General features: G+C 41.3%; 1 protein-coding gene across 2 annotated transcripts; it reads left to right on the forward strand.

Moving 5' to 3' along the window:
• Positions 1 to 19,619: 19,619 nt before the first annotated feature.
• LOC115679506 (glutamate receptor 2.8-like) lies at positions 19,620 to 36,258 on the forward strand. 2 transcript variants are annotated; one of them, XM_056310812.1, is made up of 6 exons: positions 19,620 to 19,987; positions 21,650 to 22,989; positions 23,282 to 23,594; positions 23,744 to 24,153; positions 28,440 to 28,559; positions 35,579 to 35,654. In XM_056310812.1, the coding sequence occupies exons 1-5, from the start codon at positions 19,627 to 19,629 to the stop codon at positions 28,512 to 28,514; spliced, it is 2,499 nt and encodes an 832-aa protein (XP_056166787.1). In that variant the 5' UTR covers positions 19,620 to 19,626; the 3' UTR covers positions 28,515 to 28,559; positions 35,579 to 35,654. The 2 variants fall into 2 exon arrangements, with proteins under 2 accessions (XP_056166787.1, XP_030458967.2); XM_030603107.2 differs by lacking the exon at positions 28,440 to 28,559 and having other exon boundaries at positions 19,623 to 19,987; positions 35,579 to 36,258.
• Positions 36,259 to 72,089: the final 35,831 nt, after the last annotated feature.

The following is a 72,089-nucleotide window of genomic DNA, read 5'->3' on the forward strand; positions in this document are numbered from 1 at the left end:
CGGAGTTGGCACTTAAGTGATCGTTTTTCAAAAATTTTAGCACTTAAGTGATTGTTTTTCAAAAATTTTAGCACTAAAGTAATCCAAAAAAAACTTATGGCACCAAAGTGAGCGCCGTACACAAGTTATGGCACTTGTAGTGTTCTTTTGCCAATTTTTTGATCACCAAAAACCTCAAACGGGTACATCTGTAACAAATTTTCCCTTCGTTGACTTCCGTCAATTTTTTTAACTGTATTAGTTTGGGGTTTTTCGTGATATCAACCCTATGGATTTTCACGTGGACTTGCCACGTCACCATACCATGTGACCATGTGTCATCCACGTCAAAAAATTTAACGGTAAAATTTGACAAAAGTTAACGGAGGGCAAATTTGTCACAGATGTACTAGTTTGTGATTTTTTATGATTAAAAAATTAGTTTCGGATAAATTTGTCACAAGTGTGCCAGTTTGAGATTTTTGGTGGTCAAAAAATTAGTTTAGTCATGGTAAAAAAAATAATTTGGAGTAAATTTGTCACATGTATACCAGTTTGAGATTTTTCATAGTATTAACCCTTTAATATAATCACGCAATGTCTTTAACCGAGGAAAGAAGACCAATTATAATCGCATAAAAAACATAGTAGATATTATAAATAAAAAATTTAAGGGACATATGCCAATGTAAATAAAAAAAGGCTAATATCATGAGTAGTCCTCAACTTTTGCTCGATGTTTAATATGGTTCCCATTTTTTTTTGTTTAATTTAGTACTTGGACGTTATGAATTCCTCTCAATAAAATCCTTCAGCTAAGTGCAATGCCAGGTCTGTGAGCTTTGTCGCCACGGCCTTCCATCCCACTTTAACTCCACCTCTCTCCGTCCATCACCAACATCATCATTGTCGATTCAACCATCGCATGACCATAACATCATCATTGTCGATTCAACCATCGCATGACCATAACATCATCTCTCTCTCTCTCTCTCTCTCATACTTTTAGATCTATGGTGTGACCTCAAATCTGAGGCCATTTCAACTTCAATTTGGAGGTCACAACCATTGATATGAGGTCCCAACATCCAACATGAGGTCATGACATCCTCAGGTTGCGTTTGGTGAGCCGGATAAAATAATGGATAGGATAACTGTTATCCTATCTGGTATTTGGAGTGATGCAAAATTCGGATATAACCAGATATAGCCCGGATAAAAAAATCTCACCTAGGGGGTGGGATAGACCCGGATAGGATATGTGAAATTTAGAAAATTGATAAAAAAAAATTACGTTCTTCCTCTCTTTTGCCCAGCACCACCATCATCAGATTCCAATGGCCACCGCTGCTCCCACCAGCGATGACTTGCTGAGCCTTTGGCCACAGGGAAAAGCGGTGCCAGAGCTCGTCGGCCCCAATTCTCCATCCGCACCAACCAAGTGTCCTTGCAAACTCCCAGCGAACAAGTAGTTACCGACGATAACTGCAACAACTCCAACAATCTCAGCAAGTCCAGCACTTCCTGAAGAGACCACTACTTTTTTACTCCTTGTAGGTTTTCCCGTTGAATTCCCCAGCAACAACATTCTTACCAAACTGAATTGTCCCTCCACCATTGTTGCACAGTTCTTTCTCGAAAGCCTTGACCATCACTCCGAACGAGTTAGACCAGAGGAGCTTGCGAACCGGATCTGCGTTGTCTCAGTGAGCCCCATGACACCATGAGGAACTTCGCCCGCTGGTCTCTAATCCACGACTCCACTCTCGTTTGTAATGCCTCCATTGTTGGATGCTACAATTGAGATTCGGTGTGATCCTTGAATCAGTTCTTTTGGATTTGACGAGAGAGGAAGGTATTGAAGGTGAACAACGTGTGTGTAGGACAGGGAACAGGGAGAGATCGTGTTTAATTGAAGAAGGAGGTGATGGATTCGTTGCATAAGAGAAAGGCGTCGACGGTGAAGATGGTGGGACTGGCGAAGAACTCGAACTAGGGGGCATCATGAAGCGGCGAAGTCAGTGGGAGAGTGCGGCAAAATCCGTTGGATTGGTTGAGGGTGGCAAAAGGGATGTCCAGCTTCCTCAAAGTCATGAGCAAGAAGGGGTGTCCGACATGGATGGCAGGATTGTGGAAGGATGAATAGTTTTTACAACTTTCATGATTTATTTTTAATTTTAATCATGTAAATCAAATACTCATTTGGATAACATATATTTGAATCCATGCTATATCCGGATGTCAACAAACATTGGATGGAATATTTAAAATCCTATCCTATCCGACATTATTCTATCCAACAAAAATGTCCGAACGACCAGACGCAGCCTGAGATTTTAGGTCTAGACTCAGATATGAGAAGAGATAAAAAGATAAAGGTGATGGTGGTCAAAAAGTCAGTAATGGCATAATCATGTATAGTGGTGGTTGTGTTTGGCTGTGATGGCGACACGAATGGGCCATGTTTGCGAGTGGTGTTCAAGATCGACGACCATGAGTGGCAACAACTTAGTTTTCTTGTGTGCATCATGCATGGTAGATCCTAATTTGTACTTATCAATGTTGACACCTAAATTTTGGTGATCCATTTAGGTTTTTATTACATAGAAAATTAGGAATCGACCCCGATCTCTAGACAAAATATTGTTAAATTACATCTGCATATTAGGAGCATTGTCATTTAGCAGTAATAAGCCCACGTAAAGTGCCCACATAAAGTGCGTTATAATTAGATTGACTTAAGCAGGGAGGCTCTGAGCTTAATTAAATTTTCTAGACTAAGCCCGCAAGAGCATAAAGTTCAGCCAAGCTGATCCAATACCTTATATGGCCGAAAATCACATGTGATGTGCACATGAGGAGTTCTAAACTAAGAAAGATTGCACTATCTGATCAAATTTGGGGGCAATAGAGGATATTATCCCTGGAAGTTTTAATTGAATGACAATAAGAAAGGAGAATATGTCCTTTGGGTCAAAATTAGGAAGGTAAGGGATTGTTGTTCTTGTAAGAAAACCCTAAGCCTTGATCTATATAAATATATTAAAAAGTTCACAATGCAAGGAAAGGACAAAGATCGTCTTAGCAGTGGCACAGCTTGCTAATTGGAAGAGATGCATTAGCTGGCTCGGTTCAATGGTCAGTAAGGAATGGAAAATTGATTAGAATTCGTGAAGATAGGTGGACAAGATTGGGCACAATTGCAGGTCCAACAAACCAAGATGATCCTCAATTAGTGTCTGAGTTAATTAATAGAGACCAGGCCAAATGGAATGAACAAAGCCTTTATAGCTTGTTTGAAGACAGTATCGTGGAGGAAATCTTGGCCATCCCCATTTCATCTATTGAAGAGAAAGATAGACTAGCATGGATAGCAACCAAATCAGGGAATTACTCAGTTAAAAGTGGGTACAATCATCTCAGAAAAGAAGTAGATAGCCCAGCCAATCAACAAGCCTCATCCTCGCACCAAATACCACGAGCCCTATGGTCTAAAGTGTGGAACATGAATACCCTACCTAAAATCAAACTATTCCTATGGCAACTTTGCCAAAATGCCTTGCCTACAAAGGAAAACTTGTTCAAGCAAAGAATCTTACCTCATCCATTGTGCCCAGTGTGTAAGACGTGTCCCGAAACACCAGAGCACCTCTTTCTCCTTTGTCCCTGGACAACCAAAGTCTGGTCAGACCACAATTTACAAATCAGAATTGAAGATCAAGGCCTCACAAGCATAGATCGGTGGCTATTAAGCTACAAGAGCGCATTACCAGCCTCGCTGTCTCTCGAGCTCGTTTCCGAAGTACTATGGTTCTTGTGGAAGGCGAGAAACAATGCAATTTTTAGAGGCAAATCACTAGACCCACAAATGACAGTTAATGAAGCGATAGCCTTGCACGAAAATATCAACAGTTGCAGCACGAATCGAAAGAAAAAATCAGAACGAGAAGGGATCTCATCTGCGATCTGGACGCCGCCGGAGAAAGGAGCTCTTAAGCTTAATGTGGATGCGGCCTCTGTTGCTGGTTCTACATCGTGTGTGGTGGCTGGTGTGTGCCGAGACGCCTCAGGGAAGCTCACGGGAGGATTTGCTTTTCTGATTCGGGCTCAATTGCCTCTTCAAGCGGAAGCCTTGGCACTGCTTGAAGGTATGTGCTTTATGAAAGAATGGAGAAGAGAGAACATGGGGAGAGAAGTCTTCGGGGAAGTGGAGTCAGCCAACTCTACTTTAGTTCAGTCAGTCAGTGTGAAGACCAACCTCCTTGGGATGTTGAAGTACTTGTTAAAGATTGTCGGGCCTCGCTTTCTTGTATACCATTTTTATGCTTATCCCATTGCTCTAGAACCCAAAATAAAGCAACGGATTGGGTCGCTAAAGCTCAACTTCGTGGGACTCTTCCTTAGTGCTGGGTTTCAAGCCCCCCTCAATCCCTTTTGGATATTTTGTATGCCGAAGCCCATTTGGGTTGTGCCTTCGCTTTATCTACTTAAATGAAATGGAAGGATGCATTTTCGATAAAAAAAAAACAAAGAAAGAAAGAGAAGGGGGAACAATACATTAAGAAGAGGCATATACACACGGGAAACAAAGAAGAGAAATCATCCAGAGTAGTGCTTCCGTCGTGGCCACCATGGTGCTCGATGACCACCGCGTCTCTCCTTGCTGCTGCTCGCCGCCGTAACACTATCATCACATATTCACGCCCGCAACTTGTTCCGACTCGGCGTTTCTCTGCTTGATGTGCTGCCAGCAACACCAATGCCTCCTGCCTGCTTGATCCGGCAACCACAGCAAGCCAGCCTCCCGCGGTAGTAACCAGCGATGCCATCATCGGTCCAGACAATTTCTGCAAGCTTTCCAACAATTATTACAGCATCCCTGGCGACCGGTGGCCGAACTCTAGGCAATTCCAGTGAGCCTCCGCTCAGCCTCCGCTCATCCCAGCCCCAATTGTAGATCCTAGTTACGTGGAGAAGCACCAGTCCAGCAACTCTAGCAGTTTCTAATCAAGACCTTGCACCCGATCTGACATCCTAAAAATTGGTCTATTTGGGATTTATAAAATACTGAGTTTTATGAATGTACTCGTAGTTAATTCTCGCCTGGAACTGATCATTCCTTGGATACTAACCATTAGGGAAAGGCTAACTGGGGATTTAAATTCGTGCGACTAAGAGAAAATTCGATCGTGAATTCATTTTCGACCATAAAATCGCCGAAGTGACATTTTGAGCCACTGTTGATCGATCCAAGGATAGTCAGGGGTCAGTTCGCCACTGTCATAGTAGTGGATCGCGGGTGATTCCGCTGGACCACGAAATGAATTGGTGAATGATCCTAAGCTTATACCAAACGATCGTGCCCCTCGGATCTAGCGATCGATCCTCGCGATTTAAATGACAACCGAAGTCGACACGAACCGAATGAACTTGCACGTGACTCGAATTAATATCAATCACGGGTCGAATATATGAATTTCCCCAACGAGCCGCCCGTTAGTTTGAGAAACGCTCGAGTTGCGTTTAATAAAATTTAAATTATTTATTTGAGCCCAAATTGGACATTGAAAAATTAGGAAGTCACAACGGGGTGTTAGGATGACGTTGTGGTTGGAACGTCCAATTTTGGAAAGTCCCGAATCCTTCAGAAAAATTCAATTTCGATGAGAAATGAGGAAAGTGATCATTTTACCCCTAAGAATTTGTAAAGGGCAAGTTATATGAGCGAGGGGCATTTTGGTCATTTTGTCCTAAATTTTTGATTGGACATTTTTACCCTTGGAATTTTATGAAATTCCCAAATTGCCCTTGGAAAATTTGGGCAAGATTCGATCTCGGCCGTCGGTTTCAAGATAAGATCGAATTTGAGCCGTTGATTAAAAAGATTAGACAAGGGCAAGATGGTCATTTGCTATTTTGGTAAAAAATTCACTATTTAGGTCCAAGACCCATTCTCTCTCCTTATTTTCTTTCTCTCTCTCTTCATTCGGTAGCCCCCCCTCACCGAACCGGCCATCTCCTCTGCTTGCCGAACGCCGCGCCGCCGCCGTCCGGCCACCGCCCGCCGTGCCACACCGCCACCACCGTCCCACGCCGTCCGTCTCTCTCTCTCTCTCTCTCTCTCTCTCCCCCGTGTGGCGGTGAGCCACGGCCGAGAAGACCAAGGCCGTCGCCGCCGTTGCCGTCCGCCGTGCCGCCGCGCCGCCGTTCGCCGTCGACCCTGTCGATCGCTGCCGCTTTTCGCTTTAGCTGCGTTAGTCTAGAGTGTCGGTAAGTCGCGCCCTAAACCTTATTTAGGACGTCGGGTATCAACGGATAATTTTCGGGTGAAATCGGGTTTAATTAGGTGCGAAATTGTACGATTTAGGAGCGGAAATATTTGGCGGGCCTTAGGATTTAAATCGGAAGAGTTCGGTGGATTTTTAGGGGCCAATCGTTGGCTGGAATTTGCTGATTTGAGGGCTGTGATGCTTGATTCGGTACGCAAATTGGATATTTAGAACCGGCGATTAATTGTGTAAAAATGTCGTGAAGAGCCGGAACTGATTTGGCGTGGTTTGGGTATAGAAAAATGCTGATTTGCGTGTTGGTTGTGTGTTTGTATTGTGATTGAATTGTAGTGGTGAAATTGGGTGCGTGATTGTGCAAATGATTGATTGAAATATGCCTATTGTGTGCACGCTTGGGCCAGATTGAATTAATTGTTAAATTGGCCATGTCGAATGCTTAGTGAGCATGAAAAATACATGTGAGTTGATACGTGCACGGGCCACGTGTGATTGGCCGATTGAGTGGCAAGTAACTGTTGAGCATGTGTGTCACCCCTCGAACCCCATCGAACCCGCGACATCCCTCTCCTCGGTCGGAAGAGTGCGACGTCCCAGGAATAACGTCGCCGACCCAACGATCCATCAGAGTTAAATCGCAGCGGAAGCAATCAAAAATCCCATACATTAAAATTGGAGAACACCGGGAAGGAACAAATCGTCAAACCACCAAGCATATATTACACTTCCAAATATTTACATCATCCGCCAATACAAACCACAAAATAATTTATAAGCACACCGAACTATAAACTCCAAACCAACAAAATATCAAGATCAGCTCTCTAGGTCAGCACTATCCAAAAATGGGGCGCATCCTCCTCCCGGAACTATCCCCTACGCCCTCTCGAAGGCGTCCACTCTGACTCACTGTCCTCGGTATCACTACCTGAATCCTCTGCAGCTGTCTGCTCACCCGACGACTCCGAGTCGACCTCAATCTCGATATTCAGGCGGGGGCTCTGAAATGGTTTGGTTGAAACAACCATGAGATCACATCTCAATAAGTCACAACCTAAGCCCCACCTAGGCTATCACGTAATTCCAGACACATCCAAACGCGCAACCAAACAACCACACAACCAGCAATTGAACATTCACACATACCTGGACTCTCTGCATACGCACCATGCACGTTAGCCCACAATCCCAACATACAATTCTTGTACACATGCCATCACACACTTTCCACATATCAATACACACGCCAATCATACCACAGCAATACATCACAGCCGTGTGCGTGTCTCGATTATAAAGCAAAACCTACTTGGGCACGTCCCATACCATGCCTAGCAGATTTTACCCCATAATCGCGCACTATATCACGCGATACAAACACACTCGCACACTAACTCACACCATGCATCACTTTCACAATCCTCACATTTCAAGCCGAATCCCGCTCATTCTCATCCTTTCCACCACTACCGCGCCCGCGTAAAACGCATCAGGCCAACGGTCTTCTGACCTCGTCAGGCATCGTCACCCCGTCGGGCCGGGCATCGTCACCTCATCAGGGACAGTATCGTCCCGCGTAAACGAACACGCCTCAGGACGGAATCCTACACACACTTTCCTTCTACAACGCCCGCGTAAAACGCATCAGGCCAACGGTCTTCTGACCACGTCAGGCATCGTCACCCCGTCGAGCCGGGCATCGTCATCTCGTCAGGGACGGCATCGTCCCGCGTAAACGAACACGCCTCAGGACGGACCTTACCCCGTGTAAACGAACACGCCTCAGGGTATCACTTTTCCCATCAATCCTACATTCCCGTACCTTCGTTCCACACTCTCCACACGTACCACACGACCACACATACACACGGTCACACACAAATTCACATCTCGAACACATTTTTCACAATTACCCATCCTCATCACGCGAACACCACACAAACACCCAGGCTTAGCACGCGAACTCAATGTGCAATCATGCCACCACACCTCACAGCCACACAATCACACATACGAGCTCATTCAAGCATCAAACTACCCATCAAAATGCCACGATAACATTGAATAATTCTCGAGAGAGAGAAAAACCGAGAATATGTAAAAATCGGGTCCAAACTGGGCAGTTGCGTAGTGACAGAAATCCATTTGAAATAAATAGTAAACCAACTCCAAAAATTCTAAATTTTGGATATGTCATAAAAAACATCTTGATCAACATTTCTCATGAAGAACACGAAATCCGGTTCAATCTGCAACCATGCCTTTTTGTCCCTCGAAGTCAGACCAAAATCAGTTCGCTCAAACAGACCGTTTTGTCCTCAAAATACATTTATTTCAACATCCAAATCACCTTGAAAATCTTTGAAATTTTTATATGTTATAGAAATGAATGTCCCCAACAACTTTTGTGAAGTAAGTATTTTGAAAATAGGCCTGAAAAAATTTATAAAAATTCGAACAGACCCGAAGGTCGGATGAACAGTAAATCGGGCAGTTTTATTTCGGTCCAAAGATGGACTTCCGAATGGCATCAAATGATTTCAAAAAATTCCCAAATTAAAATATGTTATATTTCAAGATGTTGGGAACAACTTTCATGAAGAAAACTTCCTCAAATTCGGCCCACAAAATTCTCTAAAAAAATAGCAAACTGAGTGGGTACAGTAACCGCGAATCCGCGATTCACCCCGAACCTCACGGATTCAAACCCGAACCGATTTCTACCGAATTCCAACCGCCTAAACTCATTTCCCGACGTCTAATCCAACCCGCAACAACCGCTAATAGTCATGATCAGCCACCAATAACCACGATCAACCACCAAAAACCATTATCGACACCTTAATCAACCTCTAAATCCTCTAAACCATATCCGAACGAGTCCGAAAATACCCGACATCCTAAATAGGGATTAGATCGCGACTTACCCGAACTCTAGACTAACTCGGCTAGAGCGGGAAGGTGGAACGGCTGGCCGGTGGCTCACGGCAGCACACGGCAGCGACAACGGTCTCCCGGCGGTGATCGGCGTCCACGCGGCCGAGAGAGGGGGAAGGGGAAATCGGTATGGGGGAGAGGATGGGGAAGGAAGCTGGTTCAGTGAGGGGGAGGGGCTGCCGTGGAGGGAGAGTGAGAGGAATGAGGAGAGAGAGAAGGTTTCTTGACTTAAATAATCAAATTTGACCAAACTTTCCAAATTCCAATTTTGCCCCTCCTTACTTGGCCAATATTCTCCTAAGCCAAAATATCCAAGGGCATTTTGGTCCTATATTTTGGGACTGATATTTATCAACAATTAATCCCCAAATTTAATTTCCAAAATCCCCAAAATTCGGAATACCCAAAAATAGGCCTAGGGGCAAAATCGTAATTTTTCAGTCCCGGGCCGAATTTCCATTTTTCGACCATACCAACCCCAAATATCATTGGCCACACTAAAATGACGTCATCCTCGTAAAAATAGTCGTGCACGACCCCGAAAATCGACATCCAAGTCCGGATTCAATTTCATGATCAAAATCGCCCAATCTCAATTTTAGGGTCTCTCACTAACGGGCGGCTGTTTAGGGATTACGCGTATCGACCTAGGGTTATTCGAGTCATGGCGACCTCGATCGTCACCGAAGGTCGACTCATGATCGAGTTCTTAGGTCCACGTACATTTCCCTAGGTAGACATTCCCTAAAGGTTAGTATCCCGAGAATGATCAGTTCCGGGCGAGACTTACTAAAATGAAATGAGAAATAACATCTATTTCATTGATTCCGGAAATAGGTTGAAATTCAGGATGTTACAATGTGTATGAGCAAGAAAGTGAATGTGGTGTGACATGTGCAATCGTGGGAACTGTGCCGTCCTGAGGTGTGTACTGTAACGCGGGCGAAAGACATGGCCTGAGGCGTGTACTGTAACGCGGGCCCCGTAGTGTTGTGATAAATTGATCGCAGTGAACCTGAGGCGTATACTGTAACGCGGGTCACTGGCGAGAGATGTGGAAAAGAATGTGATAAGACAAGCGGGAATGCGTGAAATGTGATTTAATCATGCATGTGATTGCATATGGTGTGATTATGACTAACGTGCAGGTTGCACGCAGGATAGGCCCAGGTAAACATAATTGATATGCCTGCTAAGTAATGATTGTGTGTGATTGTGTTTTGTGATTGTCTGGAGGTACGTGATAGCCTAGGTGGGGTTTAGGGGTGTACTTACTAAGATGTAGTCTCACGGTTATTTCAACCAAACATTTCAGAACCCCGGCAGGAACAATGAATCCCCCGCCACCACATGAGCATTTTGGAGTACCGGTGCACACCGAACAGGAAGTTTTAGAGTTTCCTATGGCTGATAATATGCCCTGGATTAAGCACACTACTACAGTTTTTGTAGACGTAGGATTACCTTTGTGGGAGCCCCATATTTACACCGCCTGGTTCTTCCGAGATGGGGTAGATGAGTTTGGGCCCGTCCGAGGATTTGACGTCCCTTTTGATTTAGTTGGGGACTGGGACCCGACTGCCGTACCCCCTCCTGACGGCGAATTGACTAGTGTGGAAACTAGTATGGCGCAATCTGGACTGCATCCAGCGCCTGCAGCACAGGAATCTTCAGGGGCTGAGAACGAGCCGGAGCAGGAAGGGTCTTTAGCGGGAAACGATCCGATGGATGTGGATCTTGAGCCGATCCCAGAGGAGGGACCAGAAGAGGAGAAACCCGAGGCGAAACCCGAGAATGAGCCTGCTGAATTTGCAGAGCCTGAGGAAGAACCGGAGTATATACTCCCGTACGAACAGTGGAATGACCCTGAGTTTATACCAGAGTACGGGTCTGATGAGGAGACCAAATCGGAGGAACAGGTAGAGGCCCCAGCGGAGTTGGGCGACATAAATCACCCGATTGAGATTGAGGCCGAGCCGGAATCCTCGGAGGAACAGTCTGTTCAAGGGAATTCAGATTCAGAGGACGAGGAATCAGATTCAGAGTGGACGCCGAGCAAAAGGGGCGTAGGGGCTAGATGTAGGGGTTGATAGTAGGTTTTTGAGGGGTATCAATTTTGGGCGATAGAATATCCAGGTCATCGATCTTTTTGAATATCGGTGGTTTTATAGTACGGTGTGCAGATGTATATGGCGGATGTAAATTGTGAATATTGTGTAAGTTTGATAGCCAGAAATGAGTATGTATATTCTCCCTGATTTCCCCAGTTTTAATTGTCCGGGTAATTTGTGGTTTCCACTGATCGTTCAAAATCTCTGATCATGTTAAGTGAGGTCAGCGATACCCTGGGATGTCGCTTTAATCGACCAGTAGAGGGGGTCGTGCGCTCAATGGGATTTGGGGCGTGACACCCGAGCTCCATCGTCGCCGTGCTCGTAATTTTTGCCGGTTCTTGTCAAATTTCTTTGTTGCTGGTCATTGTGGAAATCGAATTTTCAAATTAGGTAATTTCCTAAACCAAACTCAATTCGAATATTTGATTTCCTAATTTGAGATTTTAGGTGTTTCCCAAATAGAAAATTTCCTCTTTCGAATCGCACATATTTATGATGATTGGGGTTTCAATCTTTGAGACCCCATTTGAATTTGTTTCCTGGTTTGGTCGTGGTGAATATTTGATTATGTGAAGCTTCTATGCTATATATCATTAATTTAGGAACACTCCTATTACAAAAATACAAAAAAAATTTGCCTTACATTTAGGATAGATTGCATTCATCTTAATTTCCTAATTCATAATTGCATATTCTAATAAACATGTAATAATTAGGATATTACCTAATTTAGAATAGGATTTAACATAAATTATTTTCCAATTTAAATTAGGTCATCATATACTTTTTTTTTTGGGTTGGAAGGTCAGAATATACTTTAGGTAGTTTCCTAATTTAACTTTTAAAGAAAATACCAAAAATAATTAGATTGCATTGTTAGGTCATCTTTTAATAAAAGTCATTAGGTCATGTTGGTGTCATAGAGTTTAGTCTTTTATTTCTCTAAAATGCAAACACAACAAAATCTCACTCATAGTTAAATAAGAGGGTCATTCATAATTGATCCTATTTCATGTCATTAGAATTACACATAGGTTTTGCATTGCATTTAAATGATAACATAGTTTACATGTGGCTTAGATTTCATTCTAGTCCATTAATGAAGTTAGATCTCATAACATTTAAATTATCTCTTGTTTCATACCAAAAAAAAAAAAAATCAAGCCATGTTTATTTTAAACAAGAAAACCCCAAAAAAGAATTAGTTAGAATTGCATAATCACATTTGAAAATCATGTTTAGGTCGTGCATCATCGTTTTCTTTTTTTAGTTAACATCTTGCAGAATACTTTGTCCTTTGGATGATAATAGACCTCGCTTTTTCTTTGCTTAATGCATTGAAGTTTTTGCCCCTTCTCTAGCAATTTACTTATTACTTTGATATTTGATCGTTAAATGCTTGTTTGCGTACTTGCATGACCACTTCTCACATATTAGAGGTTTAGGATTAAAATTGACAAAGGCTGCTTGAAAAAGTATTTTTGAAATAAAGAGAAAAGGTTTTGAAAGAGCGTTAGATTTATCTAGCGTAATCAAGTCCCCATATTCCTGAATTTCTGGTTCGCAAAAGTAAAATGTACTCCTGCATTTTACTTGGATATCTAGTCGACTCCTAAATGAGTAATTTGCATGTTTAAATGATTAAATTAAAACCCTAAAGTTAAGAATGGTATGGGTTTGGAAGTGTCCGCGTTAAGTGTTTGCCTAATGATCCATTGGCTTTCCCTTGGTGGTTCACCTCTGAGAAGGTCACGACAATCAAAATGATCGGTTAGGCAACTTTCTTTACATTTCTCATCTTGAATATGCGATCAACTTATTAATTATGGTCAACCAGCTTCCAGCATATTCACTGGGCACTTTTTTGGTATCCAAAGCTATGAAAAAACAGTTTTTGAAACACTTGACTTATTTCAAATAATCATTTAATCAACACATATCATACCTCATAACAAATTGACACATAATTGTAGTTAGTACTATAGAATTGTTTATGTTGATTACCGTGATTCAAACTAATTTAACATGGACCTTATTACTTTTAGATATGATTTAGCATGCTAAATGTAATTAGCCATTTTTTCTTTCCCCTTAAATGGAACCAAATTATATTGGCGATTGTAACACGTATTAAGTAATTGATATTTTGTCTATATTATTTTGAATTTGAAAACTCTTAATATATTTCACAATTAAAATTTGACTAGTTTGCAAAACTCAATTTTTATGATGGTTTTAGGATAATCTTAATAAAATTCTTTTTTATTGTATCAATGGATTAAAATTACAATAATCTTTGTAATGTTGTTTGGTTAACAAAGTATTATTTGTCAAATTATTCAATATGATATTTTTTATGTCATTTGTTTCTTTTAATGGGATCAAAGAATAACATATTATTATGAGGATGTTTATTAGGACCATTGTAACTTGCAAGAACTCTTTACACATCCGTCGTTGCATGGGTGACATGTGTATTTGGAAATACTTGAATAACTAAATTCATCTGCATGTCATCAATCCAACGGTGAATTTATAAAAATAATTTTAACACTAGCGGTGCACGTAAAAAGAACCCATATTATTATAGTTATTATTACATCAATTCATGTGTAAAGTGTCTATCAAGATTGGTTGATGCATGCCAAATGCACTCCAAATAAGAAGCCGAGTGTTCACAATTAGGAAAATAATTTTCAAGCTTTCACTTTACTTGTGTTTATGATGTGAGATGAGATGAAATTTTCTTGTTGATGAGCATATACAAGCTCCTGTACTAGGTCTCCTAGATAAGTAGAAAGTTGTGCCTTATATCGTTTATTAAACCAAATTCACACACACACACACACACACACACACACACACACACACACATATATATATCCTATAATAGTATTACTAATATTAATAACACTAGTAATACCAATGTTATTCATTTTGATAAAACTACTACATGTAGCAAAATATTCCAGATAATTATGCATGTGGTATACATTGCATACTTTATACTCTAATCCCATATTAGTAACCAGTCCTCTCTCTGTTTTTTTGGTCCAAATGTAAGTTTCATTAATCAGATGAAGCATAGAATTTTAGGGGCATCCCCCACCATTATAAATAGAACTAATAATGTGAGAAAATGGAGATAGGAAGCCTTCACATAGTAGCCTATACAACGTTTGCTAGGGAAGGTAAAAATTTTTGGTAGAGTGAAGCTCTACCTCTTGCGATTCTACGCACCTTAGCCAAAATAATGTGGATATCAATTGACTTGTTTTGAAAACGTCTGTAGTTGCACTCTATCCAAATGCAATATGTTGCAAAGAAAGATACCTTGAGGAGCATCGCCGCCAAGTCTTTGCCCTTAGTAGCTCTAATCATCCATTTGAAGTTCATCAGTCCAACCTCCTAAAGAGCGCCGAATCCCATGTTATGCGAGGATAATGCCATGTATTTTCAATCCAATTGCACCGGAAGAATAAATGGGTTCTATCTTCTATACCACTCATACATAAATTACAATTGATATCAACTAAAGGCAACTATCGTGATACGATTTTTGCTGTCAATTTATCCTTGCAAACAAGTCAACTAATAAAATTATGTTTGTATCGCTGGTCCAAATTATGGTACACCACTCCACAATCGGTCCCACATGTCTGAGTTTGGCATATATCTCTTTGCATCAGTACCTTGAGCTAGAGATGGCCCAATTTAGAGCAGGTCTCAGCTGAAGAAGACCTCGCCAACTGCCGGCCATACTGCCTTTGATATCAAGCTGCATAATCGATGGTAGCTACGAGGCATATAAAAAGATTTTCAGTTATTAATAAAAGTGTTAACATAATTGAAATGCAAAAAGTTCATATTTTTATAGTATTATTAGATTTGTCATTTATACGGAAAATTTTCATTTTTACAAGTATTTAAGTATTTGAAAGCCGTACCTCAGAGCAAATCCATGATATTGCATTTCTTCTCTTTATTTTCAGTTTTTCAATGACTTGAACATGCATATGTTTAGGAAACTTTAAAACTTTCAATATATGATAGGTGTACGTAGTTTATTTTAGGTTTCTTTATGTATAGAATCACGTATGTTTATGTTGCTAGAGATATACTATTTTAGGTTTCTTTATGTATAGAATCACGTATGTTTATGTTGCTAGAGATATAATTCTAGGAGATCGTAGTTGTTACTTATTTTTATGATGTTATACAATTGGATTGTCTATAACATTGATCGATTAATAGTTCGAAGGCTATTGGTATAACATGCATGGAACTTACGCTTGGTCATTGTGAAAAACGAAGAGGTCCATGTGATATCGGATTCCAGTGGTCCTCGCAAGCCAAGTTCATTTTCGAGCTAGGAGTCAAAGCTCTAGTTCCCATAATCTCTTGTGCAGCGACTAGTCCATCCGTTTCTCCTGCTCGGAATAATTTCTTCAATGGGACCCGCTTATGATGACAGTTCGCAAGTGAAAGCGATCACGGCCCTGGTTGACGCTTATGGTTCGAAAGAAATAGGCCTTATCCCCGAAGATACCAACCATGGCAATGGTCTGCTTTCGTAACTCACGGTGCCTTACAGGAGCGTCATACGCCCTTCCACCCAAGGGGTTGATATCTTGATGGAGCTCACCAAGTTGGTTAAAATGAAAACTAGGCTCTTTCTTTTTCACGTGGCGGCTTCTCTAGGACTGGGGTTCTTTCTGACAGTGTGGAAAGCCGAAATGATGAATGAGTATGCTTAGATCATGATCGACGGGTTATCATCATTGCTCGACCCAGTTGGCTCTGAGGCCGTGGTTCCGATGGAGGGCGTGCTCAGTGTAAGGCCTTATGTACCCGGCAATCGGAAATGGAACGATCACCACACTCCTGACAAGTCACGCTTGCGCGTTAGTGATAGACATCTGAACCTCTTTGGCTAATGGGCGGTCGACACAATTTGGGCGCTAGCCGAGGCGGCTGAGATGGCTTGGGTGCCCACAAAATCAGGTTACTTATATCCTAGGATGAATGGAACTGCTCTCGGCATAGCTTCATGAGGAACTCGTAACATCAGTATCCAAGGTCTTAGTGGGGACTTTCATTTGGTCAAGGGACAATCGCAACCCTCTGCATTTGAAATCTTCAATGTTTTGGCTGTTGGACCCCAAAAGAAGGGTTATCAGGAGAGTTGAAACTGACTCTAGATTATCCCAATGTGAAATGCACAGCCCTTAGGGATGTCTAAGCCCCAATTTGGCCGGGACGTTTATGGAGACCACCAAAGGGTTGGGTAATACCTGTCACTAGTGATATCACCTATTCACCCCCTTTGGATGATACTGTTAGCGAACATCATTCTCAACATGGGGTGCGTCCAAAACTTTGGAAACAAGACTAGAATGTGTGCAACAAGTCTTAGAACAAGGAAGTGAGATTCTAGAGACTGATAACTATAAAAAGGACGTTTTAGGAGAGAATATTATTTTATCCAAATTGTGAGATTCAGCTTATCTAATCCAAGTTTTCATTTCGTTTTTTATTTTATTTTACCAAACTCTCGGTCTTGTGAGTTTGATTTGAGCTTGTGTTCTTGGGTTTTAGCACCGAGTTATCCTTAAGTCTAATTATATTCCTCTATAGACCGTAACCCGATGATTAATAGCACAAGGACTATGGTGTTTCTATATTTGCAAACAACGTTGGGGCACACGGCAGAAGCCCGATATCTTTTCCCAAGGAGATCCTCGAGAGGGACTTCAAAAATGAGCTCGTCAATGTATCTAGTTTGACCCCATTCAAAAGTTTCAGTCAATGAATTATTGGTCAAGTAACATTAATTTTGCATTATACTATATCCTCAATGTGGGACTTCTCTTGCGTAACACCCTCACACGTGCACCTTAACAAATCTCCCCTCACCTGTGAGCCACCTGTGTTAGGCCCGCACCCCTTGAATCCAAGTGTCATTTGACTTGAACATTATCTCTCAAATCTCCACCTTGACCTGGCCAAGTTTTTGGGAGATGGTTGGTGAGAGGATTAACATCTGCTCTTAAGATTCTACCTTACTCTCCTTAACCCAACTAAGTTTAGCAGGAAGTCGGGGGACATCATTTAACACCTCACTTAAGGAGTAACATTCGAATTCCTTCTTTGACATGTTCATCACACTTTGTTTCATAAATGTAGGCCCAATCCATCCAAACCATAAGTTTTGATACAATTTGTTGAGATTCATAGCAAATGCCCAATAACTTCACCCACATTTATTCAAAAGTTTCAGCCAATGAGTTAAGACCAATTAGGGTATATTATTTGATTCACATTAAATCATATTCTTTGGCCTAACACCCTCACATATGTACCTTAACACTACAAGCTCCTTTCAATTAGGAAGTCCATCTTGGAAAGGGCTGATAGCTTGTTTGGCAAATTCTAGAGAAACAACTTCAAAAGGAAATGCTTTGAGTTCTAATCCATTGATTACACAGAACAAGAAAAAGATAATACATCATAAATTGTATGCTTTCCTTAAATGGGTATTTCACGAGTGCATAAATACATTCGTTAACAAAATCTTTCGAAAAATGCCTTTGAATCGAGTCGTAAACACCTTATACTTAGGTATTGCTCATCCGCAGTAGACACAGGATATCTCACCAATGGGGAAAAGTGCCAAAAAAGTCCTAAACCTTTTGAATTAGTTCCAATTTAGTCCTAAATCTTTTTTTGGTACCAATTCAGTCCTAAACCTTTTGCATTGGTGCCAATTTAGTCCTAAACCTTTTTTTGGTGCCAATTAAGTCTTAAACCTTTTAAATTGGTGCCAATTCAATCCTAAACCTTTTGTTTTTGTGCCAATTGAGTCTTTTCGGTCAATTTTGACCGGAATTTGCCGATGTGGACGCCCGTCGGCCGGTGGCCGACGACCGGCCAGAGGAAGGAGGGGGGACCAAAAAAAAAGTGGAAAAAAAGAAAAAAAGGAAAAATAAAAATAAAAATTCAAAAAATATTAAAATATTATTAAAATTATCCACGTCAGCGCCACGTCGACGCCGGTGACTGGCCGCCGGCCGACAGGCATCCACGTTGGCAACCCGATCAAAATTGATCGGAAGGACTAAATTGGCACAAAAATAAAAGGTTTAGGACTAAATTGACATCAATTTAAAAGGTTTAGGACTAAATTGACACCAATGCAAAAGGTTTAGGACTGAATTAGCACCAAAAAAAGGTTTATGACTAAATTGGCACTAATGCAAAAGGTTTAGGACTTTTTTGGTAATTTTCCCCTCACCAACGAGAGTGACGGACCAATCACCTTCTCCTTTTTGTTTCTCCTACGGTTGTTTTCTTTGATGCCACATGACAATAGACGTGAAACGTGCAGATCCTAGTAAAAAGTAATAACGTGTGTTACGATCATGTGGGTCTTTTTGGGTTATTGCGAATAGGTGGGACCAAAGCACTAAATATATGCAAGGACAAAGACAATGACTCTTCACACCTACGACTTTTCCTATGAATCTACAAAGTTTTAATATAACGTAGGACCAGTACTTCCCTATAGAATCAATCAATGTGTATAAAAATCAGAGATAATTGGCTCAACATCCCAACTCTTAGCTTTTTTGAGAGTTTAGAATTGGTCCTTTGCACTCGTGATTCAAATAGATTAGCAGACTGGGTTGTAAAGGCCTTCAGGTGTAAGACCCTCTCCCGAAACTGGGTTTGTAACCCCCCTTCCCCTCTTTGAGAAATTCTGTGTTTTGATGCCCCTTACTCTTGTAGGTGGGCCCGGGTTTAATGAAATGATATCTCTATTTCGACTAAAAAAAAAAAAAATCAATGTGTATACATCAGACAATCGAATCCTATGGAAACCAAAGAAAATCAATGTATAAGTAGTTGGGAGTCAACAAGGGAAGCAATAGGCAAACACAACCAAGAGACAGAGAGTATGGAGGGTCTTGCTCATCCGCAGTACACATAGGATATCTCACCAACGAGAGTGACGGACCTATCACCTCCTCTTTTTTGTTTCTCCTATGATTGTTTTCTTTGATGCCACATGACAATAGATGCGAAACGTGCGGATCCTAGTAAAAAGTAAAAACATGTGTTACGGTCATGTGGGTCTTTTTGGGTTATTGCGAATAGGTGGGACCAAAGCATTAAATATATGTAAGGAGAAGACAATGACTCTCCACACCTACGACTTTTCCTATGAATCCACAAAGTTTTAATATAACGTAGGACCAATACTTCCCTATAGAATCAGTCAATGTGTATATATCGGACAATCGAATCCTATGGAAACCAAAGAAAATCAATGTAAAAGTAGTCGGGAGTCAACAAGGGAAGCAATAGGCAAACACAACCAAGACACACAGGATATGGAGGGGCAGATAAGCTACTTGAGTCTTGCACTATTGTGTTGCCTTCACCTGGCCTCTGCTATCGAAACCTCTAGTGTAATCAAAGAGAACCCAGCAAAGGAAATGATTCGAGTCGGGCTAGTTTACAGCAGGAACTCAACCATCGGGAAGGTGGTGATGAGTTGTACATCCATGGCGCTCTCTGATTTCTATGGTGTGCACCCTCATTATCGTACCCGATTGTCGCTTCAATTCAGATATCCAGAGGACGACGTCGTCGATGCGGCATCGGCAGGTAAATATATGTCACTTGTGTCAGACATATTGGGCTCATGCTCATGAATTAGATTATTCACAATCTCAAACAATATTACCAATGAATCTCGATTCTTCAGGACTTCAAATACTTGTCATCAAGCAATTAGTATTTGCTTTTTCCTTGTCTGATCCACAATATTAATACACATACGATGAAGCGTTTCTTAGAGTGAGTTATTAACCTAGAATAGACCAAAAATTTGGCTAGGAAGGATCAATCTACATAGTTCAATGAATTCTCATTAGGTTCTGATGGGGCTTCTAATATTTATAGTATTAGTAGCATGGTTGTTATGGTGCAATGTAAGGAGAGAATCTGCTCCGACCAAGCAAGGACTCAATGAGTACAGAACCAGTGCAGCAACTCAAGGAGTGGTGACTAAGACTACAACCTAGCACCTCTCACAGCAACTCGACCTCGTCCTTTTCAGATTGAGGCTTTTTTTTTTAGATATAGTGTTTTTCTCGTTGATTTTTCCACCGCTATTTCTTTTCTGATTGCTTCTTCTTCTCCTAATCATGGAGCCAAGAGAGAGATGAACAGAGGGAAAATCTTTCTTCAGAGAAGGAATGAAACACTGCAAGTGTGAATGAGTCCAAACAAAATGCTAAACTTTTCTATATAGAAAAAGAATCGGGTCTTATTTTTTTTTGAAAGTATTTTTTGAGAGATGGTAAAAGTTCGGAAATTGGGCGTATACGATACCAACATATGCGTTTAAAAAATTATGTGAAACTTCGGGCCTAGCCCAGGCTGAACTGAATTGGCCTGATCCGGTTCGGTTCTGGCTAAAATGCTCGAACTTCAATTCTGGGCAATTTCCGGCGGTCGAGCTTATATTTTGCCAGAAACCCGGCCTGCCGGGCCTGTAATCACCTTCGGTGCTTTACCGCTAGAATCGAGGTTTGTCTCTTCCCTCTCCTCTCTGTCTCTCCCCTCTGTTCTCTATCTCTCTCTAGCTTTATTCTTTGCCTTTTTCCCTCTTCTCTTGCCGTCGATTGTGGGGCTCCTCCATGGTTGTCACGATCTTGGTCTCATATCAATGCTCGCTGCCATGGAGGGAGCCGTCGCTTGGAGACCTAGAGGCTCCACGGCCATGGAGATCAAACCTCCAGATCTGGAGGGCTCGACCTGATGTTGAGCACTGCGTTCGAGGAGAGAGAGTGTGTGTCCATGCAATCCCACTTTTTTTGGTAGATCATTTTTTTCATTAAATACTAGGAGTGAGCGGTCCCTGATCCGATCCGGTTCAACCCAAGAATCGGGAACCGGACCGGGAGGACCGGTTCCCAGTTTCTAGGACCAGAGACTGGACCGGCTAGTCTTGGGACCGTGGATCGGACCGGACTCTGTGCAGTCCGATTCCAATGGGACCAATATTAAATATTATATATATTATATATTATATATATGAAAAAATTAGAAAAATATATATTTATCGGTCTGATCCAATCGGTCTGGTCCGGTCCGATTCCCACCCTAGAACCGGGAATCGGACAGCTCGGAAACCGGTTCCACCTTTAGGAACCGAGAACTGGACCGATATTCCCGAGAACCGGACTAAACCGGTCGGTCCGGTCCGATCCTGATTTGGGCGGTCCATCTTACTCACTCCTATCAAATACATCGTGTTTACAGTTTTGGACTTGATGGAGAACGAAGAAGTCCATGCAATCCTGGGCCCACAATGGTCCTCACAAGCCAAATTTGTAATCGACTTAGGAGTAAAAGCTCAAGTCCCGATCATATCCTTCTCAGCGACAAGCCCATCCCTTTCTCCCACAAAAAGCCATTATTTCGTTCGGACAGCCTATAGTGACAGTTCACAAGTTGGTTCTTTAGCGGCTGTCGTTCAAGCTTATGGTTGGAGGAAAATAGCTCTTGTTTATGAAGATACTGACTATGGCAATGGCTTGGTCCCATACCTTGTTGACGCGTTACAAGAGGTCGATGCTCGGATCTCTTATAGAAGCGTTATTCCTCCATCTCCGGAAGATATTGACATCGTAAAAGAGCTCAATAAGTTGTTGGTGATGCAAACAAGAGTGTTTCTTGTTCATATGACTGCTTTGATTGGGTCTAGGTTCTTTGTTCTTGCGAATAATTCGGGACTGATGAGTGAGGAGTTTGCGTGGATTGTCACCGATGGTTTGTCGTCTTTACTAGACCCTGTCAGCTCTAAGGCATTGGACTCGATGCAAGGTGTGCTGGGTGTTAGGCCATTTGTACCACCATCGGAGTCCCGTGGAAATTTCGAAGAGAGATGGAAAAAGCAATACCTCGAGTTATATTCACGCAACGAGATTACTAATCTCAGTCTCTTTGGCTTATGGGCATATGACACCGTTTCAGCATTAGCGTTAGCAGGAGAGATGGTATGGGAGCCTGCAAAGTCTAGATATTTAAAGCCGAATATGAGCAGAAACAATCTCGACTTTTTGTCTATTGGGATTTCGGAGATGGGCCCGAAATTGCTCCACAAAATTCTAAGCATCAAATTTCAAGGCGTCGGCGGAAAATTTAACTTGCCTAACGGCGAACTTCAGCCGATTGCATTCGAAATATTTAATGTTGTAGGACAGAGGGAGGAAATTATTGGATATTGGACTTCGGCACGAGGACTTTCACCCGAATTGAACCCGTCAACGAAGGAAGAGTACACTGCTTCAGCCGAAGCTTTGAAGCCCCCTACTTGGCCAGGAGTTACATTAAAGCCACCGAAAGGTTGGGTGATACCGATATCAGGACAGAAACTAAGGATTGGGGTTCCAAAGAAAGACGGCTTTAGCGAGTTCTTCAAAATCGAATGGGATCCGCAGACGGGCGTGCCCAGCTACTCGGGATTTGTCCACGACATGTTTCTTGCAGTATTGGATGCATTGCCTTTCGCTATTCCTTACCAGTACGTTCCTTACGTGAATAAGAGCAGGCAAAGTGCAGGAACCTATGATGATATGCTGTACCAAATTAAACTTCAGGTTAGTCAATGCTCTATCTTCGAATTTTACCCCACTTTTTCTTGACAGATGACTAGGTGAAAAAAAAAAAGAATACATGATAGTCCTCATTATTAAGTGCATTATTTCTGAATCTTGTTTGAGCTTTTATACCTTAGACGTTGAAATTTCCTTTCAGAGAAGTAGTTCGCTCAAACATAAATATGCACTGTCATTGGTATACCGGGCTTGTATTTATGCATGACATGATGATCTTCATGATAAAAGTGAATTACCCATGTATATTGAAGTTCATGATGACATGATGATGCAGAAATTCGAGGCGGTTGTGGGAGACACGACTATCGTTGCAAATCGCTTGTCCTACGTGGATTTTACACTTCCCTATTCAGAATCTGGTGTAGCAATGATAGTTGCCATTAAGGATGATGAGCGGAGGAACATGTGGATCTTCTTAAAACCATTGAGTTGGAATCTCTGGCTAACGACCGGTTTGGCCTTAATTTCTACTGGGTTCGTCGTTTGGCTACTCGAACATCGTACAAATGAAGAATTTAGGGGTTGTCGTAGTCAACAAATCGGTTTAATACTCTGGTTTTCCTTCTCCACATTGGTGTTTGCTCATAGTAAGTCCTTTCAAAACTATTGTGCCTTGTTTGTTATTATGATTTTCTTCGTGGTCTTCTCGATGGTAACGGCTTCCATATTTTACTCTACTTTTGTTGTTCTAGCTCGGTCTTTTGTTAGCAATTTACTACGACTTTTATTTATGTAGGAGAGAAGATTGCAAACAATTTGACAAGGCTTGTGCTTACTGTATGGGTATTTGTGGTGCTTATCCTGACTCAGAGTTACACTGCAAGTTTAACTTCATTTTTAACCGTGCAACGTTTAACGCCGAAGTTTGTGGACGTGCAAGACTTGTTAACGAATCAGCTTTCCGTCGGATATCAGAAAGGATCTTTCGTGAGAGGATTTCTGGTGAGACAGCTCAATTTCAATGAGTCCAGCTTGGTTCCTTATGGTTCGCTGGAGGAATTCCACGAGGCACTATCCAAGGGAAGCAAAAACGGAGGAGTCGCGGCAATCTTTGATGAATTGCCCTTCATAAAACTGTTCCTTGCCAGATACTGCAACGAGTACAAAATGGTAGGACCAACCTATAAAACCGACGGGTTTGGCTTTGTAAGTCTCTCTCTCTCTCTCTCTCTCTCTCTCTCTCTCTCTCTCTAGCACACAGAGCTAACCTGTGCATGGACGGGGTTAATATATATGCACCTTGCATGAAAATAGATCTATTATTTTTCATTTTCAGCTTATCACAAATAAATTGTAAAAGCTTTTTCCCGACCAAACAAAAGAAACATAAGCCTTTTTTGTTTTTGGATTTTAGGACTATTTATGTCTCATAATAGGTTCTGACAAAAAAAAAAGAAAAACAATGTCTCATAATAGGTCTCCGAAATAGCAAAAGTAAAATATTCACTTCAATGTGATTTGTCTAAATTCACAGTGGATTCACGTGTTATATACTTAAGACACCTTCACTTTGCATGACAATGGATCTCTCACTATCCATTTTTAACTTACCACAAATAAATTGCAGTCAATATAAGCTTTTTCAGTTTTTTCATTATTTGTAGTTCGTAACAGATCTTTGGAACACGGACACGCAAACAAATTATATTCAAGATAAGCATTTTTCAATTTTTTGGATTATTTGTTTTTCATGATATATCTCGAGAATAGTTATGCAAAAAAATGGATGTCTTAGACACTAAAGGACAATTGTGGGCTCATGAGTTACATAGATGAGTTCAAGAGATTTAGGCTCCGTTCGTTTGGCAGAAAATATTCTCCTTTTGGAAAATATTTTTCCGGAAGTCATTTTCCTGGAAAATGTTTTCCCGGAACATAATTTTCCGGTGTTCGGCGACCGATATGAAAAGGTTTCGGAAAATATTTTTCATTGGCGGCGGCGGGGCGGCCGGCGACCGGCGGCGGCCGGCGACCGGCCGCCGGCGGCGGGCGGCGACCACCGGCGGGCGGCGGCGGGCGGCCGGCGATCGGGCGGCGGCGGCGGCCGGCGACCGGCGGCGGGCGGCGGCCGGCGACGGCGGCGGCGGCGGGGGCGGCGGCGGCGATCGGTATGGGCGGCGGATACGGCAGCGGCGTGCGGCGGGCGGCCGGCGACCGTTGGCATGGGCGGCGGACGGCGACCGGCGGCGGCGCGGCGCGGCGGCGCGGCGACCGGCGGGCGGCGGCGGGCGGGCGGGCGGCCGGCGACCGGCGGCGGCGGCGGCGGCCGGCGACTGGAGGCGGTGGTGGCCGGCGACCTTAGTGAAGAAGAAGAAGAAGAAGCTCCGGAAAATGATTTCCGCTTTTGAAGAAGCGGAAGTCATTTTCCATAGACTTAGGCTATTTTGTGAAGGGGGGAAGGAAAATATTTTTCCACGGAAAACGTTTTCCGCCCCCCGAACACCGGAAAACCCGGAAAATATTTTCCGGAAGAATATTTTCCGCCAAACGAACGGAGCCTTAGACTCCGTTCATTTCGCGGAAAATAACTTTTAGGAAAATATTTTTCGGATTTTACGGCGTTCGGTTAATAAACAAGTCAAGGAAAACATTTTCTATTAATGGAAAACAAACCTTCAAAAGTGGGAAAAATGATTTCCTCTTTTCAAAAAGATGAAATCATTTTCCCTCCTCCTTCTTTCACCATTCATTTTAATTTTTTTAATTCTCATTTTTCTTTTTTATTTTTCTTTTTTAAAATTTTTAAATTTTCTTTTTTTTTCCTTTTTATTTTTTCCTTCTTCTTCAGCCGGTGGCCGACCACAGCGAAGGCTAGCGAGGCTCGAGCTCGCCAAATCAATGACACTCAAGCGTCGCCATAGGGCGGCTAGGCTCGGGCCTCGCTAGAGGTTGGCACGCTCGCCGAATCTGGTGTGGTGGAGCCTCGCTATGGCTGGTCACCGGCCGTCACTGTGACTGGTGACCAATTAGAGAAGAAGGGAAAAAAAAATAAAAGAAAAGAGAAAATTAAAAAAATTAAAAAAATCGATTTTAAAAAATAGAAAAATAAAAAAATTATTAAAAGTAGTGCTTGGAGGAAAATCAAGTTAGATTTTCCATACCAAATGGTAGAAAATATTTTCCAATTCTTTTTTCATATTTGAGCTGAACACCGGAAAATTATGTCATTTTCTTGGAAAATGATTTCTTAGAAAATATTTTTAAAAAACGTCACATTTTCCGCAAAACAAACGGACCCTTAGTATGTCTGCATCTCGTATGATAGCAAACATATTGTTTATTTTTGTCTATCCATGAACAAATCATACTTAACATAAGCTTTCTTTAGTTTGACCATTGCCCAATTATGTTTATGATGAGTATTATAAAAATATAAAAATATTTATAATTATAATAAGTCTCAAGTTATTGGCATACATAAGATGTTTGAGGGCAAAACGTGGTACAAATAACAAAAATGCAATATGCATGCCTACATTGGTATATGTGATGAAAATGAGGTCAAACACATGTTGAAAGAGCTAATGAGACCGAAGACACGCTGTTCGCAATGGGTGTGCCAAGTGTCGATGCAGAAGAAGTTCGTGTAAGCCGCGAAAGCGGCACCCTAAGATCTCAATAGCCAAAAAAAAAAAATAGAACACAATAATGGATAAAAAGGGTTTTGCACACCTAATTTGGGATCTACTAAGGTTCTCGTCCCCAAAAGAGCTCTTGTGAGGTGAGGGCAAATCCGGAGGTTATATGCAGAGTGGGTTAGCTTCCCCCAAACGATGTGGGACTCCCTTCCACAAGGGTTTAACATACACTCGGATCCACCGTACCTGGCTCTAATACCAACTAAGGTTCTCATCCCCAAAAGAGCTCTTGTGAGGTGAGGGAAGCCCCGGAAGTTACATGCAGAGTGGGTTGGCTTCCCGTAAGTGATGTGGGACTCCCTTTCACAGGGGCTTAACATACATAGCAACAATCTCGAGCACAAGAGCTTCTCCTCTATTACCCTATGTATCACTGGCTCAAGGAGATTGCTCTTCACGGCTGCGTTCTATAACTGCTCCTTACATAAAGTTATTTGTGCATTAGTGTTAGAAGAGAGACTTGAGCATTATTTATACAGTTTTCAATCATAAGCCCTCTCATCACAGGCCGAGCTTTACTCGACCTACACTAGCCAGTCCCATATTAGACTAATTAAGAATATTTACATTTTACTTTATTAGACCAATTCCATAAAACGGTAAATTTTAATCTCAATTAATGTAGCCCATATCAGAAAAACTCTTACATTTTCCCATTTGAGCTATATTAATTTAAACCTTGCCGTATGTGCACACCTTTATGTTGGTTTATAGATTATTCTTAACAGTCAATTCAATCTCATAAAGTCCCAAACACCAAATCATGGCGGTAACTGCATAAATACACACAAAGCCTTCCATGATCACGAGTGCTTTTAACTCTACTGACATGGATTCAATATGGTAGTGTGGCAAATGGATAACACCTCATAGAGAGTGATACCTTATGTGTCATCCCCATTGTCAGTCCACATTCTCTCTCATTAAGTGTCACAAAACCTAATGTGTCAACAAACTCACATATGTCTTATCCTTATAGTTAACTTTACTTTATGTGTAACATGACAAATCCTTAAGGTTAATAACTGAATGCTCATAGCCTTTATTCAGGGTATACACAATACCTTGAGATTTTCATTCGATATATGTATTCAACATAATAACAATACATTCATAAACACTTTATTGAATGCCAAAAGGTTGATACATATCAAAATGTTACAAATGTAACCAACATAGATATAAACTTTATTAAAGCAAAAACAAAACAGCTTCCACTAAACTCCCACTAAATAGTTGTATCTCATGATGCTCCTAAGCCCATGCTAATGACATGTCGTTCAAACACACACGGGTGAAGACCTTTAGTTAGTGGATCTGCAATCATGTCATCTCTGGAAATATGCTTTACTGCAACATCATCATTCTCAATTGTTATCTTTGTGGTAAAAAACTTGACCGCTATATGCTTAAACCCCTTGAGACCTCTGTTGTTGTTGATAAACAAAACTGCAGAATTATTGTCATAATACAGCTGTATGAGCCTATCCATAAAATCAAATACGGTCAACTCTCTAATGAGGTTCCAGAGCCAAATAACCTGAGTAGTGATCGAAAAGCATGCTACAAACTCCGCTTGCATGGTAGAGGATGATATAGATTTCTGTTTCTCACTTTTCCATGATACTGAACCTCATGCTAACATAAAGATGTATCCTGTCATCAACTTCATGTCATCCTAATAGCTAGCAAAGTCTATATCCAAATACCTTACTAGCCGCAGGTCCTGAATATGTCTGTAGATCAGCATATAGTCTCTAGTTCTCTTTAAGTACCTCGAAACCTTCTTGGCAGCAACCCAGTGATTGTGTCTTGGATTTGACTGATATCTGCCTAGAGGTCCTGTTGCAAAAGCAATATTTGGTCTAGTTCAAACTTGAGCATACATGATACTTCCAATTGCATCAGCATAAGGTACATCCTTCAATTGGGCTTTCTCAATATCCGATTCACCCTTAATGACAGAAGCAATTCCTAACTTGCAATGCTACATACTAAGCCTTTCTAAAATACGATCAACATATGCCCTCTCAGACAAACTCAATACACGGCGAGAATGATCCCTATGGATCTCAATGCCAAGGACAAAAGATGCATCACCAAGGTCTTTCATGTCAAAATTCTTTGACAACATCCACTTTGTCTCATGTAATAATCCAAGTCACTACTCACAAGCAAGATATCGTCTATATAGAGTACGGAAAAAATAAATTTCCTCCCACTGACCTTGTAGTATATACATTGATCTACTTTGTTCTCAACAAAACCGAATGAAGTGACAACACTATGAAACTTCAAGTATCATTTGCTATTGACTTTTTCTATCTACACACAAGCTTACCTGAATCATCTGCTGCAAAGCCTTTGGGTTGCACCATATAGACCTCATCATCAAGGTCTCCATTCAACAAGGCAGTTTAAACATCTATCTGGTGTAATTCCATATCAAAATGAGCTACTAATGCCATGATTACTATGAAGGAATCTTAGAAGAGACTAGGGAAAAAGTTGCTTTATAGTCTACTTCTCTCTTAGTGAAACCCTTGGCTATCAGTCTGACTTTAAACTTCTCAATCTTTCTTTTGGAGTCTTTTTTAATCTTATACACCCATTTGTAGCCGATGGGCTTGTAACCTTTAGACAATTCAGCAAGCTCCTAAACACCACTATGTTTCATAGATTGTATCTCGTCTTTCATTGCATCCAACCACAGATCTAACTGAAGACAAGAAACAAAATATGTATAAGTCACTGGATCAACCACACAGTCGATACCGCAGTCATGCTCTCCTAGATAAACTATATAGTCTAGTGGTATAACTGATCATCTCTGCCTGATGGATCTCTTGAGTGGAGTTACTAAAACCTTATTCTGCACCTAAGAGGCTTGGGGAACTTCATTAGGAGATGCCTCAATAATAGGATCCTAGACCTCAACAAGCTCTGTGGTGTAGGAGACTCCACAATCATCTGTATCAGCAGAGAAAAAAACACAGTGGTCTCCACTGTACTGTTATCCTCAATTGTCCGTGAGCAGCTACTTCTTCGGCCACATTAAACTCTAGAAATTTCGCAATTTGTGATTCCAAAATTTTCGTACCTCCATTGAGATTATAAAACTAATATCCCTTCGAATGATTTGGGTAAGATATGGATAACACCGAGTGATTCTGGAGTCCAACTTACTCAATGTTGGATTATATAACCTCACTTCTACAGGGCACCCCCAAACCTTAAGATGGTTCAAGCTAGGTTTACATCCAATTCATGACTCAAAAGGAGTTAATGGAATAACTTTGGTAGGAACTCGATTAAGAATGTATAGGGCTATTTTTAAAGTTTCACCCCACAGAAAACCAGGTAAATTGGTCATACTGATCATACTCCTCATCATGTTCACAAGGGTGTGATTGGGCCTTTCAGTCACTCCATTTTGTTTAGAACTCCCAAGTATAGTAAACAAAGCTACTATCCCAGAATCCTCCAAGTACTTGGCAAATTGCCCTTTAAGCTGTCTAGCATTGCCATGCCTGCCATAATATTCATCAACTCGGTCAGATCTGACAACCTTTATGACTTTTCTCAATTGCTACTCAACTTCAGTTCGAAAAATCTTGAACTTGTTGACAGACTCGGACTTTTCATTAATGAAGTACAAATAACCATATCGGGAATAGTCATCTATAAATGTGATGAAATAAAAAATTTTACACAAGGTTTTCATATAGGGTCCATTAATATTAGTGTGAATGATCTCCAATAGGTTGAAACTATGGATTGCAGTTTTCTTCTTTATCTTAGTCATCTTACCCCTACAACAATCTATACAAGTCTCTAGGTCACTTTTTAAGAGCAGGAAGGATATCGGCCTTTATCATCCTTTCCACTCTTTCGCTAGAGATGTGACCAAGCCGTTTATGCCACAACGCATAAAAATGTTGCTTGAGTAGAAGCCTTTTGGAAACAACTTTTTCATCACTATAAGTGACGTATATATCATTGGGAGTTAAACACAATATGTACAATCTATTGGACATATTGCAGCACCTAACCTTAATTAAAAAACATAGAAACAAAATTGTTCCTTATTTAAAAAAAGTACCGACACATGTCTAGACATGATATGGAAAATAAGTTTCATTTCAAGGAAGGTACATAAAATGTGTTTCTTAACATCAAATTAAAATCATAATCTAGAATTAAAATGACATCTCCCATGAACTCGACGTAGACTTTATTGTTGTTTCCCATATTGAGTTTTGATTCATTCTAATTTGGCTTCCTACTATTTATGAATCCTTGTATGGTAAACTTAACATGACTTGTTGCGCCGCTATCTAGCCACCATGAATTGGATGGCGCTTCTGATAGGTTGGATTCATAAATAAATGCCAAAGAATCATTACTCGCAGACTCATGCTTAGACAACCAAGTTTTATATTTATCGCATTCTTTCTTTATATGACCTTTCTTCTTATAAAAGAAATGTCGGTCACCATCCCTCTTGAAGGATACTTTCTTAGGACTCAAACAGTCAAAATGAACAATGGTTTCATGAGTTCCTTTATGAGTATAATTTTTGGACTTCTTACTCTTCTTATCCCTAACGCCACTAGAACCATAGTACCTCATATTGAAGAGTCCTTCCAGATATGTCTCAATCTAAACATTAGATGAGACACAGTTCTTAGCCTTTAATGCTTCTATCATCTGTTTAGCAGCGCATTCCGTTGGCAAACCACTCTTCAAGTGTTCCTAAATGGACCGCTTCATTGATAACAAGCAAATTGGATTACTCTTTTCGCAAGCAGCAAATTGTGCTTTCTGGGGTTCCATATTGGTGGCAATAAAATCTGCCGGCTTATCCTCAGTAAAAGCAATACGAACATCCGCCAACTCTATCCCAAACATAAAATCCTCTTTTCATTTCTTAAAATTTGAACCAGTATGAACCTTATTCATAATAGAGTTGTCATTTATCGGGGAGGTGACTGATAAAATAAGCAATGTATATAATTAGTATCATGTGAGTACTGTGTAACTTGAAATTATATAAGTACACATTTGAGAGTTACATACATCATCATATAATCACCTTTGGGCAAATACATGACATGCAGTTGTATACTCTCTAAAAATATATTCCAACCTTAGTGAATTCACTACTTTTGGGTGTATGAACCACTAGGATCAGTCACTCTTCAACCATATGTTGTACATATGTCCCTCCATGAACCAATACACAATCACTTTCTTTAGGAGTATGACCATGCAATAGAATAAAAGACATATCACCACAACATGAGATTGATATTTCTCAAACCCAATCAAGCGTGCCACTTTGGTGGTCATAACACAATATGTCTCACATTTACCATATATATGTAATTTTAGACTTGAAGACAGGGGCAATTTATTACTAAAATCACATGCCATGCTAATTACATTATTCCATCCGTTGATACTTGTTAACATTATTTGTGCTATCAATGAATCACGCTCTACACATTCTGTATGCGATGATATACATGTGAGCTAGCATCTATATTTCCGAAACCATAGAGAAATACAAGAAAATACGCAAAAATACCCTAAAAAATACATGTATATAGGGTTCTATAGGAATTTTCACATGCTTAAAAGAATCAAACATGTAAACTGACTATAGCACATTCTAGAGCATCTCAATACGGGAACACCAGTACTGAGGACGCTCCAAATGGAGCTCGGACGAGCCTTCACGCGTAGCTTGAGTGTGCAGCACATGTGGCGCACGCTCGGCTTGCCAATTTGACCTAGAACACCGATCCGACTGATCTAACTGCTCTAACCGTTGATCAGTCCGGTCAACGATCAACCTGGATCGGGTCAGGTCACTCGGGCACACCCGGGTCAACTCGCTTCGCGAGTCGCTGACGTCAGCCCAATGCACGTGCTAGACGACGCTTGCGTGTGGCTGCCACATGCCGACATTGCAGTTGCGCGTGGCCGCGCATATGGCATCCCCTGGAGGCATGGCACCCATCAAAATTTTCGTCTAGACGAGAAATATCTGATTATGTGATCAAAATAAATTTTCATCGGACAAAAATTTCGAAAATGGTCAAATTCGAAGATTCTAGCCCTAGACTATGGCGGCTCTGATAGCACATGTAAGCCATAAAAGTAGCACCCCCAGATCTCCATAGCCAAAAAACTAAAACACAATAGTGGATAAAAAGAGATTTACGCACTTGATTTAGGATCCATAGTTCTTAATGCGAAATAGTAGCGATCTTGAGCACCAGTACTTCTCTTCTATGTCGCAACCTCCTTATGGCACCAACCCTTCGTGTGGGCCGACAAGGGTCAATTAAGAGGCTGATGGATTGCTAAGTTTAAACCTAGGGACTTAACTTGGACTCTTCCAAGCCCATATCAATTCGCGACTTAAGGTTCAAGTTATTAACATGCAAATTAATTTTATCTAGGAGTCACCACTAATCAGTTTAGGGTAGGTTAATTAGAAACCCAAGTAAGGCGACTGGAGAAACGCCTTACTCCTATGAACCAGAGATTCAAATGAATCCTTGGACTTGGTTATATAAGTTAGATGACCAATACCCTTTCGGTACCTGATCCTGTTCAAACAACATTTAAAGGTATTTACGCAGTATTCCTAAAGATTGTGATTCCTAGGGTTTTAATCCTAACTAAGCTAAGGAAATGACAATCAATGCATGGGAAGTGCGCAAACAAAGGCCTAATATGCCTCTAATCAGCCACATGCAAGGTCGAGTTAAACACGCAATTCGAACGTGTAAATCAACCGACGTACAATTAAGCATGGCATTTAATCACACAAAATATGCAAGAAATGGCAATTCCAAAGTCCAATTTTCATATTTTAATATTAAAATAATAAATATAGTAATTTTATATTATAATAAACTGATTCGGGTCGGATCTCCACATCCAACCCGAGTCGGGACTGACTCGGGCGCGCTGGCCTGGGTCTACGCGTGACTGGGCTCAGTAAAGGAGCCTAATCCAGCATGGCTAAAAAAAAACAAAAAGGAAACTAAAAAAAGAAAAGGCCCAGCCCACTACTTAATTAATACTAACTAAGCACAAAGCCCAGTCCCAAAAGAGAGAAAAGGGAACCGGGTCAGGCTCCTCGCCCAACCCGACTCTACCCCCTATAGATCCAACTGACTCTCCTGTATTCCCCTATACCGCGGGGTCTTGACGAAGGCAGTCGATACAGGGATGGCCGGCTTGTTTCAGCTCGGCTAGGCAGTACACCACTGCGGTGTTGCCTCAACCAGCTCTGGCAAAGGACTCGACCACCACCTGGTTGACCATCCGGCTAGGCACAAACGTCAACCAAAACTCGGCTCGACCACCTCGGGCCCAAAACTTAGCCAAGAACTAACCACCCACGGCTAGGCGGCCGACACCCGGAACTCTAAACACTTTAGGGACGCCAAGAAAGAAACGCAACACGCGCGGGCAACTCGACACTGGCCAAAACAAACGACCCAAAACCGGATCTCACTTAGGCGTTTTGTCGAACATTTGGTGGGCGCTTAAAAAACGAATGATTTTTTACTCAACTGAGACTCAAACACAAGCCAAGACTCACGACGACCCATGAGCAACACACACGACAACCAAACAAAGGGTTGACGGGGCCCGGAGTTCACGCGAGCCTGTTGGTCGCGAGCTCCGGCCTGGTGTGCTCTAAACAGAGCAAGCCATAGCCAAAATAGGACCTACCTGCTGTACAGCAGCGACGATCGTCGGTCAGGGGGTGGGACCGTCTGACGGGATTCGCGAGTGGCCGAGGTGTCGACCGATGCTCCCCCTTGCTCTCGCTTTGTCTCTCTTAGCTCAGCCCTCTTTGTTTCCTCCTAAGAACCACCTTCTCTCCTTTGGCTCCCCTCCTTTCTCTCTTCAGAACCGACCCCCCTCTCTCTTTTATACTGGTCGCCGGCCGCCTACTCCCCTTGTGCTCCACATCTCTTTTGCCCTATGTTTCCTTGGCTGTCTAGCGTTGGCACTTTGCGTGGGGAAGGAGGAAGAGAAGGAAGAGAGGAAAGGGAAGGAGACCGGCTGGAGAAAAGGAGAGGGCTGGTTGGGCCGGTGGGAAAGGAAGAAAGCAGGTTAGACCGCACCCAGCAGGGAGAGAGAAAGGAAAAAGAAATAAAGGGAGGCCGGGCCGGTGAAAGAAAGGAGAGGGCTGGGTCGATCCAACCCCGTCCCGACCCAACCCGACTCGACCCGATCCGATTTTTTAGCGATTTTTTTTATTAGGAAAAATATTTAAATTAGTGCAATTAATGTATTGAGCCTAATGTCTATATGCTATGCAATTAAATAAAAATATTTTTATTTTAGGATTTAAAATTTTAATTCTTAAAATTTTGTGCTATTAATCACTAAATGGATAATCAAAATTTAAGTGTCAATACTCTATTATCTTATATATCACTGCCTCAATGAGACTGTCCTTCACAATTGCGTTCTGTAACTGCTCCTTATATGAGGTTATCTGTGCATCAAGTTAGAGGGGAAACTTGAACACTATTTATAGAGTTTTCATCCATAGGCCCTCTTGTCACAGACCAGGCTTTACTCGACCCATACTAACATGTCCCATATTAGACTAATTAAGAATTTTTATATCTTACTTTATTATACCAATTCCGTAAAACAGAAAATCTCAATCTCAATTAATATAGCCCATATCAGAAAAATTCTTAAAGTTCAAGCTGAATTTCTATTTTACAAACAACATATTTATTACAAAATGCGCGCAAGCTCGCACTCTGTGTCGTAGCATGCGTGCATGCACCCAGATGCACTCGATGCACATCTGACGTGTTCGTGCACGTACACAATCATGCATCAAAGGTAAAGCCATGAACTAACATGAATAAATTATTCATCAGGCCTTTCCATTGGGGTCCCCTTTGGTCTCCTACATTTCAAGGGCAATCTTGAATGTTACTGAAGATAAAATGAAAATGGACGCGATTGAAAGAAGATACTTCCAAGCTCAAAGCTCGTGCCAGGATCAAGACGCTACAATCTTTTCAGACAATCTCAGCCTGAGTGTGTACAGCTTTGGAGGTCTTTTCATCATCAGTGGCATCGTCTCAGTATCTTCGGTATTAATATATGTGGTTTTGTTCTTCTATTCTCATTGGCCTTCTTCGAGTGCTATTCGTCCGAGGGATCGCTCCCTTTGGTCCAAGTTTTTGGAAACTGCGGACAACTTCTTTCAAGAGCACCGGTTATTTGGTTGTTCGGAGAAAAATAGATGCAGGACAGTTTCGACATCACATTTTCGAAGTACAGAAGCTTCTTCGAATAATGATGTTGAACTGATCGTGAGGGCACCAAATGAAGGAGAGAGGCGAACACTTATTATACCCGTATGAATAATGAAGATCGTGTTTTAAGAGAGGCTCATCGAGCATGAGAACGATTCATCCCATCTAGGTATGTATATACGCATATTAGCAATTTGTTTTGTTTACCTTTTCTTTTGGAATAAGGGGTGAATTTGGGTTGATAAATGTTGCCTGTAAAATCTTTTGCTTGCTATACATATTTTAATTAAGGAAAATGCTTGATTTACTGATACTGGTCGAAAAAGTTGGTTTATGAAGTGGTGCGTCGGGCAATTATTGGTTCCCGAATATTTACTTGAGTATAAAAGACCACTTAAAGTGAAAAAATTTACTTTGTGTTTTTTGCTAGAAGGAAACAAATTACTTAGGCTTCATTTGTTTCGCAGTTCATTTATTTTCCAGAAAATGAATAATTTAAAAAATATTTTCCTAAAAATATCACTTGTGTCGCTTGAAATAATTATCCAATGAAAATTATTTTCATTATTGACAATAATTTATGTTTAAATATTTTCATAAACAATGAAAAAATTTTGTTCATTTGTTTTTTAAGCAATATAAGCAATTATTTTTATGAAAATATTTTCCAGATTATTTATTTTCCGCAAAGCAAATAGAGCCTTAATAAACAAATTTTGTAAACCTGAGAGAGAGAGAGAGAGAGATGGATTGTGCTACTTGGAAGCCCTCTTCTTTTCTATCTGTTATATATTGAGAGAATATTTGTTCATGTACTCATCATGTGGCATTTGCTTGTGTGATTGTCATGTGGCAGCCACGAAGCATAATTGTGCGACATGACTCATATTCGACCAATTACCATTAGTTTTCATCCTCAAATATCTATTACTTATTAAAATTAACTTAAAAATGGATATACATAAAGTATATTCAAATGCATTCTTAAATGAATTCAACCAATATATATGAAAATAAAGATAAAATATCTTGAACATATTTTTATTTTCATTCCCAAACATTCATCATTTCACAATTATCTCATTGATTTTTGATTCGTAAAAAGAACGAATAAATATGAATTAACTTTAAATATATAACTTGTCCGTTCCAAAGTCACTGCCTATCACCAACATCATGTGACCATCGCAACACTCGTGGCCTCCGAATTACTGGAGCCACGAGAATACCTCTCTCTGTTTCTCTTTCTCTTACTATATTAATATTACGATATGTTAATAAAAAGTGGGACACCGAAGAGGATGGGAACTGGGCCAAGCAACGCAGCAGGGATCAGTGGGCCGAAGAGCGAGTTTAGGAGTGGAGTTGGCCATCGCATTGAAGATTCATCGGAGTAAAAATTGCACGTAAATTGCATGTGAATTGAGGAATTTTTCTAATTTCTTATGAGCATCCAGAAAATTATTGAATTGGAGTGAGTAATCGGGAAATCATGATAGGTGCTTTATCTTTATCCAAAGAAAAAAAATTATATAGGAGAAATCTGTTCTATGCGTAAAGTTGAGTATGTTGTAATTTAAAATTATCACGCGATGTCTTTAACCGATAAAAGAAGACCAATTATGATCCCATAAAAAACCTTAGTAAATATTATTAATAAAATTTTTAAGAGACATTATAAACTACAATGCCAAGGTGAATAAAACGGGTTAATATGATGAGTAGTCCTGAATTTTTGCTCGATATTCAATATTGTTCCCGATTTATTTTTGTTTAATCTAGTCCCTGAAATTTATGAATTCCGCTCAATATAATCCTTCGTTAAGTGCAATGCCAGGTTTGTGAGATTTGTCACCACGGCCTCCATCCCACTTTAACCCCACCTCTATCTGTCCATCACCAACATCATCGTCGTCGATTGACTCCCCCCGCCCCCCCCCCCCCCCCCCTCTCTCACTCACGTCACTCTATTTCACTTTCTCTTACTTTCATATCTATGGTGTGACCTCAAAACTGAGGCAATTTTAACTTCAATTCGGAGGTCACAAACAGAGAAACCCTTAGTCTTTAATACCCTTATACACTTGTTATTGAGTGAGAAGATCATTAACTGAGAGTGCTTCACTAAGTGTAATCTCTTTTAAATATACAAGTGTTGTAGTAGTGTTTGGAATTAGTAGTGTGATATACTAACTTCGGATAGCACTTACTATGTTATAACGACTCAAAGGATTACTAGTGGATTTTAACTTATTGGTAGCTGTTAGTCTGGGAGAGTGGACGTAGACTTGGTCGAGCTGAACCACTATGAGATCTGTTGCAACTCTTTAATCTATTTATTTCCATATTTATTTGAAAGAAGTATACTGCACTTGATATCATCAGCTTACTCTTGCAAATATTACATAGTTCCTGTATATATCACATAGCTCATACATATATCAAACTTGATTTTAATAATTCCGCAAAATCTATCAAGTTTCAATTATCAACCTATCAATCCCCTATAGGTTGCATATTTAACCATAACACGAATAACTATCCATTTGTCTTCCCAAGTACGTTAATGACCAAGACATCATTTAGCCGTTCAACTTATCATGATACCTCGAAGTCCGCATGAACTTCCCATTCTCCCAGACTTGTTCGCCCTCTATCAAGGCCCTTATAGCTTTTATGCGTCTTTCCATTGCGTACTTCATATGCCACTTATAGTGATAAAGCTTTCTCTATATCAACACAACTTGAAATAAGCAACATATGCATTTATCAAATAATCATGAGAAATAGATGGTTTTGTTAGTGTAAAAATATAGTCGAAGGTTTTCCTAACAATCTTTTCCTTTTTTTATAATGACAAAACTATTTATAAATTTACAAACGTGGAAAAACATCGATAAGTTATTTGAGATTTGATATAAAATATGAATTGCTTAACAAGCTTTGAAAGGATAATGTTTACGGTTCTAAACATATAGAAGTAATTGCTATAGTCTCTAATTATCAATATGATCAGAGAATATCATGAGACAGTTAATAGAGGCGCAAAAAATGAAGATGGAGAATGAAGTTCATTTGTACTTCTATTCATAAATAGCTTTATAGTCTTGGAGATAGGATTAAAAAATAATGATAGCTATCAATTGAAGTCACAAACATAGAAAGACATGATGATTTTCTAATTGATTCATTCCACTATTATGTGATTCTCTCATGTGACTTTTCACGTGACTCCCCCTTACTAGTTGAACCGATGATTTTCACTTCAGTTTTTATTTTATCAGCATATCTGCATATTTATATTTCTCACCCTTTTTGTCATGATAAAAAAGATAATAAAAAAGATATTGTACGAATATAATCAAACATTACTGCATTCAACAACACGTCATTCTTTCCTAAACTTTCTCTTCTGCTGAGACAGAGGGAGATTTGGTAGTCAAGGAGGATAGAGATGGCCTTAAGAAAGGACGAAAGCTGTTAGAATATTTAAATAATAAATCACGTCTTCATTTAACAGCTTAAACTTTTAGAACAGTTGGCAGTGATCCTACAAATTCTCACATGGTATCAGAGTAGGAGGTCCTGACTTCAAATCTTTTTAGGCCCCATAAACACCATTTACAATAGTAGAGATTTAATAATCTCTCCCATTAAAGCCTTTCACTCTTGATTTGCTTCTTCAACTCGCCAATTTCATATTTGCCCTCCTTAGCAGCTGTCTTCATCGAAGGGTTGGCAATGTCAATAGTTGCTTTCTCTTCTTGCCTGTGTCAAGAGGCTCCTTCATCTTTTCCTTTATTGTTCCTTTTGTCTTCTCATCATCTCCATCTCCATCTCCAATCTTCATCATCTCATTCTTCAAGTTAATCCACCCTTCTGCAGTGGGCCTTAAATTCATTTTGCGAAGAGCTTCTTTCCCTATTATCAAGTTCACCAACTTCTTTTTCAGATCGTCAGGAATTTGAATGCCCTTGTGCTTAAAAATCCTTGTGATTAGAGCACCATAAGGCAATTACCCAACTCTCTTTTTAACCGCTCGAAACATGTGACATAGAATAGTGCGAGGGAGTGAAAACTCTAATCCATCAATTATTGTCCTGAGATGAGAGAGATCGTTTGGGTGGCCTTTGGCCGAATGTACGTGATAAGGATTTATTGAATTATGTTCAATTTCAAGAGAATGAGATTGTGAGAATCATAAGTTTTATGCCCACGAGAAAAAGATGGATCCTCTGTTATGACTTTGTAATCATCATTGAAATTCGGGAAAATTCCAAATAGGGGCCTGAAGTGCCATCATTTTCTTAACAGAGGGCCCGAGTGGACTTAGTCTCAAATAAGAATCCGAAGTAATCATTTAGTCTCACATAAGGGCCTGACTCGCCGGTCGGCGAACATATGCTTCTCCCGTGTGTATTCCAGTAGCCGGTCAGGTATATTTTTGTCAAAGGTATTTTAATTTTTTTTTCACTCTTATTCCTGTTCATCATCTTTTTTTTTTTTTTGGTAAGGTAAGAATATGTATAACTTATCAAATCACCAAGTACAACCTAAGCCCAAACCAGCTGATGACCATATCAGGACATAGTAATGTCCATACAAGGTCAAGAGGGTCCAGCAGGAACTATACAACAAGCCGAAGGACGGCTAAGAACATGGAAAATAGAAATAAGAAGACAAAGACAACCAATCCAGCCGCAGGTTGGATGGGCGACGCCAAAACTCCGGAAAACCGCTGAAGAGGGCACCGGAACAGCTGGGAGCAGCACTACCCAAAGATAGAAGGAGGCAGGTCCCACTTCCTTTGTAGAATGCGGTTCCTATATGTGTCCTCAACTCTCCCCATAGAGATGGCCTTGTCCTTGACGACTTTGATAAGGTGCTTACGCATGCCAGGGATAAAGACGCTCTTATTCCTGAAGATCGCATTGTTCCTTTCGGTCCAAATAATGTGACATAAAGCCCCAAAGGAAAATCTAGAGATGCGGTGAGCAAACGAGGATCCTCCGCATACTTGCATCGCCCACATAATATGTTCTTGCCAGGGACGGTTGCGCCAGGGTAGATTACATTTTGTCGCCCAAAGAGAAGCCAATCTACTGGTGGAGGTGCATTCAAAGAAAAGGTGGTTGATTGAGTCTGGTGTAGAACCACAAAAAGCGCACAAGGCATCGTCAATCCTGTGATTTTGTAACAGGAATACCTGGGTAGGTAGTCGGTTCCTGTTCATCATCTTCTTCTTCATTTGACCCAAAAAAAAAATTTCTTCTTCGTTAGGCATTAGATTAAGATTAATGTTGTCCAAATCGAGGCCCTAGAGGGAGGCGAGCTCGAGGGCGGAGGGGCAGCTAAAGAAGCCGTCATCTGAGAGCGACGGTGGCGATGGTGGGAGGAGGGGATGAGGAAGGCGACGTGGGCATCCCAGTCGCAGTCCTGGCTGAGGACGAGGTTGTCGGTGGAGCAACGGGCGAGGGCGCAGTTGTCGCAGATTTGGGAGCGGAGGTGCTTGCAAGAGAGGAGGTTGGCGGAGTGGACTTGGTGGTTGCAGAGAAGGCAGAGTATGACCGCATCGTTTCCATACTTTTCTTTCTTTTTGTTTTTCTTTTTTTCCCCTCTACTCATCTTCTTCTTTTGGTTCCAGGCCATAGATCTTCTTCCTCCCCAATTTTGCTTCACCATGGTGCAGTCGGGGGCATTCTCTCCAGTGCGACCTAGATTCAACCCCTTCACAAACACCATGGCCGTCTCTTACATTCGTTCTCGCGCTGAAACCTCCGCTTAATTCAGAATCTTTCGTGTGAAGGATGAGTGTCGATGGATACGTAAAACACTCCGAAAAAGAGAGAGGTGTCATATTTTGCATTTCTCATGTGCCTATTTGAAACAATCCCAGCAATCCTCACCCAAAAATTGGTGAGCCCCAATTTTGCCTTTCATCTCACGGAAACTTCTCTCTCATTTGCTTCTCATACTTACACCACAGTCATAGGTAGATGTCTCTGAGAACACAAAAAATGGTGTGCCCTAATTCCGGTGTTCTTGATCTGGGCAATGCCTATCTTCAACATTGACGAAGAAGATGATGAACAGGGACACCATGGCTCAGATCTAGAAGAAGTGAACAGAGTAAAAAAAGAGAAAGAAAAAAGATATATCTTAGGAGGAAAATACCCCTGACTGGCTGCCGGAATAAGAACGGGAGATGCATTTGTTAGCCAGCCGGCGAGTCAGGTCCTTATATGAGACTAAATAACTACTTTGGGTCTTTATTTGAGACTAAATGGCTACTTTGAGTCCTTATTTGAGACAAAGTTCACTTCAAATCCCTATTTGAAATTTTCCCTTGAAATTCACACGGATCTTTTCAAAATGATATAGGAATGCATAAAGAATAGAAGCAAGTTCTTCAACATTCAAAAGGGCAAAAGGACACTATAAGTGCCATAAGTTGTGTACGGCGCTCACTTTGGTGCCATAAGTTTTTTTTTTGGATCACTTCAGTGTCAAATCGGAGGAAAAATAATCACTTAAGTGCCAAAAGTTTTTTTTGGATCACTTCAGTGCTAAAATTTTTGAAAAATGATCACTTAAGTGCTAAAATTTTTGAAAAACGATCATTTAAGTGCTAAAATTTTTGAAAAACGATCACTTAAGTGCCAATCTCCCGCGAGCCACGTCAGCTTCAGAAATTAATAAAAAAAATGCCACGTCGGATTTCCGGCGAAAAATTGTGTACGGCGCCGGAGTTGGCACTTAAGTGATCGTTTTTCAAAAATTTTAGCACTTAAGTGATCATTTTTCAAAAATTTTAGCACTGAAGTGATCCAAAAAAAACTTATGGCACCAAAGTGAGCGCCGTACACAACTTATGGCACTTGTAGTGTTCTTTTGCCCATTCAAAAGTAAAATTCTTTCTTGAAGGAGAAAATCAGTTCATTTGAACTCGAAAAAGATTTGAGTATAAGTGAGCAACCACACGTGGATAAACATCTTCATTCAAAAATAGTTTTCAAATTCAATTCTTCAAAAAATTTTGAATATAAAAATGCCATGACAATCGAAGAAATCAAAATGAATGGGTCGACGGGACTTGGTTCCTCGGAAAAGAAGAGATTGAATGCTTTTTTGTGATCATGAGAGAAAAACAGAGGGGATTAAAATTGTGGAACCTATGAAAATCCAACAGTGTTTTTGAACTCAAAATAGATGTGATCATCATCGTCGTCCTTCGGCCATCGGTTTTGGCCTCTAAGGGCGCGCATGGTAACATTTCTGTTTCAGAAATCAATTTCTAGCCAGAAATAGATTTTTCTATTTCTATTCCATGGACGAATTTCTGAGCAAAAATGTGCATTTGATAACGACACAAAATTTCTATTACTGAAATAGAAATTCGTTTGATAACGACACAAAATTTCTATTGCTGAAATAAAAATTCGTTTGATAACGACACAAAATTTCTCCGTTCCGGGAGGCCGGCGGAGGACGGTGGCCGGCGGTGGGAGGTGGCCGACGTCAAGCGGTGGAGCACGACGGCTGGCAGCGGAGGACGGCGGTCGGTGATGGGTGGCCGCTAACCACCCGGGGGGCGACTTTCGGTGGGAGACGACCGACGGCGGAGGGCGGCCGGTGCCGGGTGGCGACTAGCGTCGGGCGGTGAAGCACGGCAGCCAGCGGTGGAGGACGACGGCCGATGGCGGGTGGCGGCCGGCGTCGGGCGGCAGAGGATGGTGGTCGGCAGCAAGAGGCAGTCGACGATGGACGGCGGCCGGCGGGCGGGAGGCGGCTGGCGGGCTGTGGCGAGAGTCGACTAGCAGGTGGCAGCAAAGGACGCAGGAGACTGCGGTGGGCGGATTATGGCCGGCGTTAGGTAGCGGCGAACGGTGTAAGGTGGCGGTGGGAGGAGGCGGTCGGCGAAGGACACCAGCGGTAGGCGGCCGACGGCATGAGGCGGCCGACAGTGGCGAGAGGTGGCCGGCGGCAATAGCGAGTGGCAAAGGGATGGCTGGCGATAGGATTTCTAGTATCAAGGGCGAGCGATAAGAAAAGTTTTTATTTCTCATTTCTGTTTCAGAAATAGAAAAGTAAATTTTTTTTACTTCTGATTTCTGTTTCAAACCTATTTCTGGAATAGAAATTTGTTTCAGAAACAGAAAAATGAAATTGCGTTACCAAACGGATTTCTATTCCAAATCTATTTCTGGGAATAGAAAAATAGAAAAATAAAGAAACAGAAATGTTACTATGCGCGCCCTAATTTTTGGACAGAGTTAGAGTCTCAACATCCAATGGCTTTTGAGGAGTGGCAGAAGACGATTCCATCGCTTTGTTTGGGATGAGAGACACCCTCCCGGATGACTTGGCCAATTTCTTTATTCGTGGCACCAACAGCTCAGAGAGCGTCCATCATATCCTTGACAACTTGCTTTGGATCGAGGGACTTTTACTGTGTAGAGTCGCTGTTACATTCTTCTCTTGTTGTTTTCAGACATCTTTGCTTTTGGTGGAGGATTGGATACCGTAAGATCCACATGAAAGAGGAGTTTCCTCACTTTCGATTTATGATCCGTCCTTGGATCCCGTCAGATCCATATGATAGGGCTTCTTGGGAGATTTGGAAAAACGGAGGCAATGTGACTCGATTTCCTCGTGCCAACATACTTTTTCAATGCGGACTTTCTTCTTTGGAGACATTTTTGAATGATGTGAAGAGATAGAAAGGAAGATGTCTAGAAGATTTGGGACGACTAAGAAGACTGAAGATTTGACGAAGGTGATTTCTAACAGGAAATTTCAAATTGTAGTTTGCACAGAGAGAGAGAGAGAATGGTAGTGAGATTTGGAGGAAAATTACCAAAAAAGTCCTAAACCTATTGCAATTGTGCCAATTCAGTCCTAAACTTTTTTTTTTTGCCATTTCAATCCTAAACCTTTTACAATTGTGCCAATTCAGTCCATCCGGTCACTTTTGGCCGGCCGGCGTTGACGTGGACACCGAGTGACTGACGTGGCATTATTTTAATAATTTTTTTCCAATTTTTTTCCTTTCTCTTTTTTTTTTCTTTCCTTCTTCCCCCTGGCCGGACTGGCCAGGGGGAGGCTCGCTGGCACTGGCAAGGATGAGCCTTGCTGTCGCTGGGCAAGCCTCGCCTAGCTCCAGTGAGGGCGGAGCTTGCCATGGCTGGGCAAGCTCACCTAGCCATGACGAGCCACCCTCGCCGCCACTGGGTGAGCTCGACTTCGCCCAGATCTGGCAAGGTCAAGCCTCGCCGGCACTAGAGAGGGCCGGCGATGGCGGAGCTCGAATTTTTATTTTTATTTTTTTCTTTTCTCTATTTTTATTTTTTGCCTTTCCTTCTTCCCCCGGTGGCCGGATCGGCCAGGGGCTAGGGTCAACTCGCCGGCCACTAGGGAGGCTCGCCTTCGTTGAGCGAGGCGAGGGCGGAGCTCGCCATGGCTGGGCGAGCTCGACCTCGCCCTCGCCCTCGCCCTCGCCCTCGCCCTCGCCCATAGCCATGGCGAAGCTCGACCTCGTCAGATCTGGGCAAGGGCAAAGCTCGACCAGCCATGGCAAGCTCTGCCCTCGTTGGCCCTTGCTAGAACTGGGCAAGGGCGAGCCTCGGTCAGGGGGAAGAAGGAAAGAAAAAAAAAATTTGAAAAAAAATATTAAAATAATGCCACGTTAGCCGGCCGGCATCCACGTCAGTGCTGATCGGCCAAAAGTGGCCGGATAGACTGAATTGGCATAATTGCAAAAGGTTTAGGACTAAATTGGCACAATTGCAATAGGTTTAGGACTTTTTTAGTAATTTTCCCGAGATTTGGAGAAGATTAAAATGGAAATTTGGAACCGCTATAAGATTATGGGAGGATTTATAAGATTTTATCACAAAGAGAGAGTAACTAAAATGGTAGTAGTCTCTTCCGCTTCCCTCTCTCTCCTCTCTCCGTCATCCTCTTCAACTTTCAGCCACAAGAGGAGGGTCTATCTTGTTGATTTTGTTTGTATATTTTTGTTCTTTTCTTGATTTTTCTTCTCTCTCAATCCAGATTTGGGAGCTCTCTTTTCTTGATTTAGTTTCGGATATGAGAGTTTGAATTCTTCCGATCTAGTTCTAGATATGATAGATATCCTCTCCTGATCTAAATCTGGGAGTTCGGGAGTTCGGGCCCGTGCTCTATTTGTGCACAAGTCCTCTACCTCCTGTTTCAATGGTGATCGTAAGAGCTCTAGCGTCTCGTTGAACCACAAAGATTTGCTCTCCCAAATCTTAGATCTACGTTCGTTCAATCTGTTTTGATTGTCTCCGTACGGCGATAGTGTAGAGGAAGGCGAACCTAGACGTGCATATTGCTGGAGAAGTAATTTCTGGCATGTGTTTATCACTGATGAAGATAGAGATCCAGTGATTAGCCGTCGAATATTTTGTTTGATAGATCTGTTATTATGGAACGAACGTTGGTGCTAGTCATGGCCACGGGCCGGTTTCGGCCTGGAACTGGCCCGGTCAAACTCGGGCACGGCCCGTTGATCGGGCCCGCGGTTCGGAACTGGCTCGGAACCGGCTCGGAACCGGCGGTTCTGGGCCCGGTTCCAAAAAAAAAATTTGAAAAATTTAAAAAAAATTAAAAAAACCCTGCAGCTAGGCCTGCACGTCTGCAGGCCCTGCTGCGGCCCGTTGCCAGGGCAGCCTTTGCAGGCAGCCTTGGCAACGGGCAAAAGTAAAAAATAAAATTAAAAATTAAAAAAATTAAAAAGATAACCGTTGCAAATTGCAACGGTTATCTAGCCTTTTTTTTTATCCTAAATTTTCTTCTCATTTTTTTTCTTATAAATTCTCTAAAATTCTCTCATATTCTCTCAATACTCTAAATTCTCTCAAATTCTCTCAAATTCTCTTCTCTCAAATTTTCTCAATACTCTAAATTCTCTCAAATTCTCTTAAATTATCTCAATTTTTTCAATCCGCGCAATTCTCTCTTAATTCTCCCAATCAATCCGCTCAATTCTCTCAATCCACTCGAAAAATGGCAAGTGGAAGTCGAGTGCCAACTGGCAAAGGTAAGAATATCATGATGGAATCCCATCATTCTTTTGATCCTCATGATTATGCAGATTTTGAAGATGATTAAATCAACATTTTTCCCGATGTGGAGCGCGTCCCGACGTAGGAAAGTCTTCATCCTCTGCCGAAATATCTACAACAAAGGAGGCGGAGTGGGAACTTACATATGACATTTGGGATCACTTCACAAAAATGGAAAGGTTTGATATTGGTGAAAAAAGGTATGATATAATTTGTAAACATTGTGGGAAAATATATAAATATACAGGTGGACAAGGATATGGAATATTCAAACGACATCTTAGGAGCAAACATCCAACTCAAGCTGGAATCGATATCAGGCAACAACAAATTTCCGGGTACGTCAATCCTAACACTTCCCCTTTATTTCATTTTAATGAAAAAACTTATAAGGAAGAATTAGGTAAATTTGTTTCCGTTGAGCATTTATCATTTAATTTTGGAGAAAAATTTGGTTTTAATCAATTTGTACAAAAAGCATGTGCTCCACAAGCAAAACGTGTTCCTAGAAATTCACTTAAACGAATAATTAAAGATCTTTACAAAAATGGAAAAACGGATTTACAAAATTTTTTTATGCAATTTAATGGACGCGTGCATATAGGTAGTGATATTTGGAGTGATCATTGGCAAATGCATTCTTACATGGGCATAACATGTCATTGGATAGATGATGATTGGAGTATTCAAAAAAGAGTTATTGCATTTAGAGTTTTCGATGGTAAGCATACGACAAATAATATTTATAGAATGATTAGGCAAATTTTAGAAGAATATTATTTGCTTAACAAAATTTTTTCAATTGGTTTTGATAATGCCGCGGCAAATACCGCTTCAATTGCCGATTTAGAAAATATTTATAAACCCGCTTTTGGCGGAAAATTTTTTCACGTTAGATGTGCTTGTCATGTTTTAAGTTTATGTGTATAAGATGGTTTGAAAACTCTTGATATTTTTCTTGAACCAATAAAAATGGCGATTCAATTTTTATGGAAACATCCCCAAAAAATGAAAGAATAGGGTAGATTTTGTAGAGAAAATGCCAAAAGGCCAAAAAGATTTCCAAGAGATGTTCCAACTCGTTGGAATTCTACTTTCCACTTGCTTAGTGAATCTTATGAATATAAAGATTTATTATGTGCATTCATTTCTAATAATATACCTCAGATTAATTTATATCCACAAGAGTGGGGTATTTGCAAAAAAAAATTAGATATTTTAAAGGTTTTTAATGATGCAACTTATACTTTGTCCTGTGTTTATTATGCTACTACGCATTTATTTTTAGTAGAGTGTATTAATATTGTCGAAGTTTTTGAGAAATATGAAAATGATATTGAATTACAACATACTATAGTAACAATAAAAATGAAGTGGCTACATTATTATAGCGAAATTCCCATTATTTATTTAGTTGCTTGTGTTTTTGATCCGCGTTGCAAATTAGATGGTTTAAGTGATTATTTGCATATGTATTATCAATGTTTACATTATGATACGGTAAATGTTACAACCATACTAAGTGAGGTTAAAAACGTAGTAATTGAATTATATAATGAATTTTATACTAAATATAATTTAGGTGATATTGGATCTTCTCAATCTACCGAGACACAAAATGAGAATACAGGTAAAATTAGTAGAGGGTACCAACTTTTATTACATAGACAAAAAAAACAAAAGGGAGTAATAGGAAATATTTCTGAATTAGAGATTTATCTAACCGTTTCCTTTGAGTTTACTGAATCCGAAGGTAGTACAAGTTTTTTAATTTTGGATTGGTGGAAGAGGCACGCAAGCCAATACCCAATCCTTTCTCTTATTGCAAAACAAATTTTTGCAACCCCTTGTTCCACAATTGCGGTCGAACAAGCATTCAGTGCTGGAGGTAATATTTTGGACGAACATCATTCAAGATTAGCTCCAGAATCAGTGGAGACTCAAGCTTGTGTCGATGAATGGACGAAGGCTCAATACCAATAACAAGAGATAGATCGGAATAATGAATTCGAATTCTTTAACGACGGAGATACCACCGGTACTGGTACCGCTACCGGAACCGGAACGGGTAGCGACGACTGAGGATAAAAGAACTGTTGGAGTTGGCAAATATTTCGAGGACCCTTGTTTCTCATACCGGGCACACCCACGTGAGCTTAGGGAAATCGAAGTATAATCCGACGACATGTGACCCCTGCGCACGGAATGCAAGGGTTCAGATAGGCTTAGGTTTTTGGGTCATTTTAGGGCATATATATTGTGCTCCTTTTTTTTTTATAGATCATTGTAACGAATTATAAGGCGCTTAATGATAATTTATTAAGTTCAAGCCCCCTCATTCTCTCTTTTTGTCCCCAAATTTGATTACAATTTACATTTTGATTACAATTTATATTGAATAATTCATAATTTCATTATTTTTTTTATTTCATAATTTTTTTTTAAAATTTTAAATTATGAATCGGAATCGGCAGGAACCGGAACTGGAAGGAACCAGAACCGGAACCAGCCCGAAATCGGAATCGGCCCGGAACTGGCCCGGAACCGGAACCGGCCCGGAACCGTCCGGTTCCGGTTCATACATGGCCAGAAACTGGACCCAGCGGTTCCGGAACCAGCGGTTCCTGAACCGTGGCCATGTCTAGTTGGTGCACTATTGATCCACCCTGTTTTTTGAATTTGGTTTGTTTTGCAGTATTCGAGACTTTACTTTGCTTTAATTTGTTATGAAATCTACGTACTTCTCATGAATTTTTTTTAATAATGAATACAATTTTTTTTGACAAAAAAATCACTAAAAAAGATATATAGTGACGTTTTCAAATTTTCTAAAACTTAAATTTTCCGTTACTTCACCCTTAAGCAATTATTCCTAAAGGTCACAAAAAAATTAGAGATAAGCTACTGACATCCCACAATCATTAAGCAAGCAGTGATTTTTTTTAAAGCTAATCTTTCTTTTTTTCTTAATCAAGCAGTAATTGACAGCAGTGACTTTAACGGTAAAAAAAAAATGGATGAGTTCAACTTACCTTGAATTATGTTCCATCGAGTTCTCCCACGGACCATGCTTTTATCATCATTTCTGCCTATGCTCAACCTTCGCTTCTATCCCAATTTACTTACGATGTTTTCAAAGGGAAAATTGTCCAAAAAGTCCTAAATTTATTGCACTTTTACCAATTCAGTCCTAAATCTTTCAATTTTTGCCAATTCAGTTATTAACATTTTCACTTTTTGCCAATTCAGTCCATCCGGGCAACGCTGACGTGACAAATTTTTAATATTTTTTTCGAATTTTATTATTATTTTTTTCCTTTTTTTCTTTTCTTTCATTTTTTTTTTGCCCTTCTTCCTTTGCGACCGGCCTCAGGTGAAGCTTTGTAATGTCCTGAATTCGGCCCACTTTCGTAATCAATGAAATTGATGTATTTCTCATTTCGTTTTAGTAAGTCTCGCCTGGAACTAATCATTCTCGGGATACTGACCAATAGGAAAAGGCTAACTAGGAAAACGGTACATGGACCCAAGAACTCGACCGTGAATTGAGTTCGATTCCGAGAAGCGGCGAGGGAATATTTTGTGCCAATGTGGGCCGATCCAAGGAGTGTGACGGAATCAATTTGGCCAATGATGTACGATCGGATCGCGGGTGATTCCGCACGACCGAGAGTACGCGTGGCGAACGATCCCGAACTTATTCCGAACGATCGCGACCCCCCGGAACTAGTGATAAATCCTCGTGTTCTCTGGGAAATCGAGACCGTCGCAACTCGAGTAACCCTAGGTCGATACGCGTAACCCCTAAACAGCCGCCCGTTAGTAAGAGACGTTAAAATCGCAAATTGAGCGAAATCGATCGCAGAATTGAGTCCGAACTTCGGTGTCGAATTTCATGGGCGTACGCGACTATTTTGCAAGGACGACGTCATTTTTGTGTGGCCAATCATATTTGGGATTAGTAGAGTTGAAAATTGGAAATTTGACCCGAGACCGGAAAATTACCAAATTGCCCTTGGACCCTTAAGCTTGGATTCCGAATTTTAGAGATTTATTAGTGGATATTATGGTCTTGCTTAGTACTATTATTATTGTTAGAATCCTTTGACCTTAATGCCCTTAGATATTTTGTCTAGATTAATTCCAACCCTTGGATTAAGGGCATGATGGTCATTTGTGGGTTAGTAGCTCAACCACTCCACTCACTCACTCTCTCTATACACTCTAGTCTCTCTCTCTCCTCCTCATTCTCACCATCACCACCACCACCACCGGCCATCCTCTCCTCTCTCCCTCTCCTGTGAGCTCTCTCTCCCTCTCTTCCTCTCCTTGCTCGGCCGTGTGAAGCCCCTCGCCGGACCCGGCGCCGCCGCTCGCCGGAGCCGGCGCCGCCGCCGCTCGCCGGAGCCGGCGCCGCCGCCGACCACCCATCTTGCCTCACCATCACCGTCCCGTCCCCCTCTCCTCTCCCTCTTGCCGTGTCTCTCTCTCCCTCTCTCTGCTGTTTGAACCGCCGCCGAGGAGCCGCCGTGCGCCACCGTGCCTCAGCTCAACCCGCCCATTTTCCCCACCTGTTCAGCTCAGTTGGGAGCTTAGGAATCCAGGTGAATACAACCCTAAACCCTAATTAGGCTAATGTACATTTTTAGATGAGTTTTAGGGGTTAATTAGGGTAATTTAGGGGTTAACTTATGGAGGATGTTAGGGGCTGATATTGTGACTAATTTGGGAGCTTAGTGTGATTATTTAATTGAGGTTTAGTGGCCCATATCGTGCTTGTGGTGGCTGAGCATAGGCGCCGTGATTCGGGGTGAAAATGTGAAATTGGCGGGTGTAATTTGTGAACCGAGTAGTGGCTGTTTTCATGGTGATTCATGTGGCCTAATGTGATGATTTGGAGAAAATTTAATGGCCTAGAGTGGACTGTTCATGGCTGATTTGGTATTGGATTGATTCGGGCCATAATCGGTTAATCGAGGTTTTAGGGCGAATCGCTAAAGGAATTGTGATCGGCCCATGAGGAGGCTGAATTAAGTATGGCTTGATTGTGGTTGTGTAATACCCTATGATGTGCTTGGCATGGCCAATTCATGAACTGCTTGGTAGACTATTAGCATATGTAGTTTTGGTGTTTTAATTGCGTGAAATTGGGGTGCCAAATTACTTGTTGCGATTGATTTGGTCTGATTGGTCTATTGAGCTTGTTGTGACATTATGGGAATAAATAGCCAATTCATATTAAGTGCCCCGTGTGAATTTCACGAATGCCAAGTGTGGATATTGTGGCCTTATGCGTGCATACTGAGTATTGGCATATCATGTACATTACGCATGTGCGCACGAAAGACATGAGCATGTGATCACCTAATCGCCCTGATGCGTTTTACGCGGGGTTCAGATAATAACTAGTGTATGTGAATGTGTAATCACATAAAGCCCTGATGCGTTTTACGCGGGATATCGAACCCGTCCTGAGGCGTGTTATGCGGGACGATGCCCGGATTACCGGAAGATGACAAACCTGATGCGTTTTACGCGGGTTGTGTCATGAGCCTGATGTGTTTTACGCGGGCCGGAGATCGATCTCAAAGTGATAGACCTGATGCGTTTTACGCGGGTCGGTGAATTTGGTAAATTGCAAGTGTGCCAGAGTGCAAGCGTGCGAAGGTGCATTGATGAGACATAAGCACGAGTGTGAGCACGAGCATATGCATGACATGCGTCGTGGCTATGTGATATGTGTAGATATATTGTGGCTGAGTTCTGTGCCATTATTGCGAATATATATATATAGTGCCTAACCTGCAGGGTCACTTAAATATTGGATTTGGGCCCGAGGGCCTAAGTCATTTATGTTTTGGACTGTGTGTTGTTTAGTGCTCGTCAAGAGGTGCATATTAGCCTAGCTTAGGTTTAGGGGGCCTACTCGCTGAGATTTATTCTCACTGTTATATAAACCCAACTTTTCAGACCCCCGGCCTTAAGATGCCTGCAGTACCTATTCGTTTTGGGATCCCTTACCGGATAGACCGGGAGGAGACGGAGTACCCCGCATGGAACGGGGATACATATGTTAGATATCTGACTACAGTTTGGGTTGATACGGGCGAGCAGCTTGACCAGTCCCACATGTACATAGGGTGGTGTATCAGGGACCTTACAGGGACTTACGGACCCCTTCAATCTTTTGAGGTCCCGTTTAGCGAGTCAGGGGATGTTGACCCTCAATGTCCCGATGGGGACTTGGCGAGCCCTGACCGTGCGTCCAAGGAGAGCTCTAGTGCTGACTTAGAGCACGGGCCGGATGTTTGGGAGATGGACGAACCAGAGCAAATGGAGGAGGAGCCGGAGGATGGGAACCCAGGCCCGGAGCCGATGGATTCGGAGGATGAGCCAGAGCCGATGGAGCAGGACCTCGAGCTGGAGGCCGCACATGAGGAGGACGGTTCAGACAAAGAGTCATCCGGGATTGATACCGAGTTGGAGTCCATGGAGTCCGAGCCGGAGTTGTCCGAGAGTTCTTCTGACTCGTCGAGTTCTGACTCGGACTGGGAGCCCTAGAGTAGACCTTAGACCCTAGTTAGGTCGAGCCAGTACCTTTTTGACCGGAGCCCCACCTAGTTCTAGTACCCCTGATCGCCCGAGCCACTTATCCCTTTTTGTCAGTAGTGGCCATTGACCCGCTTTTGATTTTTGGGCTCATGCTGTAAATGGATAGTGTATATGTTCTCCCTGTTAATGCAAGTGTATATGTTTAATGTTGTCGTAGTGTGTGCTATCCTTGGTCATGTGTGTTTAATCGTACGGGCGTTTATATTACTTCCGCATTTGCTTGATCTCTGTGTTGGGCGTTGGGTCGGCGACGCGTCCTGGGACGTCGCACTCAAATCGACCTCGGTTGGGTTGTCGCGCGCGCCGTAGGGTTTGGGACGTGACAAGCTTGCCCCCGCCAGCCACTGGTGTGGGCGAGCCTTGCTCGCCCCTAGCTGGGCGAGGTGGAACCAAGCGATGGCAAGGTCGGCCTCGCCTTGGCTGAGCGAGGCTCGACCTCGCCCACTACAATGGGGCAAGGTCAAGCCTCACCTAGCCAAGGTGAGGTCCAAGCTCGCCCAGCCAAGGCGAGGCTAGCCAGAGCCGTCGCAAGTCAGCCTCGCCTAGTGTTGGCGAGGTTGGCCTCACCTTGGCTTGGCGAGCCTTGCCAATCCAGGGGTAGGTGAGGCTTGCCCTCGCCAGTGGCCGGCGGGGGCGAGCCTCGCTGGCCCGTGCCTTTGGCTGGTTAAAGGGAAGGAGGGCAGAAAAGAAAAAATAAAAAAAATAAAAATATTTAAAATATTTAAAAATTGCCACATTAATGTTGGCCGATGTCAGACAAAGGCCACGTCAGCGCCGGTCGGCCAAAATTGGCCGGATAAACTGAATTAGCACAAATACAAAAGGTTTAGGACTGAATTGGCAAAATTGAAAGGTTTAGGACTTCTTAGACAATTTTCTCTGTTTTCGAATGTATTCTTATCAAGAGATTTAGTGACGATGTCCGTTAACTTATGCTTAGATTTAACAAAATAAATGCTCACATTGCCATTATTAACATGATTACTTATAAAATGTTGTTCCATTTCTATAGGCAAAATTGAGAGGTTTAGGAATAAATTGGCAAAAGTGCAATAGGTTTACGATTTTTTGGACAATTTTCCCTATTTTCAAATGTATTCTTATCAAGTGATTTAGTGAAGATGTCTATTAATTTATGCTTAGATTTAACAAAATAAATGCTCACATCGCCATTATTAACATGATTACTTATAAAATGATGTTCAATTTCTATATGTTTTGCTCTTGAATGCATTATAGAATTTTTGTTTAAATTAATTGCATTGATATTATCACACATAATAGGTATGTTCAATTTTTCTTCACCAAAATTCTCAGTTGTTGTTGATCAACAAAAGTTGAGCACAACAACTACCAATAGCCACGTACTCAGCTTCGACGGTTGATAGAGCCACTGACTTTCATCTCTTAGAAAACCTTGATACAAGCATGCAACCCGTCGGTTCACAAATTCCCGATATACTCTTTCCATCAATTTTATACCCTGTAAAATCAGTATTCGACTATCCTAATAATATAAAATTTGAATCTTTTGGATACCATTGTCCTAATTTTTAAAATGTTCCAATGTACTTTATTATTCTTTGGGATAAGTGCACCAAAAGTACTAAAACTTGTCATGAAGGTGCACTTAAGTCTTAAAACTTTCAAAAAATGCAATGAATCTAAAAGTTGTCAAATTAGTACACTTAAGTTTCTCTGTTATCTCTGTTCAATTTGACTAATGAAAAATTCTTATGTGGCTTTTTTTATTACATTCTTGGCACTGACATGGCATATTTAAATTATTTTTTTTTGAAGAAAGAGGCGATGATGTGGCATCTTTTCTAATTTTTTATTAAACAAGTAAATAAAAAAAATAAAAAAAGGTTTATATATATAAAAAGAAAAAAGCAAAAGGAACAGAATAACTAGCTACTTGTGACAATTATCACTAGACCTTCATTGCAGCGTCGATGGCCCTTCTCATTGGCGGCCACCATGACGATAGTTGCTACTCTACGGTCACCACCATTGGCGGTGGTGGTCGCCTTTGTTATGGTGGACCACCACGGCAAATCCAAATGAACTAAGCCTTGGAGCCAGATCTGAACCAACTTGGGCATGCCGGATTGAACCCACTCCGACGCGCTAAATCTAAACAAATTGGACCACCGTTGTGACCTTGGACCGAGTTGTCGTTGTTGACTGGGAGGTACGACTACCTTGTGACCACTATGAACTATTATTGTAACAGTCTGAATTTTCGATCCTTTTCCTGGGATTTAAGAAATGAATATTTTGGCGAATGCACTTATAATGAGATCTCACCCGGGACCCGCGCATGCTCGGGATGCTAACCTTAGGAGTAAGGCTATTACGGAATTGAGTTCGCACGACCAAAGAACTCGACCTGGATTTGATCTTCGACCATATGGATTGACGAGGTAATGTTTTGAGCCAACCGAGACCGGTCTATTTGATTGATCGTGTCCGAAGGGCACTAGTGACAGACCCTCGCAATTATATGACAATCGAGATCGTCTTGGGAAGAGTAAACTTAAACGTGATTTGACTTAGTGTTGGTCACGGGTCGAGAGCGCGTAATTCCAAGGAGCCACCCGTTAGCAAGAGATAAGCTAAAGTCGCGATTGTCCAATTTTAGTCATTTCTTGGAATTCGGGCCCGGGAATCGAGAATTTTGAAAGTGATAATTTTGAGCGGCCGATGACGTTTTTGGCTTGGCCAACCTTGGGGCCACCCATTTCTGCAAAAAAAAAATAGATTTCGGTCCGGGGCCGGAAAAATTACGGTTTTGCCCATGTGGACACCAATGTTGGATTTTGAAGTCGTTTGAGGTTATTTTTCGAGGCTAGCGTCATTTTGGGGTGGCCACGTGCATTTGGAACAGTTTTGGACAAAAATTGGAATTTCGACAAAAATTGGAAAAATAATATTATTTTATTCCCGGAACTTCGCAGTTGATTTTCGAGGGCTTAGAAAGTGAATTTCGCGATTCCGACACCACATTATGTTGGCCACGCACATATGGAACGCGTATGTGTGAAAATTGGAATTTCGCCCCGGGACCGGAAAATTACCATTTTGCCCCTGGGCTAATTTTTGGGTCCGAATTTTTTTTTGATAAATTGGGATAATTATGGATAAATATCAGCTGCATCCTTGGGGACCATTGACCCTTTTGCCCCTCTCTTGTTAGATAAGAATGAATAGGAACCATTTAATTAGGGGCATTTTAGTCCTTTTTACCTAAGCTTGACACATGGCACCCCTAATTAAATTATTTGACCAAGTTGGCTGATCTCTCTCTCTCCTCACTCACTCTCACGTGCAGACCAGCCCTCTTCAGAAATTTTCTCCCCATTTTCCCACCTTTTCTCTCCACTTTCTCTCCATTTTCCTTCATTTTCTCTCTCGCCGGAGTTTCGCCGGAGCCACGCCGGCCAGCCGTTCCCCCTTGCCGCTCTAGCCGAGTTAGTCTAGAGTTCGGGTAAGTCGCTCCCTAAACCTCGCCTAGGACGTCGGGTATTTTTCGGACTCGTTTGGGTGCGGTTTGGGGTGATTAGAGGTTGATTAAGGTGTTGATCATGGTTATTTGTGGTTAACCATGGCTATTGGTGGCTGAGTATGGCTGTTAGTGGTTGTTACGGGTTGGATTAGACGTCGGGAAATGAGTTTTGCCGGTCGGAATTCGGTAGAAATCGGTTCGGGCTTGAATCCGTGAGGTTCGGGGTGAATCGCGGATTCGCGGTTACTGTACCCACCCGGTTTTCTATTTTTGTAGAGAATTTTGTGTGCCGAATTTGAGGAAGGTTTCTTCATGAAAGTTGTTGCCAACATCTTGAAGTATAACATACTTTAATTTGGGAATTTTTGGAAATCATTTGAGGTCATTCGGAAGTCCATCTTTGGACCGAAATAAAACTGCCCGATTTACTGTTCACCCGACCTTCGGATCTGTTCGAATTTTTATAAATTTTTCCAGGCCTATTTTCAAAATACTTCCTTCACAAAAGTTGTTGGGGACATTCGTGGTTATAACATATAAAAATTTAAAAGCTTTTCAAGGTGCTTTGGGTGTTGAAATAAATGTATTTTGAGGACAAAATATTCTGTTGGAGCAAACTGATTTTGGTCTGATTTCAAGGGACAAAAAGGCATGGTTGCAGTTTGAACCAGATTTCGTGTTCTTCATAAGAAATGTTTATCGGGATGTGTTTTGTGACATATGCAAAATTGAGAATTTTTGGAGTTCGTTTACTTTTTATTTTGATGGGATTTCTGTGACTGTATAAACTGCCCAATTTTACCCCGATTCTTTGGATGTTCGTTTTTATGAGCGGAATGGTGGGGGTGTCGAGGTTGAATGGTTGCTGCCCTTGTGGCGGGAATTGAGCCTGAATGTGTGTTTGAATGTGGATTGGTGATATGCCGTGTGTGTTTGGCCGTGAGATGTGGTGGTGTGATAGTGCATTCGCGTATTGTATTCGCGTGCCAAGAATGTGTGATTGGGTGGCGTGTTAGTGTGACGAGAATGTGAAATTGTGAAATGTGTGTGAGGTGTGCGTGTTTGGCAGTGTGTAGGTGTGGCCGTGTGACAAATGTGGTTTGAGTGGAACGAAGGTACTTGAATGTAGGATTGGTTTGAAAAGTGAGACCCTGAGGCGTGTACGTTTACGCGGGGTGAGGTCCGTCCTGAGGCGTGTACGTTTACGCGGGACGATGCCGTCCCTGACGAGGTGACGATGCCCGGCCCGACGGGGTGACGATGCCTGACGTGGTCAGAAGACCGTTGGCCTGATGCGTTTTACGCGGGCGCGGTAGAAGGAAAAAGTGTGTAGGATTCCGTCCTTAGGCGTGTTCGTTTACGCGGGACGATGCCGTCCCTGACGAGGTGACGATGCCCGGCCCGACGGGGTGTCGATGCCTGACGAGGTCAGAAGACCGTTGGCCTGATGCGTTTTACGCGGGCGCGGTAGTGGTGGAAAGGTTGAGAATGAGCGGGAATTGGCTTGAGGTACGAGGTTTGAGAAAGTGACGCGTGGTGTGAGTTGGTGTGCGAGTGTGTTTGTATTGCGTAATGCAGTGCGCGATTATGGGGTAAAATCTGCTAGGCATGGTATGGGACGTGCCCAAGTAGGTTTTGCTTTATAATCGAGGCACGCGCGCGGCTGTGATGTACTGCTGTGGTATGATTGGCGTGTGTATTGATATGTGGAAAGTGTGTGATGGCATGTGTGCAAGAATTGTATGTTGGGATTGTGGGCTAACGTGCATGGTGCGTATGCAGAGAGTCCAGGTATGTGTGAATGTTTGATTGCTGGTTGTGTGGTTGTTTGGTTGCGCGTTTGGATGTGTCTGGAATTACGTGATAGCCTAGGTGGGGCTTAGGTTGTGACTTATTGAGATGTGATCTCATGGTTGTTTCAACCAAACCATTTCAGAGCCCCGCTTGAATGTCGTGGTTGAGGTCGACTCGGAGTCGTCGGGTGAGCAGACAGCTGCGGAGGATTCAAGTGGTGATGCCGAGGACAGTGAGTCAGAGTGGACGCCTTCGAGAGGGCGTAGGGGATAGTTCTGGGAGGAGGATGCGCCCCATTTTTGGATAGTGCTGACCTAGAGAGCTGATCTTAATAATTTGGTGGTTTGGAGTTTATAGTTCGGTGTGCTTATAAATTATTTTGTGGTTTGTATTGGCAGATGATGTAAAAATTTGGCAGTGTAATATATGCTTGGTGGTTTGTCGATTTGTTCCTTCCTGGTGTTCTCCAATTTTATTGTCCGGGATTTTTGATTGCTTCCGCCGTGATTTAACTCTGATGTTTGGGTTGGGTCGGCGGCGTTCCTGGGACGTCGCAATATTTCGACCGGAGCGGGATGTCGCGAGCTCGATGGGGTTTGAGGCGTGACAATTATAGTCCACCACGGTTTCGATTATCCAAGAGAGAGGAAGGAAATCGACCCCACGCAGTGGTTGTGTAAAGCGTCCACCATGACAGGATAGTCGCCTAAGCAATAACTCCATGGTTGCGCTGATGAGTTGAACACGGTGGCCCAACTATGGCCACTAGAGCTCAAGGCCATGGCCGCTTGAGTTCCATTGAGCTCGGCCATGGCTTGGGGCAATGATTAGGTGAATTGGATTACATTTTTTTTTGTGGTCGTTTGTACCATCTACATTTGGTAGTCGGGATAAAATTTAGGATAGGATAAATTTTATCCTATCCCGTATTTGGTGTCTGCCCAAGATAGGATAAAGTCGGATATGGGAGGGATATAGCCCCGATAAAATTATCCCATTGGGGAGGTGGGATAAAGGTTGATAGGATTTCTAATATCCACAATCTAAAAGTTAATTTTCTTGAATAACAAACTTGTTAAATTAACAAAATTAAAATAATAATTGAATTTTAATATAAAAAATTCAAAATAACAAAAAAATGACAATAATTTTTATTTATTTATTTTTATTTATATTTATATATTCAAAATTTCTTTATATCTTGTGATATAAATTTCATATATATAAATCACTACTAATATATTTATATTTATTACATATTTTAGGTATATTAACATAATTTATTATTTAATAAAATTTTATTAGAGAATGATGGAAGGGGAAAAAGGAAATAAAAAATAAAATAATTAAAAAAGAGAGGGAAAAATAATAAAAAAAATAAGCAAATAAAAATGAAGTAGGTAAGAGTACCGTGATAGATTTTTGTCATCTCCGTTTGTGCAATTTTTAGGTTCATTTACACTGATATGACGTTCATAGCAAATAATCGACATAGTAATATGTGAAATATCCAGCTTTATTTGCCTGATTCACTAAACAGTAGATAGGATATAGCAAATCCCTTAGATTTCAAATCCTATCCTATCTAGAAAATCAGACGACCAAACGCAGCCTTAGTCGTAAGTGAATTGAGTCTTTCCTATATCCAGAGGTTTAATTTGAGGTTCAAAGTTGATGATGATGATTAGGTGAATTTGAATGGTGTTCATGAACTACATTCAAAATCGTCACAAACCTCCCTTTTTTCTTTTCTATTCAATTTCTTTTCTGAATTATTATATTATGATTTTTAACTCCCCATATATAGAAATCGAAAGATATAGACTAGAAACGACATTTCTATCAAAGAATCATAATCGGTTGATTCCCGCACGATATACTTTGGATCAAAAGAGTTTCACTAATTCCAACAAAGTTTCCTTTTTTTGGGTGCCCAATTAGGAGAAAATTTTAATTTAGATCGTGTTACTTTGAAATCCGATGGTGTTTTTCATAGCAGTCCAAGGGATTGGTTTACTTTTGGACATGCTTCGTTTGCTCTGCAGCTTTGGCTAAAACTCAAGGAGTTTCTTGAAAACGCGCTTCATATACGAAACTTTTGAGTATTCAAAGACTCAAAGTTGCCGAGTCAAAAAAAAATTTGCCCGACTTTTATTTGCACATATAGGACAGATGGCACTAATACTACGTCTTTTTCCTACCACTTACTTTGCTCCTTGTTGGAGCAAAATTGCTTAGCTCCGAAGGTGGTGGACAGTGAAATTCGAGGATCATGAATCCCCTCAAGTGAAGCCCTCTGATGAACATTTTGGTTTGGTCGCCCCAGCATTGTTCTTCGCCTGATTCACTTTATTTTGTTGCAAATTTCTTTCGAGATACCCTTTTTTCTTCTGGATATGAATAAATCAACAGATGACTTCGACGATTACCTCGTGCATGCCTTGCTCCATTTCTTGAAGTTTTTAGTGAGGTTTTTCTAGCATCGGTGTTGGTGGATGAAGGCGGCGGAGGAGGAAGATGATGGACCAAGTAAGAAGAAATGCCACGTCAGCATATCTCTTCAAAAAATAATAAAAAAAGCCCATTTCCGTGCCACATATTTCAATAAAATAATGAAAAAAAGGCACATCACCGTGCTTCATTAGCCAAATTGGACAAAGTTAATAGAAGGATTTTATTGTACTAATTAGACAAGTTTTAGGATTTAATTGTACATTTTAAAAGTTTTGGAACTCAATTGCACTTTGTTAACAAGTTTTAGAATTTTTAGTACACATATCCCTTATTCTTTTAATAGCAGTTAAATGAGATTTTTTAGATTGGATTGAAATCGAGCACACATGCATACATTGAATATGATATCAAGTTTTGATGCAATTGAATTAATAAGGATCCTATCATACTTCCATTAAGTTTAGGATCAATAGACTTACATTTTTCATTCATGTCGAGTTTGGTAGATGAAGACATAGATGTGTCTATTTTCTTTCAATTCCCGATACCAAACTTCTTGACCAATTTGCTAGTGTATTCTTCTTGAAAATTTTGGTTTGTTTTACTTGAAGCCCCAAGAAGAAATTTAATTCTCCCATTATACTCATTTCGATTTCACTTTGTATGGATTTTGCAAATTCCTTGCATATACGTTCATTAGAAGAACCAAATATGATATCATCAACATTTATTTGAATGAGCAATATATCATTACCTTTCTTCTAAGGAAATAACGTTGTATCAACATTATCTTTCTTAAAACTTTTTCCTATTAAGAATGTACTTCACCTTTTATACCAAGCCGTTAGTACTTGCTTGAGCCCATCAAGAGCTTTCTTGAGTCAATATACATGATTACTCTTACGAGGATCTTCAAAACCTAGAGGTTGCTTTACAAACATTTTTTCTTTAACATGACCATTTAGAAAAGCATTTTTTACATCTACTTGACATAATTTGAAGTTATAATAACATGCATAGGCAAGTATTACTCTAATTGCTTCTAATCTTGCGACAAGAGCATATGTTTCATCATAATCTATTCCTTCTTATTGTGTGTAACCTTTCGCTACTAACCTAGTTTTATTACATACTACCTTTATCATCCAACTTGTTCCAAAATACCCATTTTGTTCGTATCACTAGATGGTCTTTTGGTCTTGGCACAAGCTCTAAAACTTCATTAACTTTGAATTGATACAATTTATCTTGCATTATTTCAATCCAGTTTTTTTCTACAATTGCCTCTTCCATATCTTTTGGTTCTATCTCTGCAATTAGTGTTAATGTATTCATTAGTTCCTTGAATGAAGATATGGCTTTGATTTCTTCACCTATATCACCAAGGATTTGCTCCTTAGGATGGCTTGATTTGTACTTCCAATCTTTTGATAGAGGCACTGGATTGGAACCTTGCTCTTCCTTAGCTAGATCTTGATTGATAAAGGCAGGTGCTTGTACCTGCTGAACAAGTTCCTCCTCTTCAATGTTCTTTGGAAGGTCTTAATTCTCTTCAAACCAGACATTAATTAATTCTTCTACTACCCACAGTCTCTTGTTAAATACTATATTTGCTTTATTAGTAGTAGAATAGCCGATGAAAATACCTTCATCTGCCTTTTGATAAAACTTACGGATGTTATCATTTGTACTTTTAAGAATATAGCACTTGCATTTAGAATATGTAAGTAAGAGATATTTAGTTTTCTATTTTTGAATATCTCATAGGGGTTTTCTCGAATGGTCTTAGGAAATAAGCTGTTGAGACTAACAATACAACCTAGAGGGGGAGGGGGGGTGTGAATAGGTTATTTGAGAACTATGAAAAACATTTATGGAATATAACAAGTTCAACTTCAAACATTGGCAAAAACAGATTGTAGAAATCAGGCACGTGTGTTGCTGTTTAACAAATCGTGATGATAAAGATGAGGTAATGCTAATAATGAAGAAGTAGAAGATTTACAAGAAGATATATAGTGGTTCAGTTTTATCTCCAAGCCTACATCCAATCTTAAGACTAACAGCCACAACTCGGGCTGGATTGCATTAGTAATTTGCTCAACAAGTTACAATTGGCAAGTGCTGATTCTTTTCAAATGATAGATCACACTATCAGGACTCAGCTACTGCACTTACTTTTGTACACTTGATCTTTCCCACAATTACTATACAGCAAGACTATCACAGTGAAAATCTTTCGACAAAACGAAACAATATCAACAAAGAAAGTAGCTCAGAGCAAATATTCATATTCTACATTGTGCTCTCTAACATTTTGGCGTAGAAGCTCTTCTCTTAAATAGCCATCTTTAATTTTCTCGTTGGAGATGCTTCAGAAGATTAACTAGCCGTTAGAGATCTATTGGTGCTGCTGTCCAAAGATGGAACTGCCCATACAGTCCTTTATCTCGAACATTTGCAAGCTATCCTGAAATAGGTCCTGTAGCTACTGTTTTGACGCTGATTGCTCTAACAATTCTGATAGACGCTTCTTCTTGTTCCTCAATAAACTTCCTGATCTTCTGTTGTGTAACTCTACCCTTCAATAGCTATAATCTCGAATATCCTCACACGATCGTTATTCAAACATCACCAATGACATGATGTCTCAGCATCGATACAAACATCATCAACAGCTGATCTTTACGTCCGTTGGTACTGTTTACGGAAAACCGTGTGGACGACTTGCGATCAATCATTTAATGATCCTCTTGAATATCTCAGCTTCTAAAGACATCACCTTGATGAAAGATTGACCATGGTACCCCCATAGGTCATTGTACCCGGTCTTCGGTGAACTCATATAAGTCATTGATATCATCACAATCTTCCACCTCATCTATATAAGGTAGTTGATCATGTGCTAATAATCTGCTGCTCCGATAACGATGCTGATATTTGTAGTCCTTTTAAGCATATTAGCAAATTTGACTCTGTTACGGCTAGTGCTATCATCTAGAGGGGGTGAATAGGTGATTTTACTAAATTGAATGATTTAAATGTGCGGAATAAATGTAGTCAAGGTCAACAACTCATATGATCAATATTAGATGGATGTGTATGACAAACTTGTATACAAGTTGTCATCAGATGATTGCATCTGATGACTATGATGATGATTTAACGAAATCGTCTAACAAATATGTATGTAATATAATGTCAACAATAATAAATAAAAAGTTTAGGAAAAGAGAATACTACACATAGATCTTTATAATGGTTCGACTTTATCAAGCCTACGTCCACTCTCCACGCTGGCAGCCTATTGGCTGTGTTTCACTATTGAATTACCAAAAGATTACAAGAGCAGTGCTTCTCAGATGATAGATTGCACTATCAAGTACACTATTTACTCAAGTAATTTTCTCTCTAAAGTAACAACGTGGAATACAGTAATCACAAGTGCATAAGATCGAAACTCTATTCAGACTTATGAATTCTCGATTCTTGTTCATATTCTTGTACGACTTTTGCACTCCTTTTATATTCCTATACTTCCAATCTATCCGTTGGACAGCCTTCAGAGGATTGATCTCCAAATCAACCCATTGGAGAATCTTCCTAAAAGAAGATGCATAACCGTTAGAAAAAGAACTATTATCTCCAAGTGATTTGATCGCCCATACAATCAAATCAATGTTTCCATAAATGTAGTTCTTCGTGTTTAAGGAACGATTTTGTGATTACCAATTAGGATATCTTGAGATATCAATTTGATGATCCTGCATAAACTTGCCAAAAATAACACTTATTGATTCTGATGAGGAATTTTGAGTCTAATAACAAAGTCCTTTCATTGACTAAGTCTGAGACTCGGTATTTACCTGCATCAAATAACTTAAGTGTAATTGTGGTCAGAAAATGATTGTTTTGTCTTTCTTCAAAACTGATTAGGGATTTTTCTCAACATTCTCCCCATTTTTTATGATGACGAAACTGTACTTATGCTTTAAAAAATATTTATGTGAACAAAATACTCTATTCAGAGGATATGACTGCCACGCCCCGAACCCCAACGAGCTCGCGACATCCCCTACTCCGGTCGAAATGATGAGACGTCCCAGGAACGTCGCCGACCCAACCCAAACATCAAAGCCACATGCAGAAGCGAATAACAAAACCCCGGACAATTAATAATGACAACGGGGTAGAACAATAGAACAATCCAGCAACCACATATTCATACAACACCAAATATACAAACATCATATTACAGACATAAATACAGACTAACATCCTTAGTCACCGTTTAAGCAAAAGTTCAGGGGTTTGGTTATCTTAACTTCACTATCGGATAACCCAAGTTATCCAACCCCTAAAATACCCTAGGGAAAAAACTAAGGGTCGCCCTCTTCCATTCTGCTTCTGAATTTCTGGCTTGAATCTCTGGAACTCACCTGCAGCTCCACTGGGCACCAACAGCAGCTCCCCGGACTTCCAAAAAGAAAAGGCACACTTCCCGGGTTTAGGGCCGGGGGTCTGAAAGTGACGGTTATACAACCGTGAGACGAATCTCAATAAGTGTACAACCTCAAACCCCACGTAGGCACTCACGTACCGCCAGATGAAAACACACATAACACACAACGATCGACCAAACTAACAATCACATGCGACCCTACCTGGAATCCATCACGCACGTTCCTACACGTTAGACAATAACACAGCCAACACATCACAGCAAGGAATCACAGACGCGCGCGTGCCTCAATTATAAGACAGAAACCACTTGGGCACGTCCTATACCGTGCCTAGCAGTTTCTACCCTATAATTAAGCATCACATCGCGCGATACAAACACACTCGCACGCTACTCACACCATGCGTCACTTTCCACAATCCTCTCGCTTGTCTTGCCAAATCCCACTCATTCTCAACCTTTCCACCACTACCGCGCCCGCGTAAAACGCATCAGGCCAACGGTCTTTTGACCTCGTCAGGCATCGTCACCCCATCGGGCCGGGCATCGTCACCTCGTCAGAGACGGCATCGTCCCGCATAAACGTACACGCCTCAAGACGGAATCCTACACACACTTTCCTTCTACCGCGCCCGCGTAAAACGCATCAGGCCAACGGTCTTCTGACCACGTCAGGCATCGACACCTCGTCAAGCCGGGCATCGTCACCTCGTCAGGGACGGCATCGTCCCGCGTAACGTACACGCCTCAGGACGGACCTTTCCAACCAAACCACATTTCCATATCCTCGTTCCACTCAAACCACACTTACGCACGACCAGTACTCGCACGGCCAACGCAATTCCACATTGCATGCACATTTCACAATTCACATACACTTTGCAAATATACGTTCTTACCACGCCAGCACACCACACAATCATACACATATAACACGCGATCCCGAAGCACTATCACACATTCTTGGCACGCGAACATATTGCGCAATCGCACTGCCACACCATCACACCTCACGGCCACACACGTGACATATACGACCACACGTACACAACCCGAAACACAATCCCAAATCAGCCAACTACCACAAATCGCACAATCACGCACAATTTTCCATTCAAGGCACAATCCCAACAATTAATCGCACAAATTAATTCCGATCAAACCTCAACATCACAGCCCTAATCCAAGCTCCCTAAACCTCAAAATTCTTCGCCTAATCAGTCCGCAACCACCAAATAATCAGTCACTCAAATCAGTCCCGAACAGCCCCTAAAACAGTCACAAAACCGCTTAAACCGGGTCCTAAACGAGTCTAGAAATACTCGAGTTCCTAGGTAGTTTTTGGGGGAGACACTTACCCAAAAAGGCGAGACAGAACGGGGCTGGAACGGGCCAGGACAGCGGCAGCAGCGGGAGCAGCGTCGCCGGCGGCGTACGGACGGCGTGAACAGTACTTTTCGTACGGACACCATACGGACAGGGCTGGGACGGTGGCCGGCGAGGTGCCGGTGACAGCCGCGCGTCCATACGGTCCGGCGTGAACAGTGATCCCGTATGGACGGTGAACAGTAACCGTACGAACACTGTACGGACGGTGCTGGGCGGCGACGTATGGACGTGCTGGACGGCTGGGTGTCGACGGAACAGCGATCGGAGCTCCGGCGAAGCTCCGGCGGTACTGTTTACAGAACGGGAAGAGAGAAAAAGAGAGAGAGAGGGCTGTTCTGGACTGAAACCGGGGCCTGTGGTGACTGCACAGAGGTGGAAATGGTTGCTGGTGGTGCTGGCTCGGCGGGGGCAGCTCCGACTGGTACTGTTCCGGCGTGAACAGTACCAGGAAATGCAGAAATGTGCCCACGGTAGAGAAAACGTTGAGGAAGAAAAGGAAACAAATGGGAAAATGGCCGAATGGGTCTGCACGAGAGAGAGAGAGAGAGAGAGAGAAGACTATCTGGTCAAATGGGTCAAAGATGGTCTAAGTGGAGTCTAAGTGTCATTATCTAAGCCCATTGGACACTTTTGCCCTTGATCCAAAGGACAAGATTTGATCAAATCCAATAATTTAGGGGTGAAATGGTCTTTTGTCCCTAACCATGGTTGACCAGACCTGGTTTAGTCCCAATTAACCTTGGTTAACCCCAAAAATTTTCTAAATTCGGAATTGTCCAAAAATGGCCTAGGGGCATTTTCGTAATTTTCCGATCCCGAACCGAAATTTCAATTTTCGCACATACGCGTTCCATATGTGCGTGGCCAACATAATATGGCGTCGGAATCGCGAAATTCATCGCGCAAGCCCTCGAAAATCCACGTCAAAGTTTCGGGAATAAAATAATATTATTTTTTCAATTTTTGTCGAAATTCCAATTTTTGGCCAAAACCACTCTGAATGTGCGTGGCCACCCCAAAATGACCTTGGCCGCGAAAAATAACCTCAAACGACTTCAGAATCGCCATCGGTGACCAGAGGGGCAAAATTGTCATTTTCCGGGTCCCGGACCGAAATCCATTTTTTTGCAGAAATGGGTGGCCCCAAGGTTGGCCAAGCCAAAACGTCATCGGCCGTCCAAAATTGTCACTTTCAAATTTCTCGATTCCCGGGCCCGAATTCTAAGAAATGACTAAAATTGAACAATCGCGACTTTAGCTTATCTCTGGCTAACGGGTGGCTCCCTGGAATTACACGCTCTCGACCCGTGACCGACACTAAGTCAAATCACGTTTAAGTTTACTCTTCCCAGGACGACCTCGATTGTCATATACTTGCGAGGGTCTGTCACTAGTGTCCTTCGGACACAATCAATCAAGTAGACCGGTCTCGGTTGGCTCAAAACATTCCCTCGTCAATCCATATGGTCGAAGATCGAACCCAGGTCGAGTTCTTTGATCGTGCGAACTCAATCCCGTAACGGCCCTACCCCTAAGGTTAGCATCTCGAGAATGCGCGGGTCCCGGGTGAGATCTCACTATAAGTGCATTGATCAAATTCATTTCCTAAATCCCGGGAAAATGATCGAAAATTCAGACTGTTACAATGACATTCAAAGTATATAGAGCAATATTAATCTCTAAAACCAGCATAATATTCCAGTATAACAGTTCATTTTGCCGCTCACGCTAACATTTGCATTCATACATTGTGTTGCTCACACCAACATTTACATTCATAATCTGTGTAATACTTCTCCCCCTTTTTGACATAAGCAGAAAGGATTAGTATCATATAATAGCATAATCAATAATAGTTCAACAACCAGTCTCGAATCATAGTTCAATATCCAAATATCAAAATGCACACCAAATCTCAAAAACAAATAACTCAGAAAGACTATTCAATTGGAAGATATTTGGTCAATTTGGCTGATTTGCTGGATGGGCTGATGGCCCAGAGGGTTCAGATGATGAAGGTCCAAAAGGTGCAGGTGGGAAAGGCACTTGGACAAGACTAAAGCAGGAAAGTTGGTTCAATATTTGCTCTATACTGGATGAGAACTGATTGATCTTTCCTTCAATGTTTGCAATGTGGACGGCTGCAATTTGTACATCAGTTCTGACTTGTATCTTCAGATTGTTGATTCTTGCTTTCATCAAGTCCTTCAGCTCCTAGATTTCTTCTTTAAGTTCATTTCTAAGTTCCCTGACTTCATTCTGAACGGCTGCTTGCCTCCACCTCAGATCTGTAATGGCTGCATGATCTGACATAGATGATGGGATATTATATCCAAAGGGAGTGTTGGTAGTCTGAATGTCAGTAGATCGTTTATGTTGAGCTTCAGATGGAACATTTTCATGTTCATCTCCTTCAAGAGGGAAATCTGTAGATGTTGCTTCTGAAGGGTCTGCCTCTTGTGCATTCTGAATTTACTCCTCCTGAATGTTAGCCAATTCAAAGTTAGTTTCCTCGACATTTTGAGCATTATCTTGCTCATACTCCTCCTGCATTTCAGCCTCTATAATAGTTTCATGCTCAAGCTCCTCCTGTCTCCTAGAAGCTCCTTCTTCGAAAAACTGAATATCTTCAGTTTCTTTTTGTGCAGTGACCATTTGCTCTTGCTGATTTTCCGTCACAATTTTGTTGATGAGGTCACTTAATGATTGCATCAAGCTTTCATCCTCATCTCTCAGCCTTTGAATTTCTAGCTGAGTTGCAGCATGCCTATCTGCATGAGCTTTATGTTTGGCTTCTTCATTAAGTAGCCATTGTACAAACCTTATTTTCTCAAGGCTTCGATCATCAGCTTGAGATTGCGCATCAGATTTTTCATATGATATCTCCATTTTATCATAATCACTAGCCACAACTTGTCTCCTTTTTGCTAGTCTGTCTGATCTTAAGGTAGTCTTCGTCACTTTCCTCTTTCTCACTAGACGATCGATCTACTCCTCCTCATCAGGTTCAAAAAGGATATTAACAGAGCCTTTGTGTTATTCACTCATCAGCTCTACTGGAACAATTTCACCTTTCTTATTCTTCCAACTTTCTTGATCAAACCTATATCCCATTTTGGTCATCATAAGTTCCCCAACAGTCATGATTTGAAGAGGTTTGCATTTGAGTTTCACAGGAATGGAAATTTTTAAGTAGTCAAAAATAGCAGTGATCAGAGCTCCATAAAAGAGTTGACCTTTACTCTTCTTCATAATTCTGTACATTTGTAGAAGGATCAAATGGGACAAAGAAATAGGAAAGATGTTCTGAATTGCCTAGATCAGCTTGACCTCATATCTAGAGACATCAGTTTTAGAGGATCCTTTGGGTCTGAGACAGTTTATGATGATTTTGTACAACACAATGGAGTTGAGAGGAAAAAGAATGTGAGAAACATGAGATGTTGAACCTCTGATGAAAGATGAGTTACTAGACAAAGATCGGTATGCCAAATAAGAAGTAGTAGGAATGAAAGAAAATTCAGTATGTGTTACTCCTAGGATGACAGAAAGATCAAAGGCTGTTAACTTATAATCATTTTGAAAAATAGAGAATGCGATATCAGCAGGAGAATTAAAGGATAAATTGGAATAGAAGTAAGTAATGAGTTCAAGATAAACCTTATGGGAAAGAGAACACATTCTCTGAAAATCAAGATTTTCAATCAGCTTCTGAATCTTGATATTGAAGTTTTCAAAGAAATTGAAGTCTACTATCCTGTTATTCATGACCCCTCTAGCTAAGAGAGAGTTGTAAGCAATCTGATGTGTTTTGTTTCTGAACAAATTTTCTCTTTTCTTATCATTAAGAGAATGCCAGAAGTAGGCACGAACTCAGTGTATAATTTCTCGTCATTGTCCTCCTTTCTAGAGTCAATGTTCTTACTTTTCTCTCCAGTTTGGAGTTCCTCCTCACCAACAACTTCATCTGCACCAAAATTCGACTGTTCCCCTATTTTCTCTTTTTCTTTTCTAGAGATCCCTTTCTTCTCTTTTGTAAGGGTTTTCTTAACACTAGATGTCTCTTTAAGTATAATGCCCTTATCAGCAACAGGTGTTTTTCCAAGCCTCAGACCTTTTTCATATTCTTCCACAACCTTTCTTTTAGACAGAAAACCTAGTGTCTTACATACCGCATTGACAATACTCTGATCACTTCAATTTTCTCGAAGTACTTTGATGGCCTTTATCAGTTGCATTGCTCTACCAAAACGATCACGCTCATGGACGGGGATTCTCGGAGATTTCTTACCTTTAGAGGACCCCTTGTCAGAACCCGTGTCAGAGATGTCAATCTTCTCTGGTTCTCCATCGTGTTTTGCCCTAGTGAACATTCCGGCGAGACGATTTGATCTTCTAGACCCCTTGGTTCCTTTCTTCGATTCAGATATCAACTTAGGCGCCATTGAAGGTATTTGAGGTTTCGGAAGAGAAAGATGGGATTTTTAGGGTTTCAGTGAGAAAATCGTGTGTTTGTGAGAGAGTGAAAACGAGAGAGAAGAAAAAGGATTTAAACTGAGAAGTGCAATATTTCGGTTCATATAAAACCCTTTTTGAAAACTGTCAATTGACATTTAATGGAAATCTCGGAAATTGTATTCCGAAAATTTTGGGATTTTAATTCCCAAACGGTATCATTCCAGATAACCTATTTCAAACAATCATATCATTCAAAATATATGAGAGATACATACCTTTTATAAGATGAGTTACGCGCCAAAACCAGACGCTTGAAATATGTGCTTGATCAAATAAGTCATCAAATGCAATATGAGTTTA

Source organism: Syzygium oleosum, unplaced genomic scaffold (genome assembly GCF_021117445.2).
Source record: "Syzygium oleosum isolate NSW1041296 unplaced genomic scaffold, Sole_v2.1 Sole_v2.04, whole genome shotgun sequence".
NCBI classification, from domain to species: domain Eukaryota; kingdom Viridiplantae; phylum Streptophyta; class Magnoliopsida; order Myrtales; family Myrtaceae; genus Syzygium; species Syzygium oleosum.

Bases quoted from the DNA above. Each gene is read 5' to 3' on its own strand.
- LOC115679506 (XM_030603107.2), top strand. From the start codon at position 19,627: ATGGAAACCAAAGAAAATCAATGTAAAAGTAGTCGGGAGTCAACAAGG. The intron at 19,988-21,649 runs GTAAATATATGT...TCGTGTTTACAG, and splicing joins CGTCGATGCGGCATCGGCAG to TTTTGGACTTGATGGAGAAC. The intron at 22,990-23,281 runs GTTAGTCAATGC...ATGATGATGCAG, and splicing joins TGTACCAAATTAAACTTCAG to AAATTCGAGGCGGTTGTGGG.